Source organism: Zootoca vivipara, chromosome 2 (assembly GCF_965207765.1).
Source record: "Zootoca vivipara chromosome 2, rZooViv2.hap1.1, whole genome shotgun sequence".
NCBI lineage: Eukaryota > Metazoa > Chordata > Lepidosauria > Squamata > Lacertidae > Zootoca > Zootoca vivipara.
The window spans coordinates 3,566,463-3,627,410 of record NC_142584.1 but is presented as its reverse complement, the minus strand read 5'-3'; the positions used below and the strand labels follow the sequence as shown (position 1 = coordinate 3,627,410).

The 60,948-nt window shown below is 47.8% G+C and overlaps 2 protein-coding genes across 6 annotated transcripts in view; one reads left to right on the top strand and one right to left on the bottom strand.

Moving 5' to 3' along the window:
• Positions 1-4,810: 4,810 nt before the first annotated feature.
• CACNB3 (calcium voltage-gated channel auxiliary subunit beta 3) lies at positions 4,811-40,076 on the top strand. 3 transcript variants are annotated; one of them, XM_035101107.3, is made up of 13 exons: positions 4,811-4,934; positions 22,152-22,274; positions 23,896-24,018; positions 25,192-25,307; positions 25,746-25,798; positions 28,979-28,998; positions 30,066-30,146; positions 30,372-30,430; positions 30,550-30,659; positions 32,887-33,038; positions 34,801-34,896; positions 35,493-35,651; positions 36,067-40,076. In XM_035101107.3, exons 1-13 carry the CDS (start codon positions 4,896-4,898, stop codon positions 36,379-36,381), a joined length of 1,446 nt encoding a protein of 481 aa, XP_034956998.1. In that variant the 5' UTR covers positions 4,811-4,895; the 3' UTR covers positions 36,382-40,076. The 3 variants fall into 3 exon arrangements, with proteins under 3 accessions (XP_034956998.1, XP_034956993.1, XP_034956985.1); XM_035101102.3 differs by lacking the exon at positions 4,811-4,934 and adding an exon at positions 6,721-6,945; XM_035101094.3 differs by lacking the exon at positions 4,811-4,934 and adding an exon at positions 8,256-8,531.
• Positions 40,077-41,322: 1,246 nt separating this feature from the next.
• The window catches only part of DDX23 (DEAD-box helicase 23), a 23,936-nt gene continuing 4,310 nt past the window's right edge, over positions 41,323-60,948 (bottom strand). For all 3 annotated transcript variants that reach the window (XM_035101074.3, XM_035101078.3, XM_035101086.3), the window contains exons 3-17: positions 60,858-60,948; positions 59,865-59,961; positions 58,815-58,880; positions 58,465-58,603; positions 57,972-58,105; positions 50,646-50,758; positions 50,141-50,284; positions 48,668-48,893; positions 48,146-48,291; positions 46,286-46,463; positions 45,563-45,805; positions 44,284-44,435; positions 43,364-43,472; positions 42,670-42,844; positions 41,323-42,237 (exon numbers count right to left, since the gene is read on the bottom strand). The exon at positions 60,858-60,948 is cut by the window's right edge and continues 20 nt beyond it. In XM_035101074.3, the coding sequence (XP_034956965.3) occupies positions 42,014-42,237; positions 42,670-42,844; positions 43,364-43,472; positions 44,284-44,435; positions 45,563-45,805; positions 46,286-46,463; positions 48,146-48,291; positions 48,668-48,893; positions 50,141-50,284; positions 50,646-50,758; positions 57,972-58,105; positions 58,465-58,603; positions 58,815-58,880; positions 59,865-59,961; positions 60,858-60,948 (2,237 nt within the window). In that variant the 3' untranslated portion in view covers positions 41,323-42,013. The remainder of the gene's footprint in view (positions 42,238-42,669; positions 42,845-43,363; positions 43,473-44,283; positions 44,436-45,562; positions 45,806-46,285; positions 46,464-48,145; positions 48,292-48,667; positions 48,894-50,140; positions 50,285-50,645; positions 50,759-57,971; positions 58,106-58,464; positions 58,604-58,814; positions 58,881-59,864; positions 59,962-60,857) is intronic.

The following is a 60,948-nucleotide window of genomic DNA, read 5'->3' as shown; positions in this document are numbered from 1 at the left end:
GATGGTGATGGTGGGGGAGCATGTTAGAATGTTGAATCACAGTGTGCCTTCTGAGCACCGGTGGACTTCTTGCAGGTTGTTTTAGCACATTTGGTGAAATGTTAATGCAATACTTTCTCCCTTGCACCATGCATAAGAAGTTGCATTGGACTGAGTCAGAACACCAGTCCATCTAAGCCACATCCCTACCCCACTTACTGGGAGTAAGTCCCATTGAAATCAGTGGGATTTGCTTATGCGCTTTTTGTGTTTTTGCTTTAGTGCATAAGATTGCACTGTTAGCCCCTTATTCTAACTGGCAAGAGCTCTCCAGCCCATCAGGTTTAAGTCTTTTGGGCCCCTAAATCCCAGGATGCCAGGGAAAATTAACCTTGCCTTGCTCTGTAATACAACCCAGTCCAGCCTGATTCTATAATGTAGAACAGGAAGGCACCATCTTGTCCCAGGCAGCAAAATGGGTTGGGCAGGTCTTGAAAGACCAGTGATACTGACACAGCTGCTGAGGAGGAACGGTCCTATAATTTGGAACAAAAGCAGGGAAATACTCTCCCTAAATGGCCCTCCTGCATAAGCATAAGATCTGGCAGCACTAGGACATTAAAAAGAATGGCTGAGTGTTTCTCAGCAGAGAGGTTATTTTTGGTAGGGCCCATTTGGCCAAGTACCCCAAGCCCTAATGGGGCTGCCAGTATAAGTTGTCCACAGACAGGGTTGGGGGCTGGGGAGCCACCAGTTGTGTACGCGGTTCGATATGGATCCCTGACAAAAGCGAACTCAGGATCTGTCCTCCCTCCCCCGAATGCAACGGGAGGGAGTGAAGGGCTCCCCCACCTCCTCCCCGCATTCCCTTCCCTTCCCCTCTTCTCCTTCTCCTGGAAAGTGAAGATGCTTCTTGCATCCCCAGGGCCTTCCTTGGCATAGGAGAGCATCCATTAACAGGCCACTCTGAGGGCCCCTCCCCCGCCCTGCCTGCCTTTGTGTTTTCTTATTTATGAAGCTGCTCAGAGGCAGCCAAATGGAAGAATTCTCCACACACACAACACACACTTCCAGCTCTGCCTCCCCCACTCTTCTAAGTGGAGTGACTCACTGTGTGTGTGAGGGGGGGGGCGCAAATAATTTGGATTCAGGCTCCTTATCCTTTTATGCCTTCAGGGTATAACTGAGCACAAGTCCCCCAATGCTGTCACACTGGGCAGAATAAGGGTCCCTTAGGAGGAGATGGAGGGTACTTTCTCAGGCACCTGAGATGGCCTGAATTTTCTGCTCCTGGGGTAGAGTTCCTCATGCCTGGCACACCACCACCTTCACCCACCAAGGGCCCTCTAGATCACCCCCAGTGCCAGCTGCGGGGGGGGGGGGATTGTAGACCAAAACATTTGGAGGGCCGAGGTTGGGGAAGCCTGCCCTACTGAATCTGTGGGTTTTCTCAGTAAGGTGCCATCCGATGAAAGAGCTGCCAGGCTTCCCAGCAATCCCTCAGTGGTTCAAAAACCATTTCACTGGGAACACAAATAGCTCAACCTGTCAAATGGGGCGGGGGTCTTTACTTAGGCCAAAATCAAACAGAATAAAGCATAAGTTGTTGAATAGGGGGGGGGGCCTCAGTATTTCTGGTCACGTGTGCTGTAGGGAAAGGGTGGGAGTCTCAATTGCAGACCAACATGCACAGTTGTTTCTGACTCACCTGCAAGGCACAGAAGAGCAGTTGCCTTGAAAGGATGGAGTAGTGAAGGATAGCTCGCCCTCCCCACCACCCTGTCCACAATATTTTCAAAGGCCCTTTGCTCATCTTTCGTATAAAAGGCAACTTGTGTGGTTACAAGGAGCAGCTTGTAGCTGGGAAGAAGTACTGTTACTCTGGGCTCTTCCACATGACCAGGTGTTCATTGAGCATGCACCCTGATTTGTTTGCAGGGGTGTTAAGAATGCATTTTCCACCTTCACTTTCCAGATTGCAAAGTCTGATCTTTTGGGGGAAGCGAGCTTGTTGTGTAAGACCACCCAATCCACTATAACCCAGACAAAAGCAGCAAGAGCCTGGAAGCTCCCCTAGGCTGCAAGCCTTAAGTGGTGCTAGCCTGGAGTCCTGGAAGGAATGGCAATGGAGAGAGCAAAGGAGCCACCTCTTGCTCCTTGCTCTCACCTTCTATCTGATGGGTTCCCAATATGCTAATTGCTGAACATGTACTGAGGATAAATATCAGACCAGTTGAGGATGATTTGAGAGCCCATCCATGGTCTAGAAACTGAACCAATGATGGGTAGAAGCCATAGCTGGAAGAGAAATTCCAGCAAGGGGAGGAGAACTAATGTGTACCAATGTGGGTGCTGCTGAGTTGGGTGGCTTGCTGATGATGTGCCCTCTTATAGCAGTTTTACAATTTAGAGGGATCTCTCAGGAAGGTTTAGGCCAGGGTTTCCCAAACTTGGGTCTCCAGCTATTTTTGGACTACAGTTCCCATAATCCCTGACCAGTGGTCCTGCTAGCTAAGGATGATCCAAGTTTGGGAAACCCTAGTTTAGGCTTTTATTGGGCACTTGCTGGCCTCCATCTGTCTCTGGAGACAGTGGAGGAGTGCTCCTTTGGAGTAAAGTCAAACTGTTGGAAGGGAGACCAATACGAGAGAGACATAGAATCATAGAATCATAGAATCATAGAGTTGGAAGAGACCACAAGGGCCATCCAGTCCAACCCCCTGCCAAGCAGGAAACACCATCAAAGGATTCCTGACAGATGGCTGTCAAGCCTCTGCTTAAAGACCTCCAAAGAAGGAGACTCCACCACACTCCTTGGCAGCAAATTCCACTGCCGAACAGCTCTTACTGTCAGGAAGTTCTTCCTAATGTTTAGGTGGAATTTTCTTTCTTGTAGTTTGAATCCGTTGCTCCGTGTCCGCTTCTCTGGAGCAGCAGAAAACAACCTTTCTCCCTCCTCTATATGACATCCTTTTATATATTTGAACATGGTTATCATATCACCCCTTAACCTTCTCTTCTCCAGGCTAAACATACCCAGCTCCCTAAGCCGTTCCTCATAAGGCATCGTTTCTAGGCCTTTGACCATTTTGGTTGCCCTCTTCTGGACACGTTCCAGCTTATCAGTATCCTTCTTGAACTGTGGTGCCCAGAACTGGACACAGTACTCCAGGTGAGGTCTGACCAGAGCAGAATACAGTGGTACTATTACTTCCCTTGATCTAGATGCTATACTCCTATTGATGCAGCCCAGAATTGCATTGGCTTTTTTAGCTGCTGCATCACACTGCTGACTCATGTCAAGTTTGTGGTCTACCAAGACTCCTAGATCCTTTTCACATGTACTGCTCTCAAGCCAGGTGTCTCCCATCCTGTATTTGTGCCTTTCATTTCTTTTGCCCAAGTGTAGTACTTTACATTTCTCCTTGTTAAAATTCATGTTGTTTGCTTTGGCCCAGTTGTCTAATCTGTTAAGGTCATTCTGAAGTGTGATCCTGTCCTCTGGGGTGTTAGCCACCCCTCCCAATTTGGTGTCATCTGCAAACTTGCTCAGGATGCCCTCAAGCCCATCATCCAAGTCATTGATAAAGATGTTGAACAAGACTGGGCCCAAGACAGAACCCTGTGGCACCCCACTAGTCACTACTCTCCAGGATGAGGAGGAGCCATTGATGAGCACCCTTTGGGTTCGGTCAGTAAGCCAGTTACAAATCCACTGAATGGTAGCATTGTCTAGCCCACATTTTACCAGCTTCTTTACAAGAATATCATGGGGCACCTTGTCAAAGGCCTTGCTGAAATCAAGATAGGCTACATCCACAGCGTTCCCTTCATCTACCAGGCTTGTAATTCTGTCAAAAAATGAGATCAGATTAGTCTGACATGACTTATTTTTCAGGAACCCATGCTGACTTTTAGTGATCACAGCGTTCCTTTCTAGGTGCTCACAGACCGTTTGCTTAATGATCTGCTCTAGAATCTTTCCTAGTATTGATGTCAGGCTGACTGGGCGGTAATTGTTTGGGTCCTCTCTTTCCCCCTTTTTGAAAATAGGGACAACATTTGCCCTCCTCCAGTCTGCTGGAACTTTTCCTGTTCTCCAGGAATTTTCAAAGATTATTGCAAGTGGTTCTGAAATCACCTCTGCCAGTTCTTTTAATACTCTTGGATGTAATTCATCTGGCCCTGGAGACATGTTTTGTTACAGCTGGGGCAGAGGAAGGCGTCTGGTTGTGCTGCGTTATTTCTCTCTGCGCTCCTCCCATCAGTCATTCCTCCTCTGGTCTGTCTCCACTGCAGTCATATTGGGCTCACTTACCAGTTTCAACAATTGATCTAGAAGTGATCGTTAGATTGTATCATCTCTCAGTAGCCACTTTTGACAGCCCAGAGACCCATGGCACTGAGATCCTGGCAAGCGACTGCCTCCACCCTGTGAGAATCTTTGTCATGAAAGCCATTTGCACTATAGGCCCGCAATAGTCATGGGCTGCCACTGAAACTGCTCCTGTTGGGTCCCACAAGAAGCTGTGAGCTGATGCCTGAAGCCAGTGTCGTTTTTAAATGCATTGTTGCGGCTGATGCGCTGTTCCACGATGGTTGTTTGTGCTTGGTGCTAAAAGATGATGGTTCACAAAGCTGGCTTTGTGATGCGCACTCCCACACCCATCCACACCCACAATGTCCCACAAGAGCTTGGGAGCCAATGGGATGCTTGCATACGGCGCCACAAGACAACAGTGTGCACGTTGCACAATTTGCTCATGCCCCTGAGCTTGCAGGCTGCTTGCTCTCCATCCCCTGTGGGCAGGGCTTCCTGTCTGCCCCGTGAGCTGGGCTGGGTTCATGAGAGGAAGGTAGAGGAGGTGTGTGAGCCACACAGTGTCAGCTGCAGTCCAGCAAAGCAGACACTCTGCATGTCTCTCTCCAACTCCAGTGTTTTCCTGCTCAACGAGGTAAAGTGCCATCATCCTTGTCTCTTGGGGGGCGGGCTGGAAAAAGAGGAGCGGGTGAGAAGGGGGTGAGGAAGCAGCCTGGAGAGGGGGCTGCCTGGGTGGCAGAACCGCAGCACAGGAAAGTGGAGTCAAATGCAGGAGATGTGGGTTGAGACACTCACCAGAGCTATCAAGAAGAGTTAGGTTTGCCCAGGTAGGCAGATGGCACCAGCTACTGCAGCAACTCATGGGTGTGTTGAGCCCTGCTGTGCCATTAGCTGCCCCCCTTTCCCCCTTGCCCTGAACCCAAGGCCTGTGCCCTATAGTGCCCCTGCTGAGGGAAGACCACCAAGGCAGGAGCACTGCCCCCCTCCAGCAGCTGAATATTTTCTGCTTTAACCCTTATAGTAACAATATTCCTCCTCCATCTGTGCTCTCTGCAGTTTTCATCCCATACACAGCAAAGTCAGAAGCTTCCCCTCCACAACATCTAGAACTATTGAACCTCAATCCATAGCGCCCCCTGCAGGGCTGGAGCTAGGAAGGCTCCATTCTAACTGAGAGCCAGTGTAATGTTATTTTCACAAGCTTGTTCTGAACAGTTTTCTATTGCACTGACCGGGTGGCGCCAAAGTTTGTTTTGCCCCTTTCCCTCCTCACCCCCTGGGCTTCCTTCCCACCCCAAGTTAAGAGTGGTGGTACTGCCTAGGGTGAGCTAAGCTTTTCAGTGATTTATCTGTCCCATCACCCGCCCTCAGTAAGAGGGTCCAGTGGCATCACTGATCTTTCCTCTGCCTCCCTTCTCAAATCTAGCTGCTCTTTCATACTGCAAATAAATATGGTTTCTATTTATTTATTTATTTATTTATGACTAGCATCTGCATACCGGTCTTCATAGCCAAGGTCTGTATTCCCTAATGACAAAAGCCTCAAACTGAGATTAGAATAGGGATCTGCTTTTTTAACCCTGTTTTAAACACACCAAATATTCCCTAGCAAGGGAAGCCGAATCCCGATTATCCTCTTACCTCCACCAGGGGGCGCTCCAAGGAGCTGGGGCAAAGTGCTAGAATGCAGCCGCAGCAGCCACATTGAAATCCCTGGAAACGGGGCGGGAAGGATCTCGAGGTGCCGAGAGAGAACAATGTGCCTTGCTTTTTAACAGTCGGGGATGGCGTCTGCGGGAAATGGCAAAGCTTAATTTCTAGCACAAGAGATGCTAGGGCCGGAGGGCCTTCAAACAACTCTCTGACGGTGGCTGATACGTGGCAATTCTCTGCAGCCACTCCGCGGAAATGCACTCTGCACTTGCTCTAGGGTCCTTTCGACTGTTCCGTTTTCCCCAGGGATGAGCATCTGGCGTGCCAGGGACAGCTGAAACCCTGGGGAAAGCAAGGGAGAACAGCAGCGGGTGAGCGGCTTCCCCCATCTCCAGCTTCTCGGATTTGCAATGCCACCGACGGGCGGGGGAGAGGGAGCGATGGCATTAAAAACCCGGGAAACTGGACTCAGATCTCTCTATCTGCTGGATGAGCATCTGGGAGCTTGTCGACTGCTGGAGCGAGCCGCATCCTGCACGCCAGCTTGCCTCCCTTCTTCTTCAGCCCAGAAGCGCCCCACCCCGGCGAGGAGGACAGGGGAGCCCGGGGAAGGCGCCATCGGAGAGGCTCTTGCTTCGCAGGGCGCATCCTGGCCCCCCCCACGTGATTATATAGCGCCTGGCACGTCCCCGAGCCCATTCTCGGAAGGGCGCGTGTAGCGCGGCGGGAGGAGGGCCGGGAGGCGCGGCGGCGCGCACCGCGCTCGTCGCCAGGAGGAGGAGAGCGCGGGCGAGCGGACGAGCGCAGGCGGCCAGAGCCGGGCAGGCGCTTCGGAAGCGGCGCAGCGGGGCCGGGGGCGCCTCCCTCCCTCCCTCCCTCCTTCCCTCCTTCTCCCCAGCGGGCAGCGCACCCCGGGCCCGCCCGCCGGCCGGCTCCCTCCCCCGCCGTCTATGTCTTTTTCTGACTCCAGCGCAACCTTCCTGCTCAACGAGGTAACGGAACAGGCAGCGCGCAGCCGCCGCCACCCCAGCGCAGCCCCGGCGCCATCCCCGCCCCGCTCGTCTCGCGCGCCTCTCCCGCGCCAAGCGGCAGCTTCCTCGCGCGCCCTAGACATTCCCTTCCCCACCCCCACTCGCGCCATACAGCCTGAGAGGCGAGGAAGCGCGGAGAGGGAGAAGGGGCGGGCAACTACTGTACGCGCCTCTCCCGCCCCTTCGCTGGGTTCCTCGCCTCTCTCTTGCGCGCCTTCAGTCCGGTTGCGTTTCCTAGATTCGGGGCTGGGGTGTCAGGATTGGTGCTGCGTCCTCTGGCAAAAGGCGGAGGGGTTTCTTTCTGCAGGGACTGCCCAACTTCCGTGGGGTGGGGTGGGGGTCCAACTGGCGCCTGCACCCCTGGCACCGGGCTTGGAGAGGCATCTGGAGACGCAGCTTGGGGACCCCATCGGGCACCATTTCCGGCAAAGCGGAGGACCGAGTCCAGATCAGCGGGCAGCAGTAGCAGCACCTGCCCAGAAGTTAACGATGGTGGTGGGGAAGGCGAACGTCCCCATCTGCCCGTTAGGGATGGAGCTGTGGGATCGTCTGGGTGGGCAATCCGGAGCTTAGAGCCGGAGGAGAGATCCTTAGGGAGAGGCGCTGCATCGGGGAAGCTGGAGGGAGGCAGAGGGTGGCCTGTGCCCTATAGTGCCTGTGCCAGGGGTCGCGCGGAGAGGCACTGGTTATCAGGGGCACTAAAGACACAGGGTGGGGGGCACGGCGTGCCGTGGCGGCGGCCTGGGCTTCTCACCCTTTCCTTCCTCTGTGATTCACTGCCCACATTCCTTCGCTTGCCCGGCCTCGGTGCCCGGGTCTCTGCTGGCCCAAGCAGGAAGGCTGTGTCTCCCCACCACCACCCACAATTCCGTTTCCAGCAAGGCATCCATCTCTGCCCTCCCTCTCTCTGGAGGCAGAATAAAGGGCAGAGCTTGGTTGGTGGGCACTAAGAATGCACTGAGAACGACCCCTGCCCCCCCCCAAACCCACATCACACGACGCCCTCCTGTCCTGTCTTCCCTCTCCCCATCCTGTTGTTCCCCTTCTGCTATCTGCACCGCGCCCCTTGGCACCCCGCTTTGGTCTTGCCCCAGATGGGTGCAGACGCATCCGGACAGTTCAGGAGCTGTTGCCTGCTGCCCCACTTCTCTCTTTTCTCTCTCTGCCCGCCCCCCACCTCCCCGCTTCCTTCCGTGCTTGCCTGTCTCAATGCCTGCCCCCAGGGGAGGGCTGGTGGGTGGGCGCTATTGTTTTTGCCGTCGTTGCTGAGCGGAGAAAGCGGGCGGGCGGGCGCATGCATGCATCCAGGGGGGAATCTTTCTCGGGGAGCAGACAGAGCAGCTCTGCCATTGCGTGCCATCCGCTGCCCCCAACCCAGCTTGGGGCAGGGGGCACAGCGCGCTGGGCATCCCTCCGATTGGAAGAGCCGTCCCTTTTCACCCCCTCCCCCCTGCTGCCACCACCATCTCTGTCTTGGTTCCTGAACGATTCTTTCATCCCCCATGTATGACGACTCCTGTCTCCATGGATTCGAAGACTCCGAGGTGGTGAGTCTGGCAGAAGCCAGGGGCTATTTTCAGCAGGGGAACCGCCCACTTACAAGAACCTGGCATCGTCCTGGTTTGCGTGCGGGGCTGGATGGCAGGGGGTAAGGTGGGGGGGAGCTCTGATGCTATTGACTAGGTGTTAGAAAGTTGGGGCAGGGACCCATGAGGGCAGGGGGGGGTGTTGCCGGGGGTAAGGAGACAGTGGAGTAGGCGACTGAGCTCAGGGCACAATCGCAGGGTTTAACTGGGCACCTTTGGTGGAGGAGGACCAAGGCTTGTTAAGGGTACCCCTTAGTTATGGGGTGGTGGTAAGTTGCTTTCCTTGGCTTCTGTTTGGCTCAGGGCTAGAAGACACTTGTAGGCTTGGTCTTCTCCAAGGAGTGGAGGAAAATGATTCTGGATAGATGGGGGTGCAGGTGGAAGCAGGCAGTAGGTTAGTGCCCTGGCATTCAAGGGAAGTGGTGTTCTTTCCCCTAACAGCTCCCCCCCCCCCCCCGCTGGTGGGTGAATCCAGCACATAGGAACATGGGAAGCTTCCTTGTTCATCTAGCTCACTATTGCCTACCCTAGCGGACAGGAGATCCCCAGGGTTTCAGTCTCTCCCAACCATGTCTGGAGATGCATATTGAGAGGCACTGACTGGACCCTGGCATGTTCCTTGTCTGCAGCTGGTTTTTGGGAAGGGTTTGTGCTTTCCTGAGCCAGGAGTGGTGGGAGCAAGTGCAGGGTTCCTCAGACCATGCACCTGTTTTGGGGTAGATCCTTGGTTGGAGGTCCTCCTACATGATTTGGGTAAGGGGTGGAGAAAGTCTCGCGTCTCCCTTCAAGTGGGATCCCAAAAATAACTCCTTCCTGAAAGAGAAGGAGGTGTTTCTTCTCTTCTGCACTTTTCCTGGCTGTTGTCACCCAGGCATTAGAGCTCGAAAGAGGAGTTGCGGAAATCCTGGATGGAGAGTTTGTGGAGGGCTTTGACTGGATGATGTGGGCATAAAGGAACCTGTTTTGTACAGAAAGATCACACAGCTCATTATTGGCTGCACTGACTAGCAGCGAGACTCTCCAGGAATTCAGGCGGGGATCTTCCTCTTAGCTGGAGATGCTGGGGATGGGACCTGGCCTGGAGTCTTTTACATGCAAAACAGATGCTTTAGCCACTGGACAATGGCTCTTCACCTAACATGCGTAAGCAAACAGGGGCTATAATCTAGATAGATGGCAAGGGAGAGGACACATGGCTAGGAAAATCTCCACCCAGTAGGCTAGTTCAGCAGGTCTGGAACAAGCCACTTTGTCAACCTCTGTAGGAGCCCATCAATTATAAGTCAGGTGTGGGGGCTCCCCTGTGTGATGCCAGCACAATTTTTATCATGCCCAGACCTCGGGCTTCCTGCCCACCTGGTTGGGGTTAGGCACCCACAGCAGGCACAGCTGCTCCGCTTTGAAATGTGTGGGTGGGTGTCGGCAGGAGAAGGTGGATGATCAGCTGACATGACAGAACTGGGCTTTGGAGGGGGGAGGAGGCTGGCATTTCCTAGTGTCTGCCTGAGCTGGGGGGGGGGAGAGAGAAGAGAGACACTGCATGCTGTAAGTGCGAGATGTTCACCTCTCCTCCCGCCTCCATTTCTAGCACCTCTTACCTAAGTCATAAAAGCACTTTTTAAAGACTGTTGCAAAGTATTTTTTTTCTTCTCAGTGTCTGTTGATCACACTCCATATGCAGAGGGAGGGGAGGACAGTGAAGGTGCAGAACTGGGGGTGGTAGCAAAGGCTGGGATTTATTCGAGGCCTTTGCCTTTCAATTTGCACTGGGGAAAACATTCCCAATTCCTGGGAACCAGAATCAAGTTGTGCCCAGAAATCCTAGCTCCTGATTCATACCCTATCCAATCTTACTTCTTGGTTTTATTTACTTTATTTTTGCAGGGGTGGGGGACCAAATTTGGCTCAGTGACAGAGCATCTGTTTTGCATGCAAAAGGTTCAATCCCTGGCATCTCCAGAGAGGACTGAGTTTGTCCCATCTGAAACCCTGGAGAGCCACTGCCCAAGAGACTCTGTATAAGGCAGCTTCCTGTGTTCCTGTGTTACACCTGTCATCTTTCTCAAGCTCAGGTTGGCATACATGGTTCTCCTCCCCTGCACTGCATCCTCACAAGAACCCTGTGAGGTGAGTTAGGCTAAGAGAGAGTGACTGAACCCAGGGTTTCCTGGTGATCTTGATGTGGCTGAGTAGCGATTTGAACCTGGATATCTCCCATTCCAGACTGGTGCTCTTAATGACTACACAACATGCTAACTCTGGTTTTCAAAGGGCAAGGTAGGAATGGGGTGGACAGCAAGGCTGAACTGGAGCTGAATTGGCAGCAAAGGGAGAGGAGAAAGGGGGGTCCAGACAATAGCTAGCTTGGGTCTTCAGGCTATTCTGAACCCTCCAATTCTTGCAATGGTAATCTGATTGAATGGTCTGGAAAGGGAGCAGAAGATGGGCTGGTTTCTTATTTAGCTCATCATCATCAAATTTATTGTTCGAGTTTAAAATTCAGAATTAAAAACAAATTATAGTCACAAGGATCAGGCGTGTTGTGAAAACACACATTTCTGGTGTCGCAGGCCAGGGTGAAAAGGGGTAGACTCAGCATTCACTGAAAGCTGTAAGGTGAGGAAGTCAGGCTGGGGGCAGGGGGGGGGAGAATGCCACAACCTAGGGGCTGTCACAGAGAATGCCTTATCCCAAGCCACAGACACAAACACACCAATTCCCAAGGGAGGTAGAACTACCAAGAGGGTTCCCTCTGCAGTCCTTAACACCTGGGAGGGTCTGTAGGGAAAGAGGCAATCTTTCAGATATTTGGGGGCCTGGGTGGTTTAAGGCTTTGGTATCTGAGAGGCAGAATACCAGGGATTGTCATTGTGGCACTCCCATAATCCCCACAATGCGTGTTGCAATGTGGCAACATCTGGACGGCACTGCACTGGTCCTCTTCCTTCTTGCTTTCTCATGCCCTTCCTTGGTGTAGGAGTAGAAAGTTGACAGTGCAACCCCTCTCCCTTCACATTCTCCTTTAAAACGAGGTTTATCCCAGGGTGGGTGGGTGTTTCCCACCCCCCCCACCCCTGCAAAAAGGAGAGGCAGTCTGAGAAGGGAGCTGGGTGAAGTGGTGGAGCTTTTCGTTGGGGAGAGGAGAGGAGAGGAGAGGACAGGGAGCGAGGGACTGCTGCTCTCTGACAGCTTGGATCTTAAGCTCTTTGGCCGAGATTCATCCTCCTCTCAAGGGGGGGACTGTGGTTGCAGCTGTGACAACACAGATTGGGCCAGAAAGAGCCTCTCTCTCTTCCGCCATAGCAGAGAGGGTGACATTTTAAGGATTTTCCATTTTGTGCCTCCAAGTCCAGTTCCTTTCAGCCTGTCTGGGGGATGCCATGGGAGTACATAGGCGCTCATCTTGTGGGTATCTGTAAAGTGAGAAGCCCCTCAAAATCTTAGGACTACAACTCCCATCATCCCTGGCTGGGGCTGTTGGGAGCTGGAGCCCAGCAGCATCGGGTTGAGGGGGGCACAAGCTGCCCACCCCTTGCACTCTTAGGCAACAGTTCTCAAAACTGTTGGATCACTTGATAACCTCCCCCCCCCCTTCAGCCTCTGCTTCAAAACCAGTGCTGCTTTATACAAATTGTGTGGCCTAGGCCAGATTGTTGAGGAGGGCCACTTTTATGGGTCAGTTTTAAGGGGCGAAATCCATTGTGAACAAACATAATAATAATAATAATAATAATAATAATAATAATAATACATTTTATTTATACCCTGTTCTCCCCGACCGAGACTGGGCTCAGGGCGGCTAATGCCAAATATATAAAATACATTAAAAACATCAAACGATTCGTTTAAAATACAATTTTAAAATTTAAAATCAAAATAAAATTAAGTGGGAACCCACGATACATAACCGTAGGGGTAAGGAATTAAAGGTTCACCAGGCCCACCCCCCCGTGCTGGTCCCATATGGGCCAATAGAAAGAGCCAAGGAGGCCACTTACATACAGGGTCCCATAGAAAGAAGGGGGTCAGACTGGGCCCGGACGGCCTGGCGGAACAGCTCCATCTTGCAGGCCCTGCAGAAAGATGTCAAATCCCGCAGGGCCCTGGTCTCTTGTGACAGCATTCCACCAGACTGGGGCCAGGGCTGAAAAGACTTTGGCCCTGGTCGAGGCCAGTAGAGAGATTTGTGATTGTTTTGCAATATTTTTGTGGACTGTCTGAATGGAGCTTGCAGGTCACCAGAGATGGATCACAATTTCAGAGCCTCCACTCTAAGGCTTAATTTGGGCAAGGACTCCAGGGTAGGGGATCTTCAACACTGGAACCTGTGAAGGTAGTGGTGAATGAAGGAGATACGTTTCTTAGCCACATGCAATGTGCCATTCCCTCGCCATTGAGTAATCATACACATTTTGGATGCATTTGACCTGACATTACGATGACTGGCATCCAGGGCAATGGGCAAGAATTCTGACTGGGATCCAGCACAACTCTCTTTTGCTTTGCTTTGATGAAGCACAAAATATCACCCTGGTGTTTCTAGAGTCATTCCTCTCCCTCTGGTATTCATTCTGTCCTCTCCCTGGCCAATGTAGAGGTTCAGATATCAGTAGAATGGAGGCTTAATTCTCTACACCTTGAGTTGTGTTCAACTAAGTTTTCCTCAGAGTAGTAGAAATTAATGGACCCAACTTTTTCATGGTTATTAATTTCAGTGAGTCTTACTGAATGTGAATCAAAACATAGTACTGTAGATGTTTTTCATGTCTTGTTTCACATCCCCCACTCCCTCTCATTTCCCAGGCAGTCAGAGTTCCATAAAGGAACCTTTGCACAAGGATAGGGAATTTGTGGCCCTCTAGGTTGCTTTGGACTACAGTTCCCATCTCTGACCCTTGTCTGTGCTGGCAGGGGCTGATGGGAGTTGTAGTCCAGCAACATTTGGAGGACCCTGCTTTACAAGGTCCTTTTTCTTTGGAGGACAGAGCATTGGAGACTTAACAGTCTCTTCATTATGCTGCTTTTATGCACGGATAGGTGGAGCAAGCATTATAGGGACAGAGAACAGAAGCACACAGGCAGAGAAAAGTCCGAAAGGGAATATCAACATGCTAGAAGCCCAAACAGTATTCCTTGAATACCTGTCCAAACAGTTGGTTTTTAGCTGTCCAAGCACATGGCACATGCAAATGTATGTGACAATTTCCTGAGTTTTTAAATACAGTGGTACCTCAGTTTAAGTACACAATTGGTTCTGGAAGTCTGTACTTAACCTGAAGCGAACTTTCCCACTGAAAGTAATGGAAAGTGGATTAATCCGTTCCAGACGGGTCCGCGGAGTACTCAACCTGAAAATACTCAAACCGAAGCATACTTAAACCGAGGTATGACTGTAAATGAAATGAGGTTTGGGGAAGCTGCGGTTTTGTGGAGGAGAACAGCAGCCGGAGGGGCTTATTAACCCTTTCATCACCAGCCACTTTCCTGCTCAAAATCATGCCCCCCCAGGAGAAAAGGTGTACATGGGGAACAGCTTAAGCAGCCCCTCCTACCACTGTTTCTGCAACTCAAAATTAGGGATGATTATGATAATAATTAATAATAATAACAATAACAACAACAACAATAATAATAATTGTTATTTATACCCCGCCCATCTGGCTGGGTTTCCCCAGCCACTCTGGGTGGCTTACAGCATATCTAAGAAGCAATAAAAACCTCCTGACACAGGGCTGCCTTCTCAATGTCTTCTAAAAGGTGTGTAATTGTTTATCTTCTTGACATCTGATGGGAGGGCGTTCCACAGGGAGGGCGCTACTGCTGAGAAGGCCCTCTGCCTGGTTCCCTGCAACTTTGCTTCTTGCAGTGAGGGAACCACAGAAGACCTCAGGGTCTGGGCTAAGCGATGAGGGTGGAGACACTCCTTCAGGTATACAGGAAGCTGCTTTAATTTAGTGAAGCAGAACAGAAGCTCTGAGGGCTCCGTCACATCCATTTGCACACAACTGTGTATTTGCTGCTCAGGCAGTCCTAGTTTGAAGCGCCCCCCCCCAAAAAAAACTGGAGGCTGAAGTGGCTCACATTCTGGATGCTCGAAACAGCAATTACAGTGTCCTATTATCACTGATCTGATGCCAGTGCTAAATGGGGTTTTGAATATGAAACTCTTTTGGATCGTGATAATCTCTTACGGACTTCCGAGTGGGTACACAGACCACAGCTTTGGAGTCTTCCTGTAGCCCAAAATGTTCTGTGTCAGGGTGGATGAAATTAAAGAAGAAGAGCAATGTGTAATAACCCCTTTTTGCTAGTGGTAGCATCTGATCACTTTGGACTTTCTACTCTCTTTGCTAAATCTGCTTTTGTTCCTGCTGCCATGGCCTGCTTTTGTTAACCAAGCCAGCTGATGCAAATTTGCTATGTGCTCTGTTCCCTCATTCACTTCTGGAGCTCCTCTTACTTAGCAGTGTATCCCAGTAGCATCACAAGAAGCTGCCATATGCATCCCTTCTCCCCACTACTCAGCTCTTCTGGGCGTCCTTGATGGGCCCCATTGCATCCTTGTCTTTGAACAAATCTTGCCCAGATCCCTCCTCTGGACGTTCAAATGCTGTTTACCTTTTCCCGCCTCACCTTTGGAAACTGGCCCACCCCCTGCTTCATTTTATTCATTGCACTTACGTTCCACCTTTCTTCCAGAGTGGATCTCAAGATGGCATAAGTGGGGTTCCTAGATGGTCTCATAGAATCATAGAGTTGGAAGAGACCCCAAATGACATCTAGTCCAACCCCTGCAATCCAGGAATCCTGCCCACAGCTGTCTCTGGGTGGCCTTGAACCACCAACCTTCTGGTTAACAGCCGGACACACTGGCCCTCTGTGCGTGTCCAGCTCCAGGTTTGCTTAGCTTCAGTGTGAGGTTGCTGCATCATGTAGCTTTAGACCAATAGTGAGAGATGGTGTTGGACTACAGTTGCCTTCATCCCTCCCCATTGGCTGTGCCAGTTGAGGCTGATGGGAACTGAGGTCCAGCAATTTCTGGAGGACCACAGAGTTTGCCACACCCTTGCCTTGCTTTGCTTGACTTGTGCCAGTGAACGGCAAAGGTATAAGTTTGTTATGTACTAAGCTTGGATCCTAGAACAATAGGCAAGTAGGATCCTAGAATGCAACAACTGATTGGCTTGCAGGAGAAGACCAATCAGGCTCCAGGAAGAAGTTAATCAGCCTATTAGGCTTGTAGGATCGTAGAATGCAACAACTGATTGGCCTGCAGGAAAAGACCAATCAGGCCCCAGGAGGGAAGCAGAATCAGCCAATCAGATGGGACTCATTGTGTAGATAATGTATATAAAAGCCTGAGGTTTGGGGGGCATTTCATTCACTGTTTTACAAGCTGCAATAAAGAGCATGAAGTCACTACAGGACTTTGAGTATATTTCGAGAGTATAGTTCAGGCATCCCCAAACTGCGGCCCTCCAGATGTTTTGGCCTACAACTCCCATGATCCCTAGCTAACAGGACCAGTAGTCAGGGAAGATGGGAATTGTAGTCCAAAACATCTGGAGGGCCGAAGTTTGGGGATGCCTGGTATAGTTCCAACGTATAACTGGGAAGGGAAAAGGTATTTCCATCTGTTGGTGCCCCAGATGCAATGCTAGGCCTCCTTCCTTGCCGTGATAAAGCGAGCCCTGCAGAACACTCTGAATCCTCTAAATTACCTGCTTTGGGAAAAGGACATGAAAGGGCTTAATTTGAGTCAGGGTTTAGGCCTAAAACTATTTTTGAATACAGTATAATAATATTGTCTTGGGACATTAATAAAAAAGGCAGGGAAATCCATAACATTAACCAGTCTTCTTAAAAGTAAGAAAATAACAATAATGGTTTAATAAGTGCTAGATTACGGGGGGGTTTGGTTTGCTCATGAGTTTTTGAAATGAGCAGTGTCTGGCACCAGTCTGACAGTCATTGTAAATATGCTGTAGATGCTTGAATTTGAACCTTTCATTTGAACCTTTCATTTATTTTATTTTATTTAACAAAATTATATACTGTACTGCCTTATTGTAAGAAAATGTTGAAGCAGTTTACAAAAATATAAAATAAAGCATGATAATTTTTGTTAAAAGAGTTAAACACATGTATTTTAAAACATTCAAAAGATGATTAAATCCAACAGGAATGAAAAAGAAATAAAACACATGCCACTTTTACATGTCTGGATAGGCTTGTCTAAACAAAATACAGGTATGTTTTAAGCAGGTGCTGAAAAGTGAAGGCACTTGCCTGGTATCAACAGGCAGGAAGTTCCAAGTTGCAGGTGCTGCCACACGAAAAGATGGATTTCTTACAAGTGCAGAACAATGCCAGTTCTGCCAGTTCTGTCAAAGCATTTGTATTTAATTGGTGTTTGCTTGCTTGCTTGTTTGTTTAAAGCATTTTTACCCTGATCTTCAGCTGAAAAGGTCCCTAGAGCAATAAAAAATAACAGTGTGTCATTTGGGAAATAATCTGAAACACACGACACAAAAGGAAAAGGGGAGGGAGAGGGAGGATGAAAAAAGCAAACTCAGTCACCAGTTCTGAAAGTTACTCATAGGAAGCAAGAATATGAAAGAGGCTCTCAAAAACCTTGTGCTATCTCTCTCTCTCTCTCTCTCTCTTTGGCCAGCTGTACACAAGAAACATAATCCAAAATGTAGTTGACCTGAAAGTACTTCAGAAAACCCACATAAATTACTGATTTCCATTTCTTCCCTTCATCAACACTCTCCCATGTTAATTTAACGTTGTTTGCTAAGTCTGGTGCTGAGTTTCCTGCTTAGCCATGTAGAGCATTTTGGAGTGTTTTAAAGTGCTTCGCATCCCAATGCACAACAACTTTGTAAGGTAGGCCAGGATTACTATCCCCATGACAGAAAAGAGAGGAAGCAGCTTGCCTTAGGCTATCAAGTGAATTCACAGCAGAGGTGAAATTTGAACTTGCCAGATCTGGAGTTGCAAGTCAGCCTTTTGCCCTTGCACCACACCAGTATTCTCAAGCAAATGAAAACCCCTACCAAAGTAGGGGCTGGGGTGGAAGAAGAGCGCCAATAGGCATGTGCAAATGCCAAATGTCTTTTCAACCCCCCACCCATTTGGCCTTTTGGGGAAAGGTTTCAAGGCAGGTTCGTGTCTCCTTTTGTCAGTTAACCCTGGGAAACGAAGACCCTTTGGATCCCTGGGCTTCGCAGGCCTGATTCCCCTCCCCAGTTTATCTACATCGCAGGCGGTTCGCTGCAACGCGAAGCTCAGGAACAGGCAGGGCATCGAGGAAGCGCTAAGAAGCATCTTCTCTCTCACCCGCGCGCGCCTTTCCAGACTCCCGCGTTGCGGAAGAAACGTGGGCCGCCGAGCACCAGCCAGCAGAAACACACGCGTCGTACACGTGTGGGGCGGTCAGAAGAGGAGAGGCTCTGAAGGCTGAACACGGGGCCAGAGGCGGGTGCGCCTAAACGCACAGGCTCCTTTCCCCTTCCACGCGAGATCTAAGCTCCGTCGCGGGCCCCTCTTGCGCGCGGCTTCTCCCACGTCACGTGCCTCTTGGACCGTGTGGACACGCGACGGGAGACACGCGCCTGGTGGTGGCAGCTCCCTGTGGACTCTACAGGCAGAGACCCGCGTGGGCGATTCGTGCGCATCGTTACCAAAGGGGTTGGGCGCGCGGCAGCTCTGAGGCAGCCAGCATGGCGTGTTTTTAAAACGGTGCTCCACCGCCCTCGCCCCTTCCCGGCTTCGCTTCTCCTCCTACGTTTACACAGGCCCTCGTGCTGGGCTGGCACCTCCCCGTGGCGTTGCGCGTTGCTTTGGTGCTAGCTCCCAATTCCCTTCTCCCTCTCCGTCTCTCTCTGTCGCTCCTTCCCCACAGTCGAGACGAGGGAAGATCGGAGGCTGCTGTTCTGCCCCCTGCGCTGGTTCAGCATGGCGGTTTTTGCATGGCATTTTTGGTGCCACACTGTTGGGCGTGGGAAGGGAGGGCAGAGAAGATGGCTTCCGGGAGAGGTGAGGTGAGGTGAGGGGGTACCCACCCTCCTCCTCCTCCTCCCACCGTCCCTGAATTTGTTTCACTGGAATCTTAGAGAGTCACACTTAGGTGTTCATAGAACTATGGAACTGTAGAGTTGGAAGGACCCCCAAGAGTCATTCTAGCTCAACCCCCTGCAATGCATGGATCCTGCCCACAGCCATCCCTGGGTGGGCTCAAACCATCAACAACCTGGTTTACAGCCAGACACACTGACCCATTGCATATTTTACAATATTGTAAAATACCAAAATAATAAATACACATTTTTTGTGTGTGAGGTATCCTTCTGGAAGCAGTTAGCACCAAAACCAGGCACAGGCTGCTGCTAGGTATTCCTCGCAGCTTAGGTTGCAGCCCTAGTTTCACTTTCCTGGGAGTAAACCACATTGAATTCCGCAGGGTTTGCTTCTGAGTAGACGCGCCTACTACTGTATTAATCTGTGAAAATTGAAGCGGAAGGGGGATTAAAAGTGCAAACCCCACTGATGAACTACCTCTTTTCTTTTAAAGTTAATGGGGGAGGCAGACAGGACTTTCAGATTCCCATTTTTTTAAGGGAGGGGAAATTCCTGCATCTCTTACATTGCTGGGCAGAAAGGAGAATTTTGGGAAATGGAGCTTCACCCATTGCAGTGACCAGAAGCTTCCCTGCTTATGTCACTCCTCCCCCTTCTCCTGTGCAACTGTTATAGAAGTGCAACACACACACCCCACATTTAATGTAGCAGAGGGCAGTGGGGACTTGCCAGAGGTCTGGTCTAGCCAAGTGATGGGGAACCTTGAGTCCAACAGCAATTGGATGGCCCTTTGAACTGTGCTGATGAGACCTTCTTGGGATTTTTCAGAGTTGCCAACTGATCCATCTTTTTATTCCCAGAGCTGGTGTTCCACCTTACAGGGCTGTTGTGGATGATTGCTGGTATAATGTACACAAAGTGTTTGGGACATTTCAAATACGCAGTATTAATAACGGTGGCGGCTGTTTTCAACTTCTAATAGGATGGCATTCCCAGATGCTTCCCTAGTGACATTGCTGTTGGTCTGTGACTTGTTAGAGAAACCCCATCTCCACCTTTAAGGAGAAAGCAGTCAGGTTGTCAGTGGCTGCCCAGGTCACATCCTCATCCCTTCTTCACCTGAGCCCCCTCTGTTTTCCTTCTCTGAATTCCCACCTTGCTTAGATTGTAAGCTGTTGTATGCACAGAATTTGTTAAGCTGATATAGGCAGGCCCTTTCCCTCAAGGAATTTGCATGTGAAAATCAACCAAGGAGAAGATAACACAAGGCAGAGAGAAGTGGGAGCAAGGAAGGGATGTGGGCAAAGGCAATTGATGTGATTGAAGCTAGAAATGGGGACTCATCTGGGTTTCCTAAGGGGAAAGTAGGATTTGAGGAGGGATTTGAAGGAAGAAAGAAAAAAATATGGTATGAAGTGCAGTGGAGAAATGGGAAAGGAGAGCTTGATTCCTCAGCCATAGGAATGATATTCTAGGGAAATCAATAAACAACAGCACCAATGATATAACTTAGCATTTATGTAACATGTGTCTGGTTTCTAAGGGCTTCTCACAGATTATCTGAGAAATTCTTACAACAACCCTGTAGGGGATGCCAGTATTATTGTCCTCATACTGTATTGCAGATGGAGGGGGCAGCAGCCTTCACCTATCTGGAGGGCGCTAGGTTGGCAAAAGCTGACTTAGCGAATATGTGACTGAGGAGAGAAGGGCCTGTGGACTGAAGGACTTTTGCCATCTTTTTCTGGTGGGCTCTGCTCCTGTACCTTTAAGAATAGTCAGATACCCAAACATGTAGAGTTGGTGGTTTCCTGGGATCAAGGTGCATGGGGGGGGGGAAGCTTCACCTATTGAGTTAGAAGGGACCTCTGAGGGTCATCTGGTCCAACCCCCTGCAATGCAGGAATCTTTGGCTCAACATGGGGCTCGAACCCACGATCCTGGGATTAAGAGTCTCATGCTCTACTGACTGAGCTATCACAGCAGTTCTAGTGAAAGTATAGGAGCAGTCCTGGTACAAAGTAAACAACACAGCTGCCCCCCTGACCACTGAGCTGCTGCTATTCTATACTAGAACAGAACTTGCTCTGACTTTGGGACCTAGCAAACAGCCTTACACCGAGAAAGACCACTATTTGCACTGACTGGCAGTGGCTGTTTAAGATGTCACCAGGGTTATCTGCCATCCCTCCTCGGAGACGGGATTGAACCTGGGACCTTTTGCCCACAAAGCAGATGCTCTACCACTTCCCCTTATATCCTCCAGCTTTCCCTATTTACTTGTCTGCCTGCATTTTGCCTTTGGGCAGATTTGGGGATTAAGAAATTCCCCACAAGCCATGTTAGGGACGGTTCTTGCACAGTGCACAAGCTTCCTTTGCACCTCAGCCATGCTGTGAACATTTTCTTGAATGCATCTGAGTTGCAGCTGTTCCATAAGTCTGACTATATATCTTGTGAAAATAAATGCTATAAAATATTGTTTATGTTGCTGTTTTAAAAAAGGAGATTTTTTTTTTGGCTTTACTAATAAGCTTTCATCCAAAGCCAGCACAAAGCAGGTGATTGCACAGGAAATAAATATAGCATACAGCTAAGAGCCTTCAGCAGTATATAATAATGTGTGTGTATTGTGGGGGTGGGGAAGCTGATCACTGCGGGGGCAGTGATCTTTAGTTCAAAGACAAAGGTGCTGTAATTATACAGGAGTGTCCTCTTTTCACGGGGAGCTGTTGGAGGGTATCTAATTTGAATATTAAGGCTGCAGTCTTGCATACTGAGGAAATGTTAGGTGAGGAACAAGCTTTAAGAATTCTGATTTAACATATGCACTATTGGCATTGTAAAGCAGCTCCCAATTTTACCAGCCTTCCCCAACCTCCTACTTCCCTGATCCTCTGAACTATGACTCCCATCAGCCCCACTATTTGATCCTGGAGCTGATGGGGTCACGGCTGCGCTGGCTGGGGCTGATGGAGTTGTAGTCCAAAACATCTGCTAGGCATCATGTTGGCGAAGGCTTGACTATAGGCTATTACACCTCAATCAGAAAGCATGGGGAAACATGCCTTAAGGCGCTATAGTTTCTGATATGGCTGGCCCACTGTATTGACCCTGTCAGGGAAACCTCGAACAGCATGGAGGGGAGGGGTTAATAGATTTTTTATCCTCTCTTTCTTCCATCATGGAATTGGAGGACGTATGGATGCTGTCTCCCATCTGGTCCCCCATCCAGGCACACCAGACCCACCCCTGCCTAGCTTAGCAACTTGCAAGGCTCTCAGCCTAAAAGTGTGTGGAGCCCAAATGCACAGGTTTTCAGAAATCAGTGTGAAACTGTGTGGCTGAGGTACCCCTCCTTTCAGTGGCCGTAACGGAAAGAAAAGTCCCATCTCCCGAGAGAAGCTCTGGCAGGTCTCCTCAAATCAGGCTGCATCCTGACTTCCAGTTAGCTTGAATCCCTTACCTCACTCGAGCTTTGAACCTTCTCCTCAGGGCTCTGCTGATTCGTACACCAGCCGCCCATCACTGGACTCCGACGTGTCGCTTGAGGAGGAGCGCGAGGGGGTGAAACGCGAAGTGGAGAACCAGGCTCAACAGCAACTCGAGAAAGCCAAGGTACTGGCAGGGGAGGGTACGCCAGCCTTGGCTTCAGCTAAGCAGATGTTGGGTGAGGACCTCTTTGTCCATGAAACAGCTTTCCTTGGTCCCCAGCGGCTCTGAATGCAGGGAGGGAGGGAGGGAGGGAGGGAGGCAACCTGTGGCCTCCCATATATTTCAGTACCACAAATCCCATCATCCCCGACCACTGGACATACCGGCTGGGGCTGATGGGAGTGGGAGTCCAAGACAACAGCTGAAGAGCCACAGATTCCCCAGCCATGCCCTGGGCTGGGGGGGGGGGCTGTAAGGAGCAGAAAATAATTTTATGTTTTATGTAAACATCATACTGCTTTCTCATGAACATTCTGGAAAGGACTAGTGCATTTCCAAACGGCCTTCAGGATAGCGGCTCCTCAGCCCTCCCCCAAACAGTGACCTCAAAATGATCCATGATGACGGGGGTGGGCTGCTCTTCAACGACTTCTTGGTGGCCCCACATCTGCCCTTCATTTTGGCTTCTGAAGACCACAGAGAGCAGGGGAGCAAACAATTTTTGGCCTTCTGCTTGCTGGTTTCCATGACTGCGGTTTCTTCTCCTTTCTGTAGATTACAGTTGATGTAATCCTCACCCGTTTCTTCCAAAGGCATCATACACAACACACATAAGCCAATGGAGTGGCATTCATTAGTGAATAAAAGAGAAACAGGCTACAATCCAGTATGGGAGGGAGCACATCTGGGCTGCCCTGCGTGTTCTGTGGCTGCAGCTAATGACTACGCTAAGGGCCAAGCTAGACATTACAAAGCACATTCAGACAATAGTTTCCTGATCGTGGTTGTTGTGTATTTTGTTAATAAATAAAAAACACTGTGTGAGGCTGTGGGTTTGATTTGAGGAGTGGGGGAGGGAGGGGTTGCTTTGCCCTTTCTACTCCTGTCATTCTTTTGCTCAAATTTGCTTCCCACAACAGTTAGTCAGGCTAAGGAGATGTTGCATCTTCGAGGAATGAAGTCAGAGAGAGAGATGGCTGCCTCCCCTGTGCTATTTAGTTACCTATTTTTGAGACCTGTGTCGAGCCACATTTTACAGTGTAATCTAAAACAACTGTGTTGGCAAACTCTTAAGCATACATGGTGAGCTTTTCACACTTTGTAGCCCTTGTGTGTCGAGCCGCCTGCAACAGTGCCATTTTGTGACAACTGAGTTAGCAAACCCTTTTTATGTCCACTCTAGGAATGTTGTATTTGACTGCTCTGTGTTTCGTACCCCACACTCACGAGACAACCCCCTCTCCTTAAGTTCCCCTTACCTGCAACGTGTGGATCTTGCCTTATAGGGCTGTTGCAAGGATTGCAAATAAAGTGTTTTAAACACCTATAAGAAGAGAGACCATCAGTGGGCTCTCTAACCAGCGAGAGCAAGAGCAGGTGTGTGGAAATGTACAAACCGAGTCCTTTCCTCAGATGACTCCAACAGCCAAGCCAAACCTTGTTAAGTCTGCCATCGCTACCCTTTGGAACTGGGCATAATCCCGAGAGTGACAGATCCTGCACATTTGTTCTTGAGAGGGAAGTGACAAAGTCCCATCTGACCTGGTGCTGACAGGCTCCCTCTCCGATTTCTTTTCCTCCTCAGAACAAGCCAGTCGCATTTGCTGTTCGTACCAATGTCAGCTACTGTGGGACGCTGGACGAGGAATGTCCTGTGCGCGACTCTGCCATCAACTTTGAAGCCAAAGACTTCTTGCACATCAAAGAGGTGGGGCCTGGGTGGAGATGGGCATAGGGAGAAGAGTTTTCAGCAACAGCTTGTAATTGTAGTACCTCTTTTTCCTGGAGGTACGATGCCACCTGTTGACTCGGGAGATTCAGGGCAGACAAAATAAGTACTATTCACACAGCGCACACTTAAACAATGGAATTTGCTACCAGAAGATGTAGTGGAATTCATGGAGGATAACGGCTACTAGTCTTGATGATTGTGTACTAGCGCCAAAATCAGAGTCAACATGCCCCTGAATGCCAGAATGCAAGTGGGGAGAATGCCATTGCATTAACACCATGTTTGGGGGCTTCCCAGAGGCAACATCTTGTTGGCCAATGTGGAAAACAGGATGTTGGACCAGATGGGCCAAATTTAGATTGGATACTATTGAATTTAGTGCTGTTTTTGTTGGCATCCATCTGACTTGGGAGAGAATGGAGTGAGCCTCTGGGGGGCGAAGTAAATAGCACCAAAGTGACCTCCCTGGTGCGTATGGTGGTGTATGGTGGTCCTGGGCTGCACAGATGACAAGGACCACCACCCCCAGCCTCGCTGATGTCATCGAAAGGAAAGCAGAGCAAGACATTTGGCACCAGCTTGGCGGAAGGAGGCTCACAAGGCGCCACCCAACCGTTTTAGGAACTTCACCCTGGATTTGTGTAGGGTTTACTCCTTAGCCTTTTCTTCTTCCAGAGATATCCCCCAAGGCAGCGAAGGTTTGATTTCAGTTTTCCTTCTCCGAGATGGGATGCCTTTCCAGGTGGATGAGCTCCACCTGCTTCTCTAAAGTGCTAGCTTCTCATCTATTAAATCCTGCTGATTCTCTGATTGCTACATCCAGTGCTTCTTCTATCTGATATGTGACTTGAAATCTGGTCATAGCCTTCTGGTACTGAAGGGTCAGTTCTTCAGCTACTGCATGGTTTATTGATGTTGGCTTGGTTTTTTGTTTATTAAAATTAACATATCGTTACTCATCTTGAGGATTCAAAAATAGTAAAAGAAAAAAGGAAGTTCTAACGCCAGTTGTTTACATGAATAGATACTTCTCATTCCCTCCCTTTTTTTCTATATATGGTAGGAAGGTGTCTTTAAAGGGTTTATGACCCTACAGATCTATGAAGCCTTAAGTCTAATTCTTGACCTTCTACCATGATGTCTCTGCAGAAGTACAGCAATGACTGGTGGATCGGGCGGCTAGTGAAGGAGGGGGGAGACATCGCTTTCATCCCCAGCCCACAGCGGCTGGAAGCCATTCGGCTGAAGCAGGAGCAGAAAGCCAGGTAAGAGGGGCTTCAGTGGATGGGATAGCACATAACTCTGGCTCAGTCAGCCACATCAGCAAGAGAAAGGGATGTGATGCTTTTCTGTGGTGGGAGACAGCTTGTAAAACTGGCAGTAGTACTGTGTACCTGCCCCCCATCTAAGTTCTTTGGTAGCTAAACTCAAACCGCTGTGTGATATTGTGCATGGCTTTTCAGGGACACTGATGCTAATTCTAAGTTCAGCATCAATGAAGAGATGCTAACTTAGGTCCTTCAGTATACAGCACTGGCCCTTGTTCCTTTGAGAAAAGGGACTGTGGGGGGGCACTTTCTTTAGGCAGCTGCTGAATCTGCCAGACTTTGCTTTCCTATTTGGAACAAGCACATCCACACAAGCTTGAGCTCCACATTTCTCTCCAGTTTCCACACTGACTTTCTCTTTTCTTCCTCAATTAGGCATTCTGGTAATCCCGCCATCAGCAACAGGCGATCGCCTCCCCCATCACTAGGTAAAACCTTAAACAGGGTTGAGTGTCTGCTGTGTTTCTGTGGGAGCGCTGGATGCAACTGCCTGAGAACCTTAGCTTTTATTAAACCACAGAAGCAAGATTACGGCAACAATGATATGCTTGAAAACGACTGGTGATATCTTAGCATGTTTTTGCAGACAGAAAGCCCACCCACACCTTGGTTTTTAACAATTTTGTATTGGTTTGGTTTGGTTTATTTATTTCTTAAATTTTATATACTGCTTGTTTGTAAGGAAAAAACCTCAAAGAAATTTACAAAAAGAACAAAACAATAAAATTATCAATATAAAAAGTTAGAAACAGCTATTTGAAACATTCAGAAAATAATTAAAATCAACAATAAGCTAAATGCAGATTAAAACACATATCAACCTTCTATATATTTGGGTAGGCTTGCTGTCATGAAGTTCCCCAGGCCACCATCCAGTCCCGGACCTACCCTCCCACTAGTCCCTTCGCCTGAGGGCAACTGGGCTCCGTAGGAACAGACCAAGTGCACCTGGGTTTTTACACGGGAGGAACCGCTCCAACCCGCGGGTAACTTGCTGCCACCAGGGTTCCTTTCCAGGTAACCCACAAATATCACCAGCCAGTAGTATGGTCAAGTGGTTAGGACTTGGATTTAGCCCTGGCGCCAGGAGTAAGAAAAACCAACAGCAAAATGCCTTTAACTATTTATTAAAGTACTGTAAAAGATTAAACAACCAAATATAGCAGATATAAGCAATTATAAGCAATTCTCATAAAAGGAAGGTTACAGAATAAAACAACAAAACTTACTAACTAGCAGGTACATGCATAGAAGGTATCAGGTAACCTGGCTGCGTGGTCTCCATTCGGCAACACGCAGCCATTCAGAATCCCATAGAAGAGTCCCAAAGATGGCAATAGGCAAGAGCCCTGAACAAAACACTTTCCTTACTTTTATCCTTAATCCCTGCCTAGGGGCGTAACAGGTGAACCCACGAGGGATCAAAGCATATAACCAATCAACAGTTGTTTCACATTCAAATTGGCCTATGATGTTTAGGCTGGCCGTTAGACCTGTCAATCAATGAAGACACTTGCCAGACCCCAGGTGATTTACATTTCAAACAACCTTCAGCCTCTCCCCTTCTGGTTTCCCTTCCAAATGTGAAAGCAGTGATCCCCTTATCAGAAAGACCCTTACCCAAACAAGCCTATTCTCACAGCTGGACATGAGGTAATTTACAGCTTAATCAAAGAAGAGCAAGAGGGAGTGTGAATTCTGTTCTCAGGCTGGTTTCTCTGGGTTGAATAGGGCAAATTCCCAGCACAAAATCCCAGAGTTCTCTGCAATGCTTCCCAGCTTGCACTGCAAAAGAACAAGGGTTTCGCCACTTCATGACACTTGCCTAAACATAAATGTTTTTAGCAGGCACCAAAAAGTGAAGGGGTACTTGGCTGATGAACTTGTTGTTGTTTAGTCGTTTAGTCGTGTCCGACTCTTCGTGACCCCATGGACCAGAGCACGCCAGGCACTCCTGTCTTGCACTGCCTCCCGCAGTTTGGTCAAACTCATGTTCGTAGCTTCGAGAACACTGTCCAACCATCTCGTCCTCTGTCGTCCCCTTCTCCTAGTGCCCTCAATCTTTCCCAACATCAGGGTCTTTTCCAAGGATTCTTCTCTTCTCATGAGGTGGCCAAAGTATTGGAGCCTCAGCTTCACGATCTGTCCTTCCAGGGAGCACTCAGGGCTGATTTCCTTAAGAATGGATAGGTTTGATCTTCTTGCAGTCCATGGGACTCTCAAGAGTCTCCTCCAGCACCATAATTCAAAAGCATCAATTCTTTGGCGATCAGCCTTCTTTATGGTCCAGCTCTCACTTCCATACATCACTACTGGGAAAACCATAGCTTTAACTATACGGACCTTTGTCGGCAAGGTGATGTCTCTGCTTTTTAAGATGCTGTCTAGGTTTGCCATTGCTTTTCTCCCAAGAAGCAGGCGTCTTTTAATTTCGTGACTGATGAACTATTTCTGACTAAATGAACTGTGCCGAAGCCAGATCCTAGTGTCAAATAGCACCACCTGCTGGAGCAAAAAAGTTTTTTTATTCCCTTGAGAATTTCACGTGTAGCAAGGGGAAGGCTCCTTGCATATGCTCAAAGACACACTTTGAAGACATTGTAGTAGAAGAGGCATCTCACCTATGCCAGCTCTTTCTCCCCCTTGCTAGTTTCACTTGAGAAACAGAGAGGGACCAAAAAGATATTGCTGGAGGGGTAGTTAGACAGGCAGTGCCAAAAGTGAAGAGCTCCATGACTGCCTCTCTCTGCCTGAACCTACCCAGACCTTGCATTTGTCAGCCTAGGCCCTGCTTTGTGTGCCCCCTCCCTTGGCAGCAAGAGGAGAACGGGCCTTCTCAGTGGTGGCTCCCTGACCGTAGAATGTTCTCTCTAGAGAGATGCACCTGGCGACATCACTACCAGCTTTTTAGGTGCCAGGCAAAGAGGGGGACTGGTTGGTTGGTTGGTTGGTTGATTCTTGTTCTGGTTTTTATCATGTATTTTCTGCTTTTATATTTTATGTTTATGTTGTGAACTGCACTGAGATCTGTGGATGAGTGGTAGTATACAAATTTAATAATTAAAAAATATAAAATTCCAGTTCATCTAGACATTTAGCTTTGAATTGGGCTCATACGGTATGATGATCCCCTAGCCTGCACTGGTGCCCATCTTTTAACAGGGTGGAGTGGGAGATGTCCTTTTTAATGCAATTTCAGGACAGGCTCTTTTAGTCCGTAATGTTCTTTTAGCTTTTTGTGTGTTTTAAATTTTGTATTATTGTGTGCTTTTATCATTGTAAGTCGTTTTGAGACATGTAGTAAGCGACGAATAAATGCAACAAATAAATAATGCCAAGTAAAACAAGAGCACTGTCACATGATTTGGAAATCAGAGGTTGTTTTAGGGTTCCACAACCAGTGCCACATGGGTGCCACAACAGAGATGCCTTGCGTGAGTGAGGCCAGGGGAGAAGGGGAAACAGGAAGGCAGCCATCACGCCCTGCCCTGCCCCCAATTCCAACTCCCAAGGGATTAAAGCTCTTAAACTCTTGTCCTCCTTGTAGTCTTGTTCATTTGCTGATACTTCACTGTTGACAACCCCCTATTTTCTTCCCCCCCAACAAGCCAAACAGAAGCAAAAGCAGGTAAGGACTCAATGCTGGGATGACCCTCTTCATGCTGTGCTGTGCTGTGTCTTTTCCCTGCTAGCCAGTTCTACAAGCGGAAGGCGGGGTGAACTATGAGGCCATCCTTTCCAAGGCTGCATTTCCACTATGCCTCTAAACCACATTCAAAACACATTTCCCCCTTCAGAGAATTCTGGGCATTGTAGTTTACCTCTGAGTTACAATTCCAAGCAATCCCAGAATTCTTTGAGGGGCCCCCGCAGAATGTGCTTCCAATGTGCTTTGCACATATGTGTGTATGCAACCTAACTTTGAACAGAGTGGATTTTATGCTAGAATGGCAACTGAGGTGGAGCTGCCTTTGGCTGGAGCAGCTGCCTCATGACCTGCAGTGGTGGGGGCCTTCCCTCCGGCCACCCCAACCTGTGTATGTGTGCTGGGGGCATTTTGCCCCATGCAGAGCAGGATACAAAGGCATCGGGCTTTTTCATCGGTTTTGATTGGGCTTCTTCCCCATGCTCAGCATAGAAATGTGAGAGGAGGGGAAGGCTGGTGGCCCACGTGTCCACAGGAAGGAGGGGACAATTGCTGTCCCTGGTTGAGCCATAATTCCTTGATTCCCAGCTTTCATTTAAAAGAAATGTGTGTGTTAGGTTTCTAGCCCTTTTAGAACCTGAGATATGAAGCAACATGTACAGGTTCTATTCTTCCCATTTTTTGGTGAGAAACTAGCTTGCTCTCCCCTTTTAGTGTTTTACTCCCCGCCACCCAGAAAAATGCCCCCATGTAGCGATTTTGGTGGCTGCTGTAGGCACAGGGCAGAGAAGAGGGGTTGGGGCTGAGCAGGTGAGGCCATTTCCTGTTGCAAGGAGTTTGTAGCTTGTTGATACTGATATGATACTGTAGCAAAGCAAAAGGGATATAGGGGTGGTATCTGATACCTCATCATCCATTGGGTTGTGTATATGCGTTTCCGGTTGAAATGGAGAGAGCCCCCACTTTGTCATTACTGCTGTCCTTTCTCCTACTTCTTGGGCTGCAGAGGAGGGGGAAAGCCGTTTTGTGACACACCCTCCTTTTTACAGACAGAGCACATTCCACCTTACGATGTCGTGCCCTCCATGAGGCCGGTGGTGCTGGTGGGACCATCCCTGAAAGGATATGAGGTATGGGAACGTGGAAGGGACAAAACTCTGCCCTAAACCCATGTTCTGAAATGTGGCTCTAGCCAGTGCATTTTTGGTAGGGATGGGGAAAGACAAGGTGCCAGTACTTGTATATTCCTAGAAGTGCTGCGGGTACCAGCATAAAATAGCTCCCCTGTCACAAAAGTATTCCTGGCTGTAGTAGTCATTTGACCAGCACTGCTGCCCTCTGTCCTTTCTTTTCAGGTGACAGACATGATGCAGAAAGCTCTCTTTGACTTTCTCAAGCACAGATTCGATGGCAGGTAAGGCACTATTCTGAAATGAAGAGCAATTTCGACCCCCACCCTCACCTGTTGCCTAGTTCCTGTGCCGCTAGTGAATGTTGGGTAATGGTCTTGTTGCCTGTCATCCTGTCTTTCAGAATCTCCATCACACGCGTCACAGCTGACTTGTCACTGGCCAAGCGCTCAGTGCTGAACAACCCAGGCAAGCGGGCCATCATTGAGCGATCCACGACCCGGTCCAGTATTGGTGAGTCCCAGCAGGTCCCTCAATGGCGACGGGAGTTGGCAGGCGAGCAGTTTGTCTGGCATAGCCACGCTGTTCCTTGGTTTACCCTGTTTCTCCGAAAATAAGCTGTAGCCATAAAATAAGCCATAGCAGGATTTTTAAGCATTCAAAGAATATAAGCCATACCCCGAAAATAAGACATAGTGATAGGCGCAGCAGCAATGCCGGCCGTGGCAGGAGAAGGAGGAAAAAAATAAGACACCCCCTGAAAATAAGCCATAGTGGGTTTTTTTTGAGGAAAAATAAATATAAGACGGTGTCTTATTTTCGGAGAAACACGGTAGCATCCCAGATTCCTTGCTTATAGAAAATGAGTGTGCCAGGGAGAAAGGTAGTCTAGATTTTCCTCTTGGTGTGGGTAGGTCTCAAGTGACGCTCTTGGGTGCAAATTGTGCAAGTTTCTAAGCAGAATTCACAGCACTGTTTCCTTCACAGCCATCTTCTCCTGCTCTTTCTTTCTGCTCACCCATCAGTAGATTCCAGGGTCCTGCTTTGAAAGGCTGCAATCCACAGAGGGCCCTGGGTGTGAGCTCCCTGAAAGCATACAGGCTTCACTCTTCAAGGATTCAGAAATGCCTGCAGAAACTATTAACTTTAAAACATTTTTTTGGGGGGTGGAGATCATTTTGGTTTCTGTATATATTGCTGTCATGCTCTCATTGCTTGTCTGAGCACGATTGGGGAAACACAGTTTTAAAATCTCCTGGGCAGAGAGCAGACCTTCTATGTATCCCTATTGGGAACAGGATGCAGCCTCTGCTTTGCACACAGAAGGGCCCAGGTTCAACCCCTGGCATCTCCAGGGAGGGCTAAGACTATCTGCTTGTCTGAAACCTGGAGAGCCACTGCCAGTCAATGCAGTTTCATGTGGGGTGAAAAGAAATAGACGGCACAATTGACTGAGGTGCCCTGATGCTGTTTCTTGCACGATATCTGTGCAGTTATAGTTGCACATGTGGGAATGTGCTTGGGCAGAATGCAGACGCAATGCGAAAGCATCATGTGGCTGCATCTCAGTGTCACCCTGTAAAAATGAGTAACATTAGCAGAATTAAAGGTGTTTTTTCCTCCCTACATTGACATTGCACTATAAAACTGGATCCTGTAAGTTCACCTGAAGCAGCCTCCCTCCTCATTCTCCTTGAATGTACCCAGTGTCTTGCATTTCATCGCTTCCTGCAGTAGGCAACACACTGTCGTTATTTATATACCTCTTACGCCCCATTAAGGCAGCTCACAGCATTTTCAGAATGGGTTTGTGCTCATTTCCCAAGCTTACAGGGAAGGGTAATAATAATCTCAAAGACCCACCAAGTCTGAAAAGGGACAATTATTATTTTAGAAACTGGTGTATCTCATTTTCACTTTTGGAAAACAGGTTTTGCAGGGCATTGTATTGCATTTAAAAAATTGCACAATTTGCTTGACTAGAGGTAATAGTGGGACAAAATAATAATGAATGAACCATGCCTAGCATTTATATAGTGCTTTCAAATGCCCCAAACACTTCAGTCGTGTTACCTTGCAATCCTTGCAAACCCCTGTAGGATAGGTCATGTCAATAGAATTGAAGATAAAGGCTGGGAGAAAGTAGGAAACCTTCCCAATGACTGGAGGCTTTGAAATAAGGACCTTCTGGAGTGTAGCTCCCTGTCTCTTACAGGGCAGTCCTATACTTGTCTACTCAGCAGCTTTGTCCTGCTGAGTTTAATGGGACTTACTCCCAGATAGGATTACATGTGATTGACTCCCAACATCTGGAGGGCCACAAGCTCCTGTCCTTGCGCTTCACCCAGAGAAGGGCCCTGCCATTGGACAGAGTGAGGAAGCTGGCTGAGGCAGAAGATGCCCAAATGATGGGAGGACAGAGTTGTGTCCTCTGAACCTAGCCTGCTGTCCAAACCAAAACTTTCACCAATGCTACATCCCAGACACTTAGGGTCTAGAAACCTGAACAGGCAATTATAAATCATTTTAGAAACAAGAAGGAAGCTTACCATAAGTAGTTCTTCCAGCCTACAGTAAAAACTATAGTTTCAAAGGTGGTAAGGAGCTGTGGAGGTGAGACTCAAGGGAGGCAGGTGTCTGTGGAGGCCACAGAGATGGTTGAGGCAGGAGGCAGACAGAAGCTTGTTTCCTTCCTATTCAAAGGGGCACCCAGCCAACTGTCCTTCTGCTTCCTTCACAGCTGAAGTCCAGAGCGAGATTGAGCGGATTTTTGAACTGGCCAAGTCGCTGCAGCTGGTTGTGTTGGATGCTGACACCATCAACCACCCAGCACAACTGGCCAAAACTTCGCTGGCCCCAATCATCGTTTACGTCAAGGTCTCTTCCCCAAAGGTAAACAGGGGAGGAAAAGGCTCCTCAGAGACAAAGGGGACTCCTCTGAATCATTCTCAGTTTTTCTGAAGGCCCTTTCAGCTCCCCCAGCTGTGTTTTCTGATATCCCCTAGTTTTGCAGTGGGAGATGGATTCCTCCCGTCTCTAGGCTGTTCCCCAGCTCACTAGGTAAGCTGGTTTCTGCTTAGTTTAATTTATGCCCGCCCCATGTTTTCCTGAATGGGCAGGACCATGTTCAAAACAGGGGTAGGAGCTTAGAGCCCCCCGGATGTCGGATATTAAGCTCCCCCCCCCATCCCTGACTATTGGTCATGCTGGCTGGAGTTGTTGATTGGAGCTGAAGTCCAGCAATGTTTGGAGGGCAGCAGGTCCCACCATCCTGTTTTAAAACCTTACCAAAAGAGTTATATATACTCCCTCCCTGTGACCCCCAATTTCAGCTCAGGGTTTGGTTTTCGGTAGGACAGCCAGATTGCAACTCAGAGATTCCACCACCACCACACCCAGTTATCTTGAAACCCAACTCTGACTGCAGGTTGTTGAGAAGGAATCCAGGTGTGCTGCCCAACAGGTGCCAGTGGGGGAACTGGGCAGTGAAGTGGCAGGAGCAGCACTCAATTTAAGGCTGTGTGTCTGGTTCCCCCGCACAGGGCGCTGAACGGAGGGGTGAAAAAATTATTATTATGACTATTATACCTATATTTATACTGGTACCTACTCAAAGCAGCAAAAGGAATTATTGTGAAAATAAGAAACTTGAGGCGGGGGCCCCACATTTTGTCCTCACTCAGGACACCATATGTCCAAAGTCCACTCCTGGTGGCAGGTGAGGAGAGGAAGTTGCTTCTCTCTTATTCTGGATATTTGAAGATACAGGCGAGGTCTCTGAGTGAAGACCTGGCCACTCTAATTCCAGCTGCTGGAAACACAGGGTTGGATCACTTTCCACACCGGCACACAACCCTTTTACCTTTCCTGTACGCAGAAGGTCTTCTCTTTAACCAAGCTGGTTGCCCAGGTTCAGCTCCGTGCTGTAGGGTATACAGCAGCAATAGTACATGGGAGATGTGTGCTTGGATTTCCTGGTTTCTTTTTCCCCCCTATGAGGTTCAGTTGTTGGGCGGCAGTGGAAACAGCGGGAACTTTCTCGTTGAAAATGTCCATGTCAGGTGACCCATGTAGCATGCAGTCTTCCCATGAGAATGTGGGGGATTAATAAGCCGTTTAGGATTTAGGGATTAATAAGACATTTAGGATTTAGGATTACAGGAAGTGTCATAGGTCAGTGGGAGAGCAGCTGCTCTGCATGCAGAAGGTTCCTGGTTCAATTCCACGCATCTCCCTGTCTGAAACGCTGGAGATCTGCTGCCAGTCAGTGTAGACAATACTGAGCTAGATGGACCAGTGGTCTGGCTCAATATAAGGCAGCTTCCTGCACACCCCTTCTCTGAAGCAACACTGTAAAGAGGAGATCCTAATTATCTGCAATGGTGCCCTCTCAAAGCCTGGGCTTCCCTGCTGCCTCTTCTAGCCCCATGACTCTGCCAGTCGGTGGCTTCATAAGTTTTAGGAGCTGCAGAGGGTGAGGTGGAGGGAGGAGGCTGAGAGAGACCATGTGATAGTTTCATAGTAAATTCTGCTTCACAGCTCCGTCATCTCAGCCAATGCACCCCTCCCTCCCACCCACTTTAGGTGTCCCGCTGGCAGGGAGCCTTCCAGCTCTGTAGCTGTGTGCTTTTCTCATTTTGTTTTTTTCTGGAAGGTGCTGCAGAGGCTTATCAAGTCCAGAGGGAAGTCACAAGTGAAGCATCTCAACGTGCAGATGATGGCAGCTGACAAGCTTGTGCAGTGTCCTCCAGTGAGTTTCTCTGTCCCTGTGTGGCATGCCTCTGCCTTGCCCTGGGCTCTGTCTGGCTCTTCACTTTCCTTCTGTGCCTCCTGTAACTTGACTTCCTCCTCTGGGCACCTCCTGGTTCTGCTTTTAATGGCAGAAGGAACCCCCGGCAAGTGCTACACCCTTTCTTTTAAGAAACTGATGTGAGGTCGTCTCATATGGTAAAATGTGCCTTTGAGCATATGCAGAGCGCCTTTCCCACACTCCTGAGCAACCTGAATCTGGCCTTATGTGTTTAGAATTCAGGAACATCCTTCCAGGACAAGTGGCAGAGATTCCTTTGCAGAGCTTTTTCGTCTAGAAATTAAGAAGTGCTCCTGCCTCATTTAACAAACAACCTTAAGATTGCAGTGCCCCATCCTCAATTTTTGGGGAAAACATTTAAAGGTTGGAGCTGATGGTGGCCCTTCTATGCCTCTGCTATACACCATGCCAGGCTGCCATTCTCCACCCAACACTACAAGCCTGCCCACTTCTCTGCTCTCTGTGCCTGGGTCTCTGAGGAATTGATCCCTTTCTCTCCCTCTTCTCACCCTTGCGGCTCATTCCTTTCCCCCAAGGAACTCTTTGATGTGATCCTGGACGAGAACCAGCTGGAGGATGCTTGCGAACACCTGGCAGACTACCTGGAAGTATACTGGCGGGCAACTCACCACCCTGCGCATGCTGCCGGTGGCCAAAACCTCACCACACCTTCGACCGCCATTTCAGGCCTGCAGGTACAAATAACCTAACAATTGGGGCAGGGGTGGGGAGCTGTGGTCCTCCAGGTGTTGGGACTGCAAGTCCCATAATCTCTTACCGTTGATTCTGATGGAACAAATGGCTGGGAGGGGGTGGGTTAGTGCAGAAGCCTCAACCTTCTGGCAGGCCAAATAAAATCCATCACCCTTAAGTCACCACTGGAACTAGCTGTACGAGATGCAACACAATTCCATGCATGACTACCGTACCCGGTGGGAATTGCTTCCTGGTACATTGGCTCAAGGTTGTCATTCTTAGTTTGAATTGTTTCAATGGGATTTAAGTGTGAGTGACTAATGGGCCATGTCCAGACGCACGCATTATGCGCCCCCAGGTGGCGCTGTGTCCTTGGGTGCTTTTTGTGACCCGCTCTACGGTTCCCCACTCCAGAACCAGGCCTCGCTGGGCGAGAGTGGCAACGAACGTTCCCCGGTGGAGCACGACGGCCTGATGCAGTCAGACGAGGCGAGCGACGCCTCCCGCAAGACTTGGACGGCGGCCTCTCAGCGCAGCTCCCGTCACCTGGAGGAAGAATACTCGGATGCCTACACCGACCTGTACCAGCCTCACCGCAACCACAACAGCGGCCTCCACAGCACCAACGGCCATGACTCCCAGGACCGCCTCCTGGAGCGCGAGACAGAGCACAACCACAACGAGAGGAACTGGCAGCGCAACCGGCCCTGGGCTAAGGACAGCTACTGAGGCCTCCTGGCCGGGCAGCCAGGGAAATGGGACAAGGCCTCCTTCTCCTCCCGAGTCACGTCAATTGCCTGGTATTAAGCCTTCCTCTCTCCCTCCCCTCCTAGCTCAGCCCCACAGTATACAGGTGCTGCCCTGGTATACAGGTGCTATCCATGGAACCCCAGACACAGCCGCAGCTGCCTGATTCCTATACCCAGGATGGGTGGAATCTCTTGCCCACCTTTGCTTTGGCTTAATGAGGGCCACAATAACGCCCTTGCAGGGTAAATTCCATTGGTAGCTTCTCATCCCAGGTCCATTGTTTTTGGGGGGAGGGATTTGGGCTTAGCACATCTCCAGGAGAGAGGCATTTGCGTGTGTGTGCACGCAAAAGGGGGTGGGGGTGGAGAAAGGGCTGCGATTCTTTTTCTGGCTCCAGGTGAGCAGGGCTACTGTTAGGACAAAGGAGGCTTAGCAGGGAGCGAAGTTTTCCTGGTAAGATGGAGTAGATGGATTACAAGCGGAAAGACAAGACTGTGGGATTTTGCTGAGAGGACTTGGGCATCGTTCTCATGCTTTGCTGTAGGCCAGTTCAGAAGTAATACAGTTGAGGTTGCTGAGGAACACGAATGTCTGCTGTGGGAATGGGTGTGGTCTGTGAGTAGATTTTCGGATTTGCAGTTACAGAGGGTGAAAGCATGAGATGTGAGCTTTGTGGCATTGGCGACTGTTTGTGCATATGCAGCAGTTGGGGTGTGTGTGTCCAACTGTCCCCTGGGCTGAACCACTTCAAGTTGCAGGGGTAGAGGAATTGCATAGTTAAACATAATGGAAAGGAATTTCCCTCATATAGAAAATTAGTGTGGAGAAGGCTAGACTTCATGTTTAGTTTCTGTATGCAGGGAGATATATGTTTTCAACAATGTGATTCCCTTACCTGTAGCTTAAAGTAGCAGTCTAGAAACAGTTCTTCCATCTTTTCCTCCTCTTCCATTCATGGCAGTGGAAAAAATGTGGCATAATCCACGAGGTGAATGTGAAATGCAGTCATAGAGGCCACCCCACAGTAGCTTTTCCACCTGGAGATATTCTCCTGATAAGGGGAGGTGCTTGTTTTTTCAGCATCATCACCACTCACAGGCGTGGCTAAGGCCAATAGGAGAGGCCTACATGGCCTTTGCCTGACATTGCTCCTGTGAGCACCATGAGCAAAGTCGTGCTCCAATGTAACCGGAAGAAGTGCCCCAAATTCCTTCCTCCTCTTCTTCTCTCCCAGTTTGGCTTCTGTGAAGTGGAAGCCCTCCTGATTCCTAGGAGCCTGAGAGGTAAACTGCACATATTACACAAACATGTGTAATAAAGTCCTGATATGGTAGAATCATGTCTTGCACATGGGTTAATTTCCAGGTGGTAGCACATAAAGCCGAAATTGTGTCTTGTCAAAACAACTCCCTGGAAACACCATCATGCAAGCAATTTTACCTTCAGGAGACAGTGCGAGATCTTGGGGGCCGTCCAGGATATCACAAGACCTTCTCAGACCCCAGTGAGAGTCTGAGAACTTAAAAGCATTTTGCCTTTTGTGCATTTAATTTGTACGATATCAGCTGGCCAGTTGCCAAGTGCATAAAGCTGCGATCGCTCAAGTTAAATATGTGTAAGTTGCAACCCTACTGCACTTCATATATATATATAAGTTGGCTGCACTCAAAATGCTCTCCCAGCTGCTCTCCCAGTGATGGGGGTTCCAGATCCACAGGAGATAGATGGAGGGGGCAGGTGGAGGAAGCATGTTTTTTTGGGGGGGGGGAGAGGAGAGTGCAATTTTGTTGCTGAAAAAGTTGCTGCCTCCTGAGACCAGAGGATATAATATTCAACTTGTTCCCTGGCACAGAAGAGAAGCCTGTAATGAACGAGCAATGCATCACCTTAGATCCACAGTCCAGGCATCTGCTTGCATTTGACCCCCTCACTCTTCCCTTCACAGAGGCTCTTTGTCTCCTTTCAGTGCACAGCCACCCCTCCTCTGTCGAGGAGCTGGTGGGATAACGATCAGTTGTAAAGCCACAATGTGATAATTTTTTATTCTTCTTCTTCAACCTTCCTGGAGTTCTCTGCTCTAATTGCATGAGGCCTTGATCTTCCATCGTCTGTCTGGGAGGGGTGGGCCAGTACCAGCCAGCGCTGCTGCTTGGCAGGGATGCCCACCTGCATCACTCACAGGTTCTGTTTTGAGGAGCCTCCCTAGGCATAGGGCTAGAGCCAACCCCACCCCACCCCTTCCTGCTTCCTATCTCATGCACAAGCCCCCTTCCTACCCCAAAGGCCCAGCTGACCTGCCTTCGGTTCTCCCGCCGCCCCTTGCTCCAGGCTCCTCAAGCCCTTCACTGGGTAGTGAGTGGCAGCTCCCTGCCTTTCAAAACCACGTACACACCTATCAGAAATCAGCCTGTAAATACTGCATGCTACCATCGGGGAGTTGTTTCAAGTGTGTGTCCTACGCCCTGGGCTGGCTGGAGGAACTGAGGCGGCTCCAGGGGCCAGGAATATCCAGGTTCTGTCCCTGCAATTGCCGGTCAGTCAGCCATGGCAAGAGCTTTGTTACTATTCTTTTGTAGAGAGCACTTATTTCCCTGACAACTTGTAAGCGGTTTGAAACAAGCGTTTGCTGTTTATAAAACATGGCTGGGCTGTCTTTTTTAACATGAAATATGGCGGGTAAAGAACAGTGGAGCTCAGTGGGTAATCAGTGAGCAGAAATTAATATGATGTTTTGTATGGTGTATGCACTCTGAAAGGCAATGTGGGGGGGCCTGCTGTGAACTGCAGTGGGGCCTACAATCTGGGTTGGGGGTGTTCAGGGTTGACTCACAAATGTGATACTTCTTGCAAAAACCTTCAAAGAGGCTTAACGGCTCTTTGCTCCATTGTTTAGTTCTATGAGGCAGAGCCTAGGACAGGAGAGGGTTGGGGAAATTGCAACGATGCCACTCGCTTGCCAGAATACACACCAGTTGGTTTTTGTGGAGCAGGAACATAGCCTGCCATACAAGGGGAAGAGTTGTATCTGTTGCTCCACACATTTTTTACTTCTGCCCCCCACCCACCACCAACACGCTGCCCAGGAAGGCTGCACATAAGTGCATGTGGCTCTCTGCTCTCTGCTGTGCCACACAAAACCAGTGTTCCTAAGGATTCCTTATGGCAGTTAATGTGGTATATAAAAACACATAAATCAAATGGAGAATCTCAAGAGCTTAGCTGCAGCCCAAAGAAGTTCAGTTGGCTGTAGCTGGACTTGACAAGCCCACACGCACACATTAAACAATGGTTACTTGTATAAAAGCCGGGCAGGTGGGGGAGGCCGTTGACATTGTGCTGATAATTCAATGTGCATTTCCCACCGAGCCTTAAATTGGAGACTAGCAATTCAGCAGCATACACACTGCCCTCTGTCAGCACTACCTGAAGCACAGCACAAAGTGCACTTTAGCCAAAAGGAAGGTTTGAGTCTGCATATCGAGTCTTTTCACACTACAGGTGTTAATACTCCTACTGGGTAAAACAAGCAAAGCAAGGTATGTGAATGGCTGCATGTCACTTTTGCTTCTAATGTATGTGTGTCCTGGTTTTCAGAGATGTATACCAGGAGCAAAAGGGGAATTTGTGTAATCATTTAGTTCCCCTCACAATAAACTATCACATGAAGTACCTTCTCTCCTACCCACCCCTGCAACCCCCCCTCCCCCATGCACAAACTGGAGACTCTGCATTCCAGCACCTGCTGGGGACTCTTTCAAAAAGTCTTTTAAAGAGCACATTTGAAGAATTCGGTCTGCAGATATGCAAATGAAGCTGTGGAAGTGGACACCCTGTCCCAGAGAACAAAGATGGTTCAATAACACACTGTCCTCATAGTCCATGTGGAACAGTCCTAAGCATCGCTAAGACAGGCCTTCCTGCTTTCAATGAACCAGACTCCATAGTTAGTGAACTCAGCACTGCAGCTTTCTACCATCAATGTCTTCAACTCTGCATTATCACAATTCCTGGTGGAAATGCAAATTTATTGGTGGAAAAATCCATACTCTTTGCCCTGGGCACTTAATTTACATTTCAGATTATGCAATATTGCATCACTTGTTCCAGTTGCAGCAGAGTGAGGGAGCTTTTCAATATGCAGTTCTTGCCTTATCCAGTGCTGAGCAGGCCAGCAACTAAAGGTAAAGTCACCCCAAAGCATGGAATGGGGTGCTGTCCAGTTGCATTATGTTGAATTTCATTTGGGGCACTCTTGCCAAAAACCACCACACTGGGTTGCAACAGGAGTGTAGGGCTGCAGCTCACCAGACATAGAGCTACTCGCTTGCAAAAATACATGAGCCTCATGGGGTCTGCAAATGGTTCACTTTTACGGCAACCCAAGCAAGTTCCTACTTCTCTTCACACGTCTACTTCTGCACACTTTTGCTGAGACATTCAGCAGTGACATCAAGACATTCAGCAGGTTTTATCCTAGGCATCTTTAGATAGGACAAGAAAAGGCTTCTGTTTGAAATCCCTGGAGAGCAGTGTAGAGGATATTGAGCTAGAAACATTTTGTTTGTTTTAAGTCCAACATGCCATCAACCTTTTGGGTTGGGGAATAAACAATTTCTACACATTTTGTTTTTTAACAAAAATAAGTTGCCCTTTTATTCTAGACCTCCAGCTGTCACGCTTCAAACACTACTTTGTTCCAACTACTGCTACTGCCCTCACACACACAAGATTTACTATATCGGTAGTGCAAAACTGGTTCTCTTGCTTCTAGCTGATAGTCTCATAAATAGCTTGTAAGGGCAATTGCTACATTTAAAAGGCACAGAAGCTGGACACAGAGGAATACAAGTTCTACAGAGGAGACACAGTTTGAACCTGCATCTGTGAAAAGGGAGGAGTAAAGGAAGAGACAGACCTGAGTAACAGTTCACATGGATTTATAGAAGCACAGAAACATCATTGAAAAATATGAGTGTCTTTCTGTACATCACCTGTCCCCTTCTACTGAAAGTAGACAGTACTAACCTCTGAATAAATCAAGTTTTGTTAAGAAATTCACCCCACCCTTCCTCATGAAATTACCACCCTGAAACATGGTACTGGAAACAGGGTGATGTTATCATCTGAGGAAGAAAGGAGGGCCCTGCAGCATCCCAGTCAGAGTGCCACAAGCTGTATCACTACCCCCCCCCCCAAAAAAGTCAGGACAAAATCTCAGAGTCTCGCTTGATCATGGAGTAGAGGAGGTGGCAGGCTTAAAGCCACCAAGTGGCACAAACCAGGCCTAGCCTAGCTCAGCTTCCCAACTCAAATGTAAAGCAAGGCTACAGGAAAAAGGAAGTAGGGAGAATTGTCTAGCTCAGGATTCCCAAGGAGACATTTTAATTTTTTAGATTGAAGTCTTCATTGTTTGGTCCTGAATTCTTTGCTGGGTGTCACATCAACAGCTCAAGGGGTGTACCTACTATGTTTGAAGGGGAGGGGGGAAGCACATTAAAAGCCACTGCCTCTTTAAGGTCTAGGCAAGTGGGACTGAGAGCCATTTCACCAGTCTGCTCCAGGCTCCAGGCAGTGGCCCAGAGGGGCCTCTTGAAGAGCAACCCTACAGGACTCAGGCAAAGATAGTCTCTTCCCGCCGCTTCTTGGTGAGGATGGTTCCCGGCTTGTGCTGTGCATCTGGGTGGTTGGCTAGTTCTGGAGGGCAGGAAGACACCGGACTCTCGAGGATCGCCTGCTTCAGGTCATAGAAGACAGCAGAGTCCTCCTTGGTGACAAAAGAGATGGCTACACCGCTCTTGCCAGCTCGTCCTGTTCGGCCAATGCGGTGAATATAATCTGTAAGCAAGGAGGGAGGGAGGGAGGGAGGTGTTAAGACGCTGCTAACCTTTGGTCCTGGATGGAAAATCTAAATGATGGCTCATACTACAGGGTCATGGACAGAGACTGACCACTCCTTAACAGAAATATATATATATATAATTGTCCGGTAGCACCTTAGAGACCAAGTTTGTTTGTTCTTGGTATGAGCTTTCGTGTGCATGCACACTTCTTCAGATACCTTGTGACTACACACTGCCAACTCCCAGACGTGGAATTAGAAGGACCTACATCATTTTTATGACTTCAACATAGCATGCCAACCACTGCCACCCCACTTCTCCCGCTCGGTGGCCCAAATTGCTGAAGGCATGCCTCACAGGCCCAGAGGTTTCTGTTATAAGACCAAGGAAGTGCCCAGAGAAAGGCAGAGAGCACTGGACAGCTCACCTTCAATGTTCTTGGCCATGTCGTAATTCACCACCATGGACACATCATGGATGTCGATACCACGTCCAGCCACATCTGTGGCCACCAGAATATCCTTGGCACCAGCCTTCAAGTTGGAGAGGGCAAACTCTCGCTGCTCCTGACCTTTGCCGCCATGAAGGGTGCAGGCATTGTACTGCAGAGATGGGAGAGCAACGGGTTACATTAAGCCAGATGTTATCTGTTTGGGCAATGAGGACAGTAACAAAAAGGCAATGAACAAGCAACAATTTCCTCCAGAGACAAAGACAGCCAAGTGTTTCAAGAGGAGACACGGGGCAGAGTGCTCCATCATTCCCAGACATTCCTAGTGAATACCAAGAGATGTTGATTATCTTGCGAGGGGCTTGCAGGGTGGGGGGAATGGCAACTGCCAGACCAAGAATGGGCATTGAACTCTGCCAATTCAGGGCTCAGCAGTCAGCCAGAAAATGTCTTACCAGCTGCCATAAGCTCAACAGCTACACCACATTATTCTGATAATTTGCTGATAGTGAGAGGAAACACCTACGTATCTTCCCGAAGTTTGACAAAGGACACAAAGACACCAATTCTGGGAGCCTCAAAGATGGGCTGGCTAACATCACGTGGGCCTCAAATACTTTCATAGGACCTGCAGTTCTTGAATTTAACAGTTCTTGAGATTACTACTTACCCCCATCTTCTCCAGGGATTTAGCCAGCACATCACAACCCTTCTTCTGGTTCACAAAGATGATGATGGGTGGGTCAAAGCCCTGCTCCAAAATGTTCAGCAGTTTCTTCCTGTACAGGGGAAAGGAGAGGAGAAGCAAACAGGTGAGCCACGATGGTGGGGTCTGAAGATGCAATCTGTTCAGCAGAAACATTACATTGCACCCCTGCCCTCTGGCATACATATCACCTCTGTATTATCATTTGGAACAGTTCAGTACCCTGACATCCAGAAACAACACTAATAAAACTGGGCAGGAGTAACCATGTGTGCAGCCTTGAGCTCCTTGGCAGAAAGGAGGGCTAGAACGTGTAATACGTAACTAAAATGTGCACCAGATTCAAGTACGCATATAGGGGGGCGGGCTGGACTGAATGATATTCTAGGGTCCCTCTGCAACTCTAAGCCACATGCCAAGTTCTCTTTTCTGCACTCACACCAAGGAAAGGATGCACTGGCCGTTACACGGTACATGGTTCCTTTGGACCTCCCCTCCACCTTGCTTGAGTAATATGGGAACCATTTCACGGTTCAAGTCATGAGGAATGCTGGCGGGAAGTCTAGCCGGCTCATTCCACATAGCCCTTCTCTGGAAATTACATTACGGTAGAAGCCCCATGTTCGGGTTGAGGCTTTACTTCATAGCCAGAAATGTGCTTATGCCACAATTCAGAAGGAGCGAAAATAAAGCATAAAATGGATGTGAATTGCCTCTACAAAGGGTTCTCTTTTTAAGCACAGAGCCTTGTGCCAATCAAAACAAACACAGTTCTATGTTCTATGCCTACCACACCTGAGGGCCCAAACTTCAAAGGCTCCCGTTACCTCATTTGAACTAGACAAACCAAGCCCCTTGACGCAACCTCCCACACCAGCGGTTACCTCTTCTCAGACTCTGACATGAGGAAGACCTTCTGCTCCACACGCTCATGTGGCTTGCCAGCAGAGCCAATGTAGACCACCGCTGGGCGGCGCAGGTAACTGCGGGCCAGGCGCTCCACAGCAGGGGGCATGGTGGCTGTGAACATCACAGTCTGCGGGTGCGGGGGGGGGGAGAGAAGAGAGAGCATGAGTGCAAGGCAGTCTGTCTCTCCTCCCACATAATGGAACTCCTCCAATTTAAGCAGAAAAGGGGAGGGATGCATTTTCACAAATATCACATTGCAGGAAATATGTACAAAGCCACAAAGAGCTCTTTTATTAAGAAAGTTACCTCCAATCATTGCTAAAACAAGTTTCCACACTTCCATTTGCGGTTTTAGCCAGAAATAAAGGAAATCAATGAACCCTTCACCCTGCAAAGGGCATCAAATCCTACCATTTCACCACTTCTGGCTGGTAAGGTTTTGTTTTTTTACTATGAATGGTGCCCAAGCTTAAATGTTCTCCTTGTTCTGTCTCGCTCCCTCTCAAAGCACACTTTCAAGCACTCAGTACGTTCCACGGAAAAGGGAATGGCCACTAACATCAACCATCCTCTTAAACGCCTCATCTTTTGTGCCTAAGAATTTGAACTCGAGGTGGAACCCAAGTGATCGGTTCCATTAGCACATGGACTATTATTTATTTATTTATTTATTAATTATTATTATTGTACAGCCCTATACCTGGAGGTTTCAGGGCCCTCTCCTCTCCCTACACTCCCTGTAAATCAGCTCTGGAGGATTGAGGGAACCTTACAGGGGCCATATGGGGAGAGAGGAGCAGACAGAGAAGCTCCATTGCACAACTACAGGTGAAACTCGGAAAATTAGAATATCGTCGAAAAGTGCATTTATTTCAGTAATGCAACTTAAAAGGTGAAACCAATATATGAGAAAGATGCATGACATGCAAAGCAAGATATGTCAAGCCTTTATTTGTTGTAATTGTAATTATTTGTCGTTAGGTGGGTCAATTATAAATGGAATGTAATTAATGAAATGTAATAGTGATGTTTATTTTTCAGATAAAAGCATCTCCCTGCCCACAAGCAGCCACCAACCACACCCTCTGTGCCTTATTTCTCATGTGAATTGAGAAACATTGCTAACCAGGTCAGATTAAAGGAAGGGTGTTTGGCTCAAAGGGTGGAACTCAATGGTGGACTTGAACCCCAGTGCTTTACTTTTTACAAGTTAATACACCAGATGTGACAGCAAGGCATCCAAACCCCACTAACCTGCCGGTATTTGTGCTTCCCCAACTCGAAGTTAGCCAACATCTTTTCAGGGTCTTCAGCCTCATCCGTATCTGGTTTCTGGTTAGTGACAGGTATGTGCTCCAGGATCTTCTGCACATCAGGCTCGAAGCCCATGTCAATCATGCGGTCAGCCTCATCCAGTACTACATAGGTGCAGCGGCTCAACACCAGGTAACGGTTCTCCAAAACGTCAATCAGACGGCCCGGTGTCGCAATCACAATCTGTGGCATTCAGAGAGAGAGAGAGAGCAGATACATGGAGGTGGAAATGACCCTTGCAACCTGTGTCCATACAGCTTTTGCCCATCCTTTCCTGACTCAAGAAACAAGGCAACATTTTCCAATGTACTATCCAGGCAGGGACGGTGAGCCAGGCCATGAAGTTAAGAGGATATTAAGCTATGAATGTGTGTCATTATTTATCACTCACAGGAGCAAAGTGAACATTTAGGGTTGTAGCCAATGATATGCCAAGAGTGTTCTGCTGGTACAACAGGATTTCCATTTCTTCTCCTCCCACTGTGTGGCCCTAAAATCTACTTTAACGTAGGGGAGCCCTACCCTTTGGAGCTGATTTTGAGGGTGTGCAGGGGGTATAGTAAAGGAAGAAGCAGCTCCATTGCAGGATGAGAAGTTGGTTGTATCAGCAGAGCTGCAGCATTGGCTGTGGCCCTTACAGACCACCCGCCCTAACCCTCTCACCTCACAACCCATGCGCAGGCGGAAGCCTTGATCCTCACGCGAGATGCCACCAATAACAGCCACTGTGCGGATGCCCAGGGGCTTTCCAAATTTGATGGTCTCTTCCTCAATCTGCTGGGCCAGCTCACGGGTGGGAGCCAGGATGACGGCATAGGGGCCCTGATCTGACTCCTCAATCCTGCAGTGAACAAAAAACACATGCTGAGCTGAAGCAGACAGTGTGAAACCATCCCTCTCTGGCCTACAAGACTTTGCAGCAAAGGCAGGGTCCCAACCAAAGAATGCCCCAGGTTTCTGCCTGCTAGATTGGACTGTGAGAAATGTATACATTTGTGACCTCGATCTACTGACTACCACTGAAACAAAATTAAGTAAGGGTGGGCGCCATGCGATTTTTTTGGAGGAGGGGAAACAAGCCAGTGAAGTAAATGGGTTCAAACTGAACCAGATTATTTCAAGCTCACCTAGAAGCCAAGGTTTTGGCTTTGGAAGGGTCTTGGCTTAGTGCAGGGTTGGCAAGGTTTATCTCGCCTGGGCAGGTTCACTCCAGTGGAGAGCTCTCCGTGGGCCGGATTGCACATGCACCCACAATTTCTGGTGTCTGCGTCTGTGCAGACATGATTTCCGGCATCTGCGCATGCACAGACGTGATTTCCAGCACTGCAGAAGTGAGTCCCCACAATGCACCATGCCAGTTTAGCGCAGCGGACAGGGACTCGCCAAGCGGGCGGCTCGGTTCGGGGATAGCTTGTAGGCCAGTTAAATGACCCCCGTGGGCCGCTTGTGACCCATGGGCCTTAGGTTGCCTACCCCTGGCTTAGTGGTACGGCAAATGCCTTGCATGCAGAAGGTCCCAGGTTCGATCCCTGGCATCTCCAGGTAGGGCTGGGAGAGAAACCTGCCTGAAACCCTGGAGAGCCACTGCCAGTCAGTGTAGACAATGCTGAGGTAGATGGACCAATGGTTTGACTCTGAACAAGGCAGTTTTCTAGGTCTTTACACAGCCTGAGCACAATAAAAGCTGCAAGGAGGTCCCCACAGTGCACACGGGGGTGGGGGGAGCCATCTATCCATGGTGATTTGGCTTATCTCCAGCATGGTTAGTTTGTGAGCTTCCCAGAAGTCTCTGGGTAGCCACTGATAGAAACAGCATTGCTGGACAAGATGGGGTTGTTTTGTTTTGTTTTTTTGTCAATGTGAGCAAAGCAATTCTTATGTTTGTATGTTTGTCCTTCTCACTCAAAGCTGCACACCTGGAAGCAATGGCTTTACCATGGGAGAAAAATCCTCATCTTCCCACCTCTCATTCATTCTCACATACACACAAAAACAGGGGTAAGCAGTGAGTAGCATGATTCTGAGCTTTGCCACCAAAAGTCACCGAAATATTAGGGGGATTACAAAGGCTTCCCAAACAGATTACAGATTACCTTGGTTCCCAAATGGCTTGGTTCCCGAACAAATTGGCTCCTGAATGTCGCAAACCCGGAAGTAAGTGTTCTGGTTTGTGAATGTTTTTGGGAAGCCAAACATCTAATGCGGCTTCCGGTTGAGTGCAGGAAGCTCCTGCAGCCAATTGGAAGTCGTGCCTTGGTTTTTGAATGGTTTCGGGAGTGAACAGACTCCTGGAATGGATTAAGTTCGATAACCAAGGTACCACTGTACTTGATGTGTGGTATTAGATAAATGCCACTCCCCCACAGAAGAATGCCTGGCTGTGGAGAGCACTAGTGCAAACTGTGGTGCTGAAGAATCATTTGCAGGTGAGCATTGACCCAGGGCCCTCAAATGTCCATTTCTCCCCCCCCCCTCTGGAAATGTGGTCTAACCTGCCACAGCAACCATCACTCCCTCCCTCACCTGTCAATTTTGGGAAGTGTTGTGATCCACACCAGCAATGGGATAAGGAAGGCAGCTGTTTTACCACTGCCAGTTTCTGCCACGCCAATGATGTCACGGTTCTGCAGACCAATAGGAATGGCTTGACGCTGAATAGGAGTTGGTTCCTGTGGAAAACGGGGCATAAAACCTATCAGGAAAGCACTAGACTTCTTGGGAGAAATCAAATTCAATTCAAATTCAAGCAGTCAGCAACAGAACTAGGAATCCTGACTCTTAGCCCTCCCCAACATCCAAAACACTATGTCCTTTCAAGAACACAAAGCTGATCTCCAGAAGCCATGATGCTCAGTCCCTGTTCAACAGCACCACCCCCATAAACTAAATTATTATTTTTTAAAAAAATGATCATTTTCAAATATAAACTTTTAGATTTTAAAACAGCATTTAAAATATACACTTATACAGTCTCTCAAAATAAACTGAAGTTTCAATGGTTAACAGAAGGGCCAATCCATCTTTATGAAGTGACTTGCATCTCACCTTGTAGCCGCATTTGTCAATGACCTCCAAGATGTGAGGGGGCAGCGAAGAGTCTTTCCAGGAACGAATAGGGTTGGGGATCTTGCCCCCTTTGGTGGTGATGCTGTAGTCCTCCCGGAAGATACGCCAGTCCCTGTCTGTCATCTCATCCAGTTTCTTTTGAGACCAATGCCTGTCATCCCAGCGTTGCTTGGCCTCCTTTTTACGCAGCTTGCGCAGACGTGCCCTGCCAAGAAGGAAGATCCCAACAGGGTCAGAATAGGCAGGCCAAAATGGTAGAAGGCAAAAGCAAAGAAAACCCCCAGCAAACTGGAAGAGGGCAGCTCTTATTTGCCCACAGTTGCACAAACCGTTGCTTACTGCAACCTATTCACTATGCCAGGAATAGGACTGGCATTTCTTCAGGATATTGAGATATCGTCCAAAGCTGGTTTGACGTTCACATCATGATAACTGTTTCATAATTTTTTACCTGGCAATATATCACAAATCACAGTATGTGCGAGGATTAGGCGATAACTAGTTTTCAACATCGCAATGTCTCCCCAGCCAAACATTGCAATGTTATCACCAGCTAAACATCACAATCTACCACAATGTCTGAAATAAGCATGGAACTATGCAAAGGCGAAAATGACAATGTCCTGGCAACTGCTACTACTTAGGGGTCTAAAACGGATAAATGACGATATTATCAATCACCTCATGGTCACTTTAAACAGCAGTCAAGGCAAAATGCATCCAAACATGACTTTTAGTTTGGGACTTGGCTACCAAATGGTGGTATTCAGGACAATCCACAATACAAATAACCTGGGAGTGCCAGACTGCCAGCATACCTTCTGGCAGCAGTAGAATCAGCAACAACCAGGGGGCAGAAGCGGTGGCAACCTGCAGGGCCTTGCCATGACAGCGGCAGTAATGGTTGCTTGCAAGGCCCTGCAGTGGCAGCAGCAGTAGTGGCGGCCTGCATGGCCTCACTGAGGCAGGTGGCCGCAGCTTCTGCCACCGCCTCCTACTACCGCCCAGAGAACTTGAAGACCGCTGCCACTTTTTGCCACCATGGCGAGGTTTTGCAAGCCCCACTGCTAAAGGCACAAAACTCCAGCCAGAAAAGAAAACTGGTGAGCACAAGCTGGCTCAAGTAACCTATTCATTACTTCTGTAAATGCTGTGGCTAAAAAACCCAACAATGGATTTGATCTATTAACAGAGTATGCATATAATTTGAACAATTTTCATGATTTACACTCCTCACAATGAACTCTTAAGAGTCTGACTTTCCTTGTCAGAGTTTTGGTTGGTTGAATTGAAAACAACAACTCCTTGTACATGTGATGAAAACACAGAATGTCTTCCCATATCCACCTGAACACCAACATCCAGTTTACTGCTCCCTCATCAGCTGGGGAATGTCATCATAAACTTTGCAACACCAACACCTCCCTCCCTCCCTCCCTGGATGTAACTTACTCCTCTTGCTCTTTCTCCTCCAGCGTGCGCCGCTTCTCCATCAGGTCTCCATAAAAACGTGACTGCTCCCGCTTCTGCTGTTTCAAGTCAATGCCAGCAATGAAGCCACGTCCCAGCAGCTGAACCTGATGCCGCTCCTTGTACCTGTTGAACAGAATGTCAAATGGTACTGCATACACTCCAAACTGTAGGTGGTTAGAATCTGGTTAGAAACTCCCAGAATCCCATCTCAATTTTTTCCACAAGCCCACTTAATTTGCACAACTCACTGTCATGTGAGAATTTGTATTTTTAGGGTACAAGGATGTAATTTTTTTCCAAATCCCAGACCTCTAGACATCCTCCTCTCACAGGGCTGGGAATATTCCTGGTTCATTGCGAAGGAGGAAATGGGATTTTCAGATTCTTCCCAGGAACAAGGATAGATATGTGGCTCTGTGGACACCAGTCTCTCTACTCTGAAGTAGCATCCCATATGGAACCCGCCTCCCACAGCAATACTCACAGGGGATTGTAGTCAATGGAAGTGTCTTCGGAAGCATCCCACTCAAAGACAAATTTGCGGTCATTCAGATGCCGAGTACGTCTCCGCTTCTTGACCCCACCCAAGTACCGTTCCTAAGGGGACATGGTATTTATTTATTCATGCCCTCTCAGGCTTTTCCAAAGGAAAAACAAGGCAACATTTCCCAATGAAACACAAAGAAAGTTTGCAAGGAAACGATATGTGCCTCCCTTTGCAAGAATTCAGTCTGACCATGAAGAGTCCTATTGCTGAACATGCTAAGGAGCAAAACATACCTCAAAGCTTGCTATAATCCAATACACACACCGGTTGGATCAAAATTACAATAAACATGTATGCTGCTCTTTCTAATTTTCCAGACGCTTCATATATAACAGCCCTGTAAGGTGGGTCAGTATTATTATTCCTCTTATTTCTGATAAGTGCCTGAGGCTGACAAGACAAGACCTTCCCTAAGGCCCTGTAGTGACAGAACTGCAATTTGAACTAGGGATGCCCTGGCTAACAGTTCAGACTCTGCATTGGTTCCCAAATCAGCTTTTTGCTCACTTGGGCTCATATCCAGATCATCCTTTTCATTCCCAGCCCAGAAAATGTGTATCATCATTGGACCTTGGGAACGAAGACCCAGAAAAAAGCAGGAAGAATGAATCTGCATAGGCTCTGATCTCAGCCAGTTTTGCCACAGCAAAGCAAAAAAACAAAAACAAACCCTTTTTATTCCAATGCTGAAAACTCCAAACAGCTGTTTCTGAAGATGTGTTCCTAGTGACACTGTTAAGAACTGGGCTGTTGCTTTCTTCTTCAAGTGCACATTTCAAAAACTCAGGAATCCCCAAAGAAAAGTCATTACAGTAGCCTAGCCTTAAGGTTATGAAGTCATGTAAAGAACAAGAAACGAGTGATGAAAAGAAAGTGAACAACTATTTTACGGACCATTTTCTAAAGCTGGCTTTTTGAGAGGTTGAAAGTACGTTGGCACTGTCAGGTTGATTTTGTGAGCGGTTCTACTGTGACAATCAACCCACACCGATAACATATTTTTCAGGACGTAGAAAACTGTGATGACTTGCTCAAAAAACTGGTATGATTGCATTAAATTGATCAATGACTGGCTTCCAAGATGGCGACGGAGACAGCAGCCTGGTCAGACTCTCCTGCTTTCAATTAAGCTTTTAAGTTGTTTTTAGCCATTTCTTGATTTTAAACTCACAGTTCTAACGTTTTACTGGCTGTTTTACTACCTCATCGCTTCTCTTTGGTTTTAGTTTATTGTTTTAGTTTATTGTTTTATTGTTTTACTGCTCAATCTGTCCTACTGCAACAACGGATGCCTTATGATGCCTGTTGCTGTGAATGACTTGCTGTTTTCTCTACTGGATAAAAACTTGGATTAATACATTGCTGTGGAGACTTGGAAGGAAAGACGATAGACTCGGTGGAGGCTAAACGAGATTTGGCTTTTTGACACCCAGTTAACTCAAGCTTTAAACCTCAATTGAGGTTTTTTAGAATTTTATATTAGTCTTAGTCCTGGTGGGAGCAGGACTACAAACGAATGGCCTGCGTTGCTTACCGGTAGTCCCCCTGAAGAACTAAATTGCCGGCCTGCGAGGGTGAAGGTGAAGACGCCGACTTTCATATGAGCAGGCAGTGAAATATACCCCCACTGCAAGTGCTGGTAGGCTCGAAGGAAATACTTATCACCTGAGTTGGTGTTAAAATATTACCCCCCCCCCTCTTCTCGATAATCTGAATTATGGGGTATGGGAAACGTCTTAGAGATTCCGATGAGACAGTTCCCGTTCCCCTTCCGAGATCAAAGCAAACAAGGGTTGAATCATGTCACTTTAAAGAAGGGAGTAATCTACTGGAATGTTCCTACACGGTAGAAACTCAGAACCGTTTCAACCCTCTGATTGACTGTGTGTCAGTACTTAAAGACGAAGAGCAAATTATACCACAAATAACAAGCGATGTGGCCAACAGTAAGAGTGTAGTCTCTCCTCAGAAGGAGGAACTGGTCCTTGATGCGGCCAATCATATGACATTTGAACAGTCACATTTAATAATCAAAACCTTGCACTGTATATTCAAAAGACTAGATGATCTTTCGTCCCAGCTGCACAGCCTTCAACAAAAGCTAGTTGCTACTTCACCATCGTTAGCAGGTGTTAAGTCCCTCGAAGAGAGAAAGGGGACGAGAAGCTTGTCTTTAAATAACAAATGTGCTGACAAATTTAAATACAACCTTAACCGTCAATTAGATCATCAATCCTTGATTTTAACACCAAGGAAAGTGAGCCTAACTATACAAAATGGGGACCCAAGATGGAGAACTCTGGGCGGTGCCAAGGAACTCTTGAAGGTGCTTTTAAATATTGAGGCAACACAAATTGACCTCTGTGCAGTCCTCCCTCTTGTCCATCACCATAAATCCCAGAGAGTCCTGCTTGCGTTCCAATCCACAAAAATTCCCACTATCATATTACGAAGGAAAGCATTTTTGTTTCGCTGTGGTGTAACACCAACAAGAGCCTTTATAGACCCTACGCCTAAACCCCTATTGTTGGAGGCAATAACCAAAGAGGGCTCAAAATCTGTTAATCCTGATCCACCAGTGGATGACGGAGTGGGTGTTCTACCCCAGGAGAAGTGTTATGTGGCCTCCACTCCCCTAACAAAGAACAATGACCATCCGGAAAGTGGCCTGACACCTCCTGAAGAGATCGAACTCATTGCCTCCTTTGCAGATTTACCAGCCGTGGAACAAAAAGAAATTATTAATAGGCTGGAATCGCTTAAAAACCAACTTATTAGGAAGCTCAGCACCAGAACACCCACGTATAGCGATCATGACATCCTAGAAGAACCAGATCATATGGATCTCGAAATATCTAATGCTAAAAGTATGTCGGTAATGGAGGATAAGATACAACCCCAAGAAGCAACTACCAGCCCTTCCCTCCAAGCAGAACAACCCGCTGTGCTCTTAATAGATTTACATGACTTACCCTCGATAAACATACCTGAAGAAAGCAGCACACAACAGGAAAAATCCCCTTCTACACATTCATCGATGCCAGACCTGGAACCTTCTTATAACACTGACCAATCAAGAGAAGAGGTGCCTTTGCCAACCTTCCCAAATAGCCCACTTGCCCTGCCTTATCCCTCATTGCGGAGTATTATGGATTCAACAGCAAGGCCAGAGACTGAACTGATTGAAGATCCAACAGGCCACATAAATCAAGTAGTCCAAAAGACCAGCAGCAGACCACAGAGAGACCAAACTTCTGATGAGATAGCTGGATCGCACCGGATGGCCCACCAAACTCTTCTGGAAAAGAGGTCCTCTCCTGCTCAAGGCCCTACTCCTAGTAGAATGAGTGGCCAAGTTCAACAGTTAGATAACCTTGTAAATCCTCCCACTCAGATTCTACGAGGAGTTTTTCATCAGAGGAAGATAACTGATTTTTTTATTGGCCCCCCTCTTCCCGTACTAAAGTTGAGCCATCCTTCCGAATGACAGTTACTGGGAGGAGCGAGGAAACCCCAGCCTTCAATATTAAGTTGGAACATTGCTGGATGGAAAAGTAAAAAATTAGATCCAGAATTCCAAAAATATATTAATTCCTTTCTTATCATATTATTACAAGAAACTTGGGTGGAGGAGGAAATTGAGTTAAATGGCTTTGAGTTTATATGCCTGCATGCTAGCCCGCCAACGAATGGTGGCCGCCCTAAAGGTGGCCTTACAATTGGTATCTCCCTTAAACTTCGGGCTAAACTTTCACTAGTGCATGCATTACCGCCATATGCTATTACCGGACTGATCTCTGGTGGAAACTTCTCCTTATTGGTCACAAATGTCTATTTCCCTCCGGGAGGGTCAGCAGCTGATCTTACTACTAGATGGGAATCCCTAGAGGATTTTTTACTTTCCTGTTATCTTAAGTCTCCAAATGTCCCCTCCATTATTGGAGGCGATTTTAATGCTCGGATAGCTTCAAATCGGGAGGTTCTTATGAAGTCTAAATGGTGGGTTGACCCCGGCGCTCAAACCTACGATCCAGTATATATCCCCACTAGAATATCAAAGGATGTAAAAGTCAATAAGGCGGGAGTGATGCTTTATCAGATGACTTTACGCCTTAATTTAATTATATTAAATGGCAGGTGTCCTCCAGACATACCAGGAGAGTTCACCCACCTGGGGTTAAAATCAAACAGTGTTCTCGACTATGTATTGGTTTCCCGGGATCTATTTTTGAATGTCACCTCTTTTAAAATTGATAACGCTCAATTTAGTGACCATCTTCCCCTGACAACCAAGTTATGTGTTGACTGGCAGTTGCTCGAGCGCTCCCACCCAATCCCGGTGACTGTGGAGTCGTCCACTAAAATAAAGGGGACTAGATGGTCCCCTGCCCTCGCCCATAGATATACGGTTTTTATCCAAGAAAAGTTTCCGGGTGATCAGCCGGACGTAGGAATAGTCCCGCGTGATCCTATTAAGTGTATGAATTTTTTTTCTTGTTTGATAGAAGTTTTAACTCGCTTTTTTACTTCTCCAGCCTATGGAGTTAAAAACCATTATTTTAAATTTGGCGCCCCTTGGTTCAACTCCTCTTGTAAACAAGCCAGACTCCATCTACATACGATATATAATGATTATAAACTCTCCGGTGCGCCTGCCTTACCTCCATCTTATCCCCTGGCTAAAAAAGCATACAAACAGGCCCAGAAATCGGCCAAACGGGATTGGTATTTAAATCGCTGGCAGACTATAATTTCTGCCTCAAAATCTCATAACTCCCGGAAATTTTGGTCCTTAATAAAGGGAAGAAACAGGAAATATCCCTTAAGGGTGATCCCGGCCCCCACATGGGAGCAGTTCCTGAGAAAATATTTCGCAGTAGCAGAAGCTCCGGCCACTCACTGGAGACCTTCTAATCCCCTTCCTGTCTGGCCTAACACCGACCCTGCTGAAATCCTAGAATTGATAGCTGAGCTGAAAACTGGTAAGGCCCCTGGGCCGGATTTGGTCCCTGTTGAGGCTATAAAGCTACATTCTGCATGGTGGGCAGGGATTTTAGCTAAAACCTTCGACGCAATAAATGCCACGGGCTTAATACCAGGAACGTGGAAGGAGGCCATTATAATTCCTATCTACAAAAAAGCCCCCCCCCCCCCGGTGACCCAGGGAACTACTGAAATATCAGTCTGCTATCGTCCATTGGGAAAATATATGCCCGGTTTTTGCTGGCAAGGTTGATGAAGTGGTCAGTCGAGGCTGACCTGATCGGGCACGAGCAAGCTGGATTTAGACTAAACCGATCCACAACAGATCAGGCAATTATTCTTTATCACTTAGCCCGGAAATACTCAACACCTCGACGGGGCCAACTTTGCGCAGCTTTCATAGATTTGAAAGCTGCGTTTGATAGTATTCCGAGGAAATTACTATGGGATAAACTTGCCTGTTAGATAGAAGGCTTCTGAATAGATAGAAGGCTTCTGTGGCTTATCTCCCAACTTCATGCTGGGTCCGTGGCCAGGGTGAGATTAACCCCTGCTGGAGACCTAACGAACCCAGTGCCAGTAAATAAGGGAGTACGCCAGGGCTGTATTTTAGCACCACTTCTTTTTAACTTATTTATCAGCGATATGAGGAACCCATTAGCCGACTCGCAAAAATCTATCCACGCCCCTCGTATAGCAGATTATCGTTGTCCTTTACTTCTCTACGCAGATGATGCGGTACTACTCTCTTACTCCAGAGTGGGTTTAAGGAGGGCACTAAAGATTTTTGCGACTTATTGCCATCTTAATCATCTGTCCATCAATCACACCAAGTCCAAAGTACTGATATTTTCAAGGAGTCGAAAACTTTATACATGGAAACTGGAGGGCACGAAAATCGAACAAGTACATAAATTTAAATATTTAGGAATTTATTTTCAATATAATTTAGGGTGGAAAGCGCAAGTTGAATACCTTCAAAACAAGACAAAAGCCCTATCGCACTCCCTCCTCCGTTTTTTCTATTCTGAGGGGGCCTTATTCATCCCTGCGGCCTTGAAAGTGTATAGCATCAAAGTGATGGCCACAATGGCCTATGCTGCACCTTTATGGGCGGCCTTTGCAAATCTCTCACCTTTAGAGTCGCTTCAAAGCCAATTCTTACGCCGACTTCTAAAATTACCAACATGCGTAAGTAATGCGGCTATTCGCTTAGAAATGAAGATCCCCTCAGTGGAGTTAGTTTTATGGAGGCGAGTTTTGATTTATTGGATATCCCTATGGCATAAACTCCCGAACCACTATCTCATTCAATGCATGTGGCGGGATGACTTCACAAATTTGTGGTCAGGAAAAATCCATGCCAAATTGCTGTCCTATGAGATCTCGCCCACTGAATTGCTCAAACTGGATCTAAATGCGGCAAAAAGGTGTATAAATCAAAGGCTGGATGATGCGGAGCTATACCAAAATTTCTTAGCTGGTCGTGGAGTTTGCTCGCCATTAAATTTCGGCATAACCCCTATCTACCGTGCTCCGTCCTATTTAACATCGCTTACGGCCGCGTCTCACCGATATGCCTTCATTAAAGCTAGGTTTAATGTTTTTCCAACAAACGTGCTGAGACATAGATTTACTAAGGGCCAAGTCTCTTCAATGTGTGCTTGTGAAATTAAAACATCTGAATCTCTACATCATGTTATGTTTATCTGCCCTATGTACAGTTCGGCTCGTGCTAGTATACTAAATTCCATAATCCAGCCTATGGCTGACAAACCAGTTGACCTACAGCTTGCCTGGGTTCTTCAAGATGTGGATCCTTATATTACTCTACAGGTCGCTAAATTCCTAACAGCCGTCCTCTCGTACAAGAGACGGAATGGAATGTTAGCAGATTATTTATAGTTATAATTTTTTTTTTTATAATGACATCTGATATTGATTTTAGCGTAGTGCCTAAATTTTTAATCATTATCTTAAACTGTTCTTTTTAATATTTGTCCTCGTGAGCTGTGAATTGTGTTTTATTATTTGTGGCTTGAACGAGTCCGCTGTTTTATTTGATTTATTTTGTTGTGTTGTGTTTTATGATGGGCGTAAAGCCGAATAAACCTCCTGATGATGATGATGATGATCAATGAATTCAACTAATCATAATGCTAACCTCAGCCACTTGGATGCACATCAAAGACACTCTCCTATCCCAGTCCCCTTATTCTAACCCATTAATCCTCATCTCCATACTACTTACAGAGAGAAAATGAAATGGCCTAACATTACCTTGATGGCATGAAGTTCCTTACTCTTATCTTTCTCCTCACGGATTTTTTGCCGCCCTTCCTCATCTTCATTGCCATTGGTCTCTCGTTCCATGCGCTCTCTCCGCTCACGGCGCTCCCTCTCCTGGGGGTCTTCTGTAGTAAACGGCAGAATGTCAGGAAATGTGGCATCAGGACACAAGCTCAGAGCAGGGAATCACATCATGCCCCTGAAGCTGAATAGTGTCATACTTTGGATCCTGAATGCCTTGTGAGTCAAACCTTTTGGGTCCCAAACACCGCAAACCCGAAAGTGAGTGTTCTGGGTTGCAAATGTTCTTTGGAATCCGAATGTCCGACGCAGGTTCCGATTGGCTGCAGGAGCTTCTGCAGCCAATCGGAAGCCGCACCTTGGTCTCCGAACGTCTTGGAAGTCGAACGGACTTCTGGAACGGATTCCATTCAACTTCCAAGATATCAGTGTACCTGATGATCTCCTGGGAGGTAATCTTTACCTAGCATCTTCCTCCCCATTTCTTGGAATTGTTTTCTCTTTTTCCTCTCCTCTTCTATGAGCCTCTGCCGCTCCTCCACCTCCTGCTGCCGTCGTTTCAAGGCCTCGGCCTCTCGTTCTGCCTTGGAAAGGAACTTCGGCTGCAAGAAATCAGAGCAAGATGTTGAGCGTGCAAGGAAACCCTGTGTACTTCCCTCATCAAGAATTGCTGGAGATGCCAGGAAGCAAAGCACAGCTTTAAATACACACAGCTTGCTGTAATCTAATACACCCACCTGCTGGTCTCACCTGGGCAAAAATGGAATTGGTAGGTGGGGAAAAAGAAAGTGGAGGCATGCCCCATGCTCTTACCTTGGCTTCAGCCTCTTCCTCAGCTTTCTTCTTGGCCAGCAGCTCCTCCAGAGAAAGTGGCTGGGCCTGTGAACAAAATAAAGGTAAAGGTAAAGGGACCCCTGACCGTTAGGTCCAGTCACGGACGACTCTGGGGTTGCGGTGCTCATCTCACTCTATAGGCCAAGGGAGCTGGCGTTTGTCCGCAGACAGCTTCCAAGTCATGTGGCCAGCATGACTAAGCTGCTTCTGGCAAACCAGAGCAGCACACAGAAGAACTGTTTACCTTCCTGCAGGAGCTATTTATCTACTTGCACTTTGATGTGCTTTAGAACTGCTAGGTGGGCAGGAGCTGGGACCGAGCAACGGGAGCTCACCCTGTCGTGGGGATACGAACTGTCGACCTTCTGATTAGCAAGCCCTAGGCTCTGTGGTTTAGACCACAGCACCACCCGCATCCCTGTGAACAAAATAAGTGCATGCTAAAATCAGGGGTGGGGGAGAGAAACCCAAAAAGTAGGAATTGCTATCACTGAAGCTGTGGGGTCTATACTTTTGGCTGTAGGGAAGAAGTGCTATATTATAAAGTTCCAAAGTAGCAAGGTTGAAAGAGAATGTAAAAAACTGTTTTTAAGTAGCCTGATTAATTCTCTTTTAAGTAGCCTGATTAATTGAGATCTGCCCTTTCATCTCACAGCAAGCACTTTCCAGAGATACTGTATAAAGAAGTAGAGAACAGAAACATACCAGAGATTTATAGTATAAGGCCTTTCAACCAAAAAATGGTTCTTATCTATGCCATCCTAGAAACACACTTTGAAAGATAAACATGGAGTTGTAATCTATATATATATATAAATGTAAAAGGGGCATGTCGGTGGGTCTCCACTTTTCTCCGAAACCGCTTGACCGATTGTGTTCAAATTCAGACTAAGCCACAGCAACGCGTGGCAGGGCCAGCTAGTTTTTAATAAAAGAGGTCTCAAATTAAAAGAATCAGGGTGCGGTGGGGAATTCAAACCCACCCAGCTTAACTGCACATGTTACAGAGAACTGAACAAGAACAGTTACCTTCTCCTTCTTGGACAATGAATCATCATCATCATCTCTGCGAGAATCTCTGTCCTTCCTGGATTTGGAGTCTTTGTTCCGACTTGGAGAGGTACTCCTGTGCCAGAGGGATAGAACAGTCAGGAGTTGGGGTTACCGTATTTCACTGGGTAGATCTAGGTTCATTCCCTCAGGTTCAGCTAGCCTCAACTAGGGATCATTCCTTTAGTGTGGCAAGCCCTGCCCTGTGGAACTCCCTACCAGTAGAGGTTCAGCAGGAACTTTCCCTCCCTTCTTTTAGATGTCTTCAATTATTTAGACAGGCCTTTGAAATATGAATTTCTATTTTTAACCAACTAGTATCTGCTGATGTTTCACTGATGTTTTTAATTATATTTTTATGGAGTACTTTACTGATTTTATTATATTTTGTATGTTACTCTCCATTCTGATCTACTTTATGAAAGTATGGATTATTTAAATATATCCAAATCTAAATAAATCTATTGAACAAATCCTCAGCACCAGTCACTCATGGTAACTATAGATGCTACTGCCCTTTCAACAACCTAAACAAAATAAAAAAATTCCTTCCAGTAGCACCTTAGAGACCAACTAAGTTTGTCATTGGTATGAACTTTTGTGTGCATGCACACTTCTTCAGATACCATGCACATGAAAGCTCATACCAATGACAAACTTAGTTGGTCTCTAAGGTGCTACTGGAAGGAATTTTTTTATTTTGTTTTGACTACGGCAGACCAACACGGCTACCTACCTGTAACTAGAACAACAACCTGGGCATTGTACCTTGAGCCCAATTCCTATTGTTGTTAACCCAAGAATTTAGATGAAACTTCTCTTTAAATCCAAACATAAAGCTAAAATGGTGAAATTGTAGTTATCTTTTTAATCATGTTTCCACCCCAGCTACCATGAAACAATGCTATATTCCACAACAGCTGTGACACCTCAGAAGTAACTGCATTCATTGTCTAGGAAACACTGTTTTACCTGGACCGTTTACGGTCCTTGTCCCTCCGGTGCCCATCTTTCTCACGATCCCGGTCCTTCTTGCTGCGCTCCCGCTCTTTGTCTCGCTCCC

Coding starts and splice junctions, on each gene's coding strand:
- CACNB3 (XM_035101094.3), top strand. CDS start 8,487: ATGTATGACGACTCCTGTCTCCATGGATTCGAAGACTCCGAGGTG. Junction 24,019..25,191: donor ACTTCTTGCACATCAAAGAG/GTGGGGCCTGGG, acceptor ATGTCTCTGCAG/AAGTACAGCAATGACTGGTG. Junction 33,039..34,800: donor TCAAGGTCTCTTCCCCAAAG/GTAAACAGGGGA, acceptor TTTTTCTGGAAG/GTGCTGCAGAGGCTTATCAA.